This window comes from Agelaius phoeniceus, chromosome 4 (genome assembly GCF_051311805.1).
Source record: "Agelaius phoeniceus isolate bAgePho1 chromosome 4, bAgePho1.hap1, whole genome shotgun sequence".
In the NCBI taxonomy this organism is placed as follows: Eukaryota; Metazoa; Chordata; class Aves; order Passeriformes; family Icteridae; genus Agelaius; species Agelaius phoeniceus.
The window spans coordinates 71,253,707-71,325,795 of record NC_135268.1 but is presented as its reverse complement, the minus strand read 5'-3'; positions in this window follow the sequence as shown (position 1 = coordinate 71,325,795).

Genomic DNA, 72,089 nt, shown 5'->3' with positions numbered 1-72,089 from the left:
CTGTGTGTCAGGGGGTGGCACAGCCCCATCCCATGGGGGCTCAGCCCTCCTGCAGTGCCAGCTGTGGCTCTGCTGGAGCAGGGATCCTGCACAAGGGGGGAGTTTTCCTCTGCAGCTCCAGGGCTGCTGGAGATGGGCCTGGGCTCCCTCTGGCAATGCAGGGCAGCAGAAGCTGCTCCTCTGGCAATGCACTGGGCAAAGGCTGCTGGGCTGTCCCAAACCTCAGATTGGATCCAGGTAGGAATGCTTGGCTCCTCCCCTGGGCGGAGCATCTCCCCATGGGATGATGGAATTGGATCAGCCATGCAGGGACACTCACTGGCCATGGACAGAAGAGAATTAATAATGAATGGCCCAGGAACAGCAGAGATTTCCTGGAGGGAGGATTGGTTGTGGAAGAGATAAAGAAAACTGCCCAATGAACAGCAGAGAACTGCCCCACCTCTGACAGATGGGAATAGAACACACACCCCCAGCCTAAGAGAAGATGAGAGCAGCAAACTCTGAACCACCAGCTGTAGCTGGGCTGGATTGCAAAAGGTGTCTCTAGTCAAGGGCAATGGCTTGGGGATACAGAGCTGGTGTCCCCATGGCTTGTGAGCAGGGTGTCCATGTTCTTCTTTTAGTTGCTGCAGGTCCAAAGGAGTGCCACAGAAATTATTAGAAGGATGGAACATATGTCCTATGAGAAAAGACTTAGAGACCTGGATGTGTTCGCCTGGAGCAGAGAAGGCTCCAGGAAGAGCTTAGAGCTCCTGCCAGTGCCTGAGGGGGCTTCAAGAGAACTGGAGAGGGACTTGGGACAAGGGATGGAAGGACAGGACACAGGGAATGGCTTCAAACTGGAAAGGAATAGGTTTGGAATGGTTACTAGGAAGAAATCCTTCCCTTAGAGGGTGGGGAGGCCCTGGTACAGGGTGCCCAGAGAAGCTGTGGCTGCCTCTGGATCCCTGGAAGTGCCCAATGCCAGACTGGATGGGGCTTGGAGCACCCTGGGCTAGTGGAAAGTGTTCCTGCCCATGGCAGGGGGTGGAACAAGATGGTCTTTAAGGTTGCTTCCAACCCAAACCATTCTGTGGTCTTATGATTCCAAAACACTGCAGCCTTTCATGGCTGTGTGTCTGAATCAAGATCTGGAGGCAGAGTTTCCAGTCTGTCCATAACTTCTGCTTTTAAGGACTGGGATAAGATAAAGCATAGAAATCCTTTAAAGTCTCCAGGGAATTTTCTTGGAAGCAATGACCTCCCTGCTCTGTGGCTGGTGCTCTTCAATCTGTTGTCCAGTGTCCTTCCCTCCATCCTCACCCCATCTTTGAAACCCTGACACAAGTGTAAGACCCCATTGAGCTGTCACCATTTCCTCCAGTGCTGAACAGTGACTTTCACCCTCCCTAGGAAAAGGTTCCTTTCCTTCAGGTGCATCTTTGCTCGGTGTCACGTCTTGCCAGCTGAACTGATTTTGGAAGGGGAAGGTTCCAGTCTCTGTGAATTCAATCTGGCACACTGGATTTGAAGATTTAAGTACTCTAAGTACCCACTTTCCAGACCTGAAGTCCAATTCCAAATCCTTTCAAATGTAAAGCTACTGAAATACTAAAAAAAAAAACCCCAAAACCTAGAAGTTAAAAAACAAATCTTTAATTATTTTTGTTTGAAAACACATTTGTTTGAAACTGGGAGGTTTCAAGTTTGATATTCCAGAACCAACAAACTTGAGTTGTTTGCACATATATTATTTTTTTCAATCTGAAAATTTTTCAGATTTCTTCTGGCCCACAAAAGCAATTCCTACTGCCAAGCTCCATGCTGAGTGGGAGGTGTTTTTGTCAGGGATATTGCAGATGATGTCCCAGATGATACGAGACTTTCCAAATCTGTTGTATTAACTTGTTCTGCTCCAAGGGATGGCATTTTGGAAATCCATGTCCCAGAGCTGCCAATTTAAGGAGCTCTTTCAAGTGCAGAAAACATCCATGTGCTCCTCATTTTCCCCAGGCTGGGTCATCATCAATCCCTCCCTTGGGTAATACAATTGATAAAATGCAAAGCTGAAGGGGGTTGGAGTTTTCTAATATTATTTCTAGAAGGCAAAGCTAAAAGGGGATAGAACTGATGAAATTTTTATGCTGTTTGCTACAGAAGAGAAAGGGGAAAATAAGTGGAATTGCGTGCTTTGACCTTGGCTAGAGGGGGTTTGGATATTTTCAAGACAGCAAAGTTCAAAAAGTTCCTGTGAGCTGTGTCCATGAGGACAACCCCTCCTCCAGGAGCTTCTTCCTGTCCTCCAGGACAACAGTGGATTAAAAGGAATATTTTGTGACGGAAGATTAATTCTTACTGTTTATTTTCATAAGCAATTTTATGAACTTTTGGAAATTGTATTTTAGCTCTTCTCCCCATGAGAGCTCTGAACACTTGTAAGGTATTGGAGACTGAAGATAATCATAATAAAATAGCTTTGACCTTGGATTAAAAGTTTGCCGAGGTGACAGAGAAGCACATGAATCAGTTACAACTCATACACAAGATGCAAAGGCTGCAGTTGGTCAACATTTTAAGAATGCAGGACCAAGAAGCTTGCCAGCAATCACAGTGAAATCCACAGCTCAGTGTCAGCTTCTTTCTTCAGTACACTTTGATTTTTAACGAAAACAACCAAAGGTGTGCAAGCTCAGGATCACTGAACTCTCCTCGTGCAGGTATCCAGAATTTTCAGGATGCTTGAGAAGCCTCCACTTGCAGGCTTCAAAGCAAAGCACCAGGGATGAGAGGGAATTGGGGGCAGGGTAAGGTCCTGCTTTGTCAGAAGAATATTTCTGGGATGCTTTTTGAGAGCTTCTAATTTCTTTAGAGCAATTGCCATTCCCATTTGGCAGAGCTGCACCCCACAGAGTGCCTGTAGGAGGAGAAAGAATAAAATATGTGGGATCTTTGTTTCTCAATAAAGAGAACAAAGCCCAGAGACAGACAAGTTGGTGCCATCATTGTGGTGACAATGACAAAACAATGTCTTTCTCTGAGCTGGTTTTACAAGATAATATAAAGCTTTCAAAACAAAGCATTGTAAGTGCTCCTGAAATACAAATAGAAGTGGTTTATAACCTCTCCAGCCCTGCAAAGTAATTCTTGCTATTTAAAATATGGCTGTGCTTAATGTTGCATATTTTCAGATCGTGAATTATGATTTGCTTTAAGTGGCTGCTGCCTCTGCTCCCCTTTTGCTCCACAGAGGACAATTTTGGAATCTATTAACTTCATTCAAGGTCTGATAGGAATATTTGTACAACATTCCAAAGGGTGCTTGGTTAGCTCTGAAGAGACCTAACCCAGGCCCTGAAGGGGCCCATTTTTAATGAGATTTTAGAGGTGACATTAACAACAGGCTTGGAGCAATGAAGCACGAAGATGACGAGGTGCTGGGATAAAATCTGCTTTCTTCAGGTTTGATTAATGTGTTCTGGCTCCATGGGCCCCTCCACAGCAGAAACTCTTCACAACACACTCCTGTGCCTGAAGGGAAACTGGCAGTGAGGAAAACCATCCTGCCCCACAGCATGTGGGGGAAGTTTTCCTGACCCCTGGGCTGTGCACCTCCATCACCCTCTGCTTTCTGCTCTGCTGCCACTACAAAGAGCAACTCACCAGCACCTCAGGAGATTTGGGGTCCTTCTCAAAGGGCTCTTGGCACAAAGATGATCTTGAAGGCCAAATTCCTAGGTGTGCCCAAATTCCTACTGAATTACTGCAGGATTTGGGGTGGGAAGAAGTCTGGGGCTCTCTACTCCAGCCTGCTCAAAGAAGGAAGAACTTGAAATTTGCACACTTGGCAGCTCATGGCCAGAACCAGTTAAATTCTGAGCATCTTCAAGGTTTTCCCAGTATGTGTTGTAGTGTTTGGTCACTGCCATGGTGATGTCAAAATCCCCTCAGATTTTAGGTCCTCTTAATAGGAAATGGGACTTGCTTGGGCATTTTGCTTCATTTTGAGAAACCTGTAGAAACATCAATAAGTCTGCAAAGCAAACATCAACCACTTTTATTATTAAGGCTCTTCTGAAAATAATAAAAAAAAAAAGAAATTAGGTAAAACAGACTACAACAGAAGGATTTAAATGCAAATCTTGCCTTGCTACTCTTCTATTTCAGGAGAGCAAGACATTGATTCCTGGTTAGGATTCAGATAATTCACCCATCACATTGATGCTCGTTTTTTGAAGTTACTGAAGAAATCCCAAGAGACTTTGCCTCAGAAATCAATACAGTCAGAAAAACTTCCCCATTAATAAAAGTATTTGAAGAGCATTTGAGAGAATATATTAATTTTATAAGAAAACTGAGAACCTGCTGTTGAAAAAAGATCTATATTGCTTAATTTTTCATGTTCTCCTTTGGAACATCATTGAAAACAAAAAGATGAGGATAAGTTCATGCTGCTTCTGGCCATTTAGTTTTGTATTTAGGAAGAAATCTCCTCTTTGTACTTACATATTCTGTCTGCCTGCAGAACTCTGTGAATGCTTTCCAACTTGATAAATTTCAGGGATGAGTTTTATGATGACTTCTGGGTTTATAGCAGAATTTAAAAAGATATTTCTGGATGAACAGGTGTATTTATTATGAATGGCTCTCCTGCAGTTGCTCATCTACCCTCATCTTTAGCAGATTTGTCAGAAATCACTGTAGGGAATATCTATTACAAAACCGCCTGTAACTTTAAAAACATTTATCATGGCAACAGCTCTTGAAGACAGAAGGGAGTTTTTTCTCTGTTGGTTTCAAGAGAGTAATGAAGCTGGTGCTTAGTAACCTACCAGGTGCTTTACTGGGATTGAGAAGTGAATTAAAAGAAAGATTTCCCTGTCCTGGGTTAACATCCTGATGGCAAGAACATTTTCCCCTGTGTATCAGAGAGGAGAAGTCTCTGCCCTCTGCTGTGTCCATGTGTGCTGAAGGTGAGCAAGGATTAAAGGTTTCTGCTTTGGATCACAGTTCTATCCGTCATATACAGCAGGAAATCAAAGTATCTTTCTTGTTCTCATTAAAAACTGGTGGCATATTTTGGTGTTTTTTTACAGGAGAATTCTTCCCTTCAATCTGCAGATTCACATTTAGGTGTCTGTGCATTAAGTAGCATATACATATTCATCCTCACACCCTGTCTGCATCTTCTGCTGTGCCATGTCTGTTTAAGTTACATGGCAGCTATGCATCACCTTTTTTCAGTTAAATAACAGTGAAATTCTCATTAGTGCAGAGGTTAAAAGGTTTTAAAACGTCAAAAAAGCAAGATGGACTTGGTAATTGATTAACCTGAGGTGCTGCAAAGCTTCACCCTCAAACACTCAATGTTTAGTGGATTTAAAGATGTATTGAGTTGTCTAGTGACTAAAGATAGAATTAAATCCTAAATTTCCTTTGGAGTTAATTGTCACTTACTCAGAAGTTTTTCCTTGAGAGAAGAATACTATTTGAAAATTACCAAAAATGCACTAAATATGGTGTCTGTATAAGTATTGCAGCTCATTTGACATAAATGTTTTAAATAAGCAAATAATCCAATGCTTTTTTGCTCATCAGTTCACCTACCCAGGCAATAAATATTAAATCTGTAGCCTAGAAAGAGGTATTTTAGGTAAAATCAGCTGCATTGTAGGTATGCATAAATGAAAGGAACAGTAAAGCATGGTTTTAGCAGCCCACTCACAGTTTAGCAACATATGTTAGGCAGGGAATATGGACACATTTCAGGCAAATGGAGAGTTTAGGAGGGAAACCAAAATCCTTGGAGATAATGGTTCTAACCCCTGTTCTGTGCTGAATTCCCAAAGGAAAGGATGGGAAGAGCACCAGAACCTCTGCCTGAGGCCTCCTGTGGTGTCTCAGAGACTGGGCAAAATGACAACACCAATGAAAACACCAACTCACTGCTAGGCTGAAATGTTTCGATCTGCTCAAAGGGATGGGATGTGCTTGTTTGGGGTTTTTTTCCCTAGTATTGGAGAATTGCCAAAATGAAGCAAAATTTATCACGAATAACATGAGGTCTGTTGGGTAATCTTTTACATAGGTGCAAAACATCATAACAACACTGCTGTCCAGAGCAGAGTTGTGGGGGATCAGCAAGATGGGGGTCAGCTTCTTTTCCCAGGAACAAGTGAGAGGACAAGAGGAAACGACCTCAGCTGTGCCAGGGGACACTCAGGCTGGGCATCACCATCATCATTCCATCACCAGAGGAATTTCTTCATGGAAAACATGGTCAGGCATTGGAAGTGGCTGCCCAGAGAGGTGTTGGAAGAGTCCAAGGAATGCCTGGATATGGCACTCAGTGCTCTGGGCTGGTGACAAGGTGGGGATCAGTCACAGGTTGGACTCAATGGTCTTGGAGGTCTTTTCCAACCTCAATAACTCTGTGATTCTGTGAAGAAATAAACAAGTTTGCACCTGCCACCCTGCCCCATGATTTCCAGGACCCTGTTGGTCTGGTAGCATGAGATGTTTCTCATTTCATTCCTCATAAGGTGCTGTGGGTGTGGAAGAACACTGGGCCTGTAGCTTAGAAGAATGCTTGTGGGGGATGCCAGGTGGGGCCTGAGCAGATAAAAAAGGCTCCAGGAGTGGATGGCAGCAATCCCTGAGATATATCCTGTAGGAGTGTTGGGGGGGTAGGATGGTCAGGACAGACAGAGACGAGAAATCTCTGCAGGCAGGTCAGGAACTTGGGGTTTATTGCAAAGGGCCTGGGAGCAGGGCCCTGCTGGGAGCTGCCAGGCACAGCTCAGAGCAGGCCTGAGAGGAGAGAGACAGTGGAAAAGAGGGTGAGAGAGAGAGAGGATGAGAGGATAAGAGAGTGAGAGAGAGAGGTTCCTGTTACAATACCATAAATCTTCTTCTGTGTTGAATATTCTAATTCTCACTAGCCAATCTAGTACAAGATACAAATCCTATAGCATTTCCATACAGCCTATAAGAATCATTACATTACCATACTGTGTTACATTTTAAACCCTAAAAACTCCTCTTTGGGCCCCTTCTGCCAAGCTGGCAGGGTCTGCTCTGACCCTGTGACCTGTCTGCAAGCAGAGGGTGTTGTTCCATCAAAAGGGGATTCCCTTCAGCTGGCCACACCATTGTTCTCCAGTTGTTCAGTAACTGAGATATCTCAAAACTTGCTTTCATTTCAGTCTCCCTTATAGTTTCTATATTCTCAAAATCTTTTGCCAGGCTATCATATTTACAAGGCTCTCCTGTTTCATCTTCCCCAACAGTATTCCTGACTCCCAGCCTGGTGCCTGCTGTGAGCACAGGTGTAAGTGGAATTTCTGAGCAGGAGCTGTTCCCTGCTTGCCTCGGTGCTGCTCCTGCCCTGCCTGCAGCTGTGGGAATGAAACCCAGCCAAAGCAAGGCACACACACACACAAATGGATCTGAGGCATGAATATTCAATATTATCTTCAATCTTAATGCTCGGCAGAAAGGACCCTGAACATTTTGAGGGCAATGCAGGGATATTTTGTTCCATCTCTAGTCCAAAGAGCTTAGCTGTTAGCTGAGGTTAATTTTAAACTGTGGATTGAAGTAATTATTCAGCTTTTGATTCAATATTGATTAGGCAATGCTAGGCTTAAACTGAGATGTGTTCTGGAAGTGTCTCAAGCACAATGTAAAGCAATTCTTAAAGTAACCTTTTCTTCTAATTCAATCTCAGTTTGAAAATCCCAAATGAATGGGGAGAAGGGTTTAAGTGGTGCGTTGAGTTTGTGTGGCAAGGTTTTGGTAAAGGAGAGGCAGCAAATACACCAATGGACCTTCTTAGTGTAGGGCATGCTTTCCTCCTCTTGAATGATTTGTATGACTTTCCTGAATGTTAAAATTTGAATTCCTGACTGGATGTAGCATTTGAGAAACACAGCAATATGTTTCTCAAAGGTAATATCAACTTTTTGGTGTTTAGTCAGTATTGGTTGTTAAAAGTGTATCTTTATATCTGTGCTTTCTTCTGTACATATGCCTCCACCTTAATCACAAGGGACGCCTAAAAACAGAAATCTGTGGGTAGCACAGGTTGTTTATCAGGTTTTTGCTGACAGACAGACCTGTTAATTATCTGCTCCTATTGAGGCTGCTGTGTGAAGAACAACTGGCTTTCCATTTACTCCCGGTGCAAAATGGGGCTGTCTTTAACACCTACTGTATTATCCTGCTCCTGAATCACACCTTGGTGAGCAGGAATTCTGCTGGCTTGATGTGGAGTGTGGGCTGCACTGAGGAGAGACAGGAGTGCACATGGGATGAGGGCAGAGGCACTCACTGCTGGGACTCCGGCAGAGGGGTAAAAGTGGGGCTCAAGGACTCGTGGAGATGCTCCATCTGTTGGACAGCTGAAGAAGGAAAGCAGGAAGGATTGGATTCCAAGGCCAGGTTGGATGAGGCTTGGAGCAACCTGATCTAGTGGAAGGTGTCCCTGCCCATGGCAGGGGGTGGGATGAGATGAGCTTTAATGTCCTTTTAAATGCAAACCATTCTAGGGTTCTGTGATCCCTCAGTTGAGGTCTGGTGAGGGTGGAGAGAGGATTTGTGAAGCTGGAAGTGAAGGCAGTGCCAGTCTGTAGCATTCATATTTTCTGGAAAAATCCCTTCACCCAGGATTTTCCTCCTGGGAAGCTGAGAAGCCTCAGAGAAAAAGGAAAACAATTCTGATCTCACTTGCTTCTCCTGTGTTGTGCTCATGTGGAATGTGTTTGGAGATTGTTTACCCACAGGTGATTGTTTCATTGGATTCTGCTGTGAGTTGTTTTCACTCTTTAGCCAATCAGGGCCAAGCTGTGTCAGGACTCTTTCCAGAGTCAGGAGTTTTCATTATTATCTTTTTAGCATTCTGTAAGTATCCTTTCTGTATTCTTTAGTATAGCATAGTTTATTATTCTTTAATATAATATATGTCCTGGTTCAGGACAATATAGTATCTTAAAATAATAAATTAGCCTTCTGAGAACATGGAGTCAGATTCATTCCGTCCTGCCACAGGGCACCCAGCAAATACAATCCCAGCCTGTGCCTGTCCTGCACTGTCACACCTGCCCTGGGGGTATGTTGTCCACCTGAACTTCCAGCTGGCTCGTTCCACCTGTTGGGGAGGTTTCTTTTCACAAAAAGGACAGCTGGGGTACATTCCTGGAGCTTTATTTGCAGCATCAGCCTCATTACATGGCTGAGACAACAGGAAGATGGCAAAGCTCACATACAGCAGCAGCCAAAGATTTATTTGTTACAGACCATTTAAAAAACTTTCTAGCCAATTGCTGAAGCTTACAGACAATTGTTTTAGCCAATCACTAAAAGTACATGTCACCTGCTTCACACAATGCTTGCCTTTCTATTAACAATACACAACACACCATTATTAAGCTTAAAACTTCTACTATCTTGCTAAGCATATTTTCCTGCAGTCTTAAGGTCTATCTTAGCCAAGATAGAAAACTCAAGCTATTGATTAAAGTCCTTGCTTGCTATACCATTGTAACTTATTCTACCTTCAGACTTTGCAGCTGCAGCTAGTTCTCTGTTCTTTGTTGTTTCTTAGACCTGCTTTTACAGCTTTCTGGAAATCTTTTTACCTCTACTATTTCCCACATTCCTGTTTCTTTGACTTAAGCCAAAGAGTAAATCAACACCTAAACACTGCTCAGCCTCAGCTCTGTGAATTCAAACCCTCACCTGGCAGTGAAGGTGCAACTTCATCTCTGTTGCTGTGGTAATGGACACCCCTACCCACAGCAGCTCCCACTTTTCTTTTAACATCTAGAGGCACCACAGGCAGAGCAAACAGCAGCTTTCTCAAAGCTACAGAAGTTCAACTTAATATTGTAGAAACAGGTGATCCCTCAGCCAGGGGATAATGTGCTCTAACTCTGTGATTCAGGAGGTTGCATAAATGTTTTATTAAATTATATAATATTACACTAATACTATACTAAAACTATATTAAAGAGATATTATACTACAAAGATACTAAAGAAAAACTCATGACTGTCTCTGGACAGTCATGAAACTCATGGATTTATCTGGTTAAGGAATTAAAACAACTTACATTGGTGTCTAATTAACAAATCACTTTGGGCAAACAATTTCTATAACACATTCTACATGTGCTAATCAACAGGAGTAGTGAATAGAGATAAGAATTGTTTTCTCTTTTTCTCTGAGCTTCTCAGTGCCATTCCCAGGAAAAACCTTGGGAGAGAGTTTTGCCTGCTGCTCTCTGTGAAAAGAGCTGTGGCCACAACTTAAACCCAAATAAATGCCCTGTGAAAGAAAGCAACACCTCCACAGCTGGAATGAAGGCGGTGTCCAGGCCACACATGATTCATTGCAGGATCAGAAATGCTCCTGAGGTAACCTTAAACCCACTGAGAAGTGAGATGGGAATTCTCTACAACTTCCAAGAGAGGTATGATAAAGATTGACCAGCAAAGTCCCTTTCTGAAATGGTCTTCCCAACTTGTAACAGAGCTCAGAGCTCTGAAGGACACCCTGGAGCCCAGGTTCCTCCTTTACAAGGGGCCACCCTGCTTCTAAGTCTGGATTATGTTCTTCCACCAGCAAAACAAACAGACAATTTATTTGTACAAACCTTGCCCAGTCATCCAAGTTTCCCCGTTTAATAGCAGAGTTTAGTGGGAAAAAGCTATTTCTTACTTTTAGAAACCTTAATTCAGGGTCAGTGAGGAAACTCTTACCTAAACACAGTTTTAAGAGCATGTCTGCCATGTTGTATTAGTGTCTCTGTTCCTATAATTATAAAAAAAAGTATAATGAGCGACTAAATAAATTATTCTTGATGCTGACTGAAACAATTAACAATTATTATTTATAACATAAATAATCTAGAGTGAATCATGTTTAGTTTTCTCTTCAGCTCTGTCCCCAACATTTGCATTTCACTGCTCTACTGGTATGTTTTGGCGCCTACTTTATTTTTGTCAGCAAAATCAGCTATTTCTGACATTATTTCAGTGCCTTCGGGGCAGAATGCTGGAACTGAACAACTGGTTCCCTCCAAGACATTTTCCAAGCCCACATCAAGTTGCTTTGCTGTTATCCATAGAAGTTATGGAAGCAGGGCCAGCGGAAGGAATGCACTGGTGGGGTTCGCTTTGAGCTGAAAGCTATTTCATGCTGTGTATCCACAATTACCTCCATATTTATAGATTTCTGTGTGTCCAAAAATGGAGATCTGAACGTGGACTCTTGCTTCATTCAAGAGTGAACAGTTTTTATATTAATCAGAGATGCCATGGCCAAGTTTCCTTCCAGCAGTCCCTAAACAAAGGAAAATTGTCTTTTCAGTCAGGTGTCCTAAGTCTGCACCACAGACCTTTCTCCACTGCCTGTAGGCCTTCAAGGTTTTTTTCTGGTGGAGAAAATCAATTAATCTCTGTAGTCATTCACAGAGTGGTGAAGGGACAGACACATTAAGCAAAGCTCTGACAGAACTACATCTTGTGGCATGAATTTATCATCTTACATCTCCAGTGCATGGCCTTGATTCCTGTCAATGTCTCTGTTAATTGAAACCTTCCTCAGAAAATGCTCTGCAGCCTAAAATTTCCAGGCCTGTCCCAGTTCAAAGTTTCATTTCTGCTTGACACTCCCATCTTTGCTTTTCCTCTGCAGAAGTAGTCCAAACTTGTTAATTCCTTTTGGATATGAAAAGGAGCAAGCCCTATTAATATTATTTTCCGTGACAAGCCCTAACTTACCTTGAAAATACCAAGTATCAACAACCTCATTACACCTTGGAAGCCTCAGGTGAACTGCAGATTTTTCTTTATATAGCTCTATTTGTTTACTCTTGCCTATCCTTGAGATGAGTCACTCTTTATGGTAAATACAAATACAATGGCAATCTTGAAGCTGCTTTTCCTTTGTCTGCAGTTCCCTGATTCGTGCCCTTAACTGCAGCAATAACTTGAGCAAATCAAGAAAACGGGGCTGAAAATAGGTACAGCATCAGTGCTGGCTGGAAAGAGAGGTCTTTATCCCTCATTTGGAGGTGTTGATTCCAAGAGAGATTGAACTCCCTCAACTTTCCTTGACCCCAGGGAGAATCGATGGGACATTGCTCCCACCCAGGCAGGCAGCATTGATTCCTGCTCGTTCCCACCTGGGTGTTCACAGGAGGACAGGGAAGGGTCAGGAGGGAAGGGCTGAGGGGGTTGATCTCTCCTCTGAGCTCCAGAGCATTTTCACTCCAGGTGAATTTGCCAATTACCACTTGGATATCTCACAATGTTTCCTCTCTGCTCAGGGCAATCAGTGGGCAGAACAGGGAGAGCTACTCTGAGCAGAGAATTTATCTTGATAACACTCAGTGTGCCAGCATTCAATTTATGAAAAATGTCTTTCCAATTACTTTAATCTTTTCAACAGAGTGAGGAGAGTTAATGTTTATGATATTGCAGATGGCTGTGGACAATACACATATTTCTGATTGAGTATTTTGTATATATTCGGAGAATCTTGAACACTGGAATTGAGGATGTTTGACAATCAAGGCACCTTGTAGATCAGTATATAACATTTTATCTGTACGAGTTTCCCTCACATTCTGATGACAGTAAAACTATTTTATTAATTGATTTTAAATTGTCCTTATGCTGGTTGATATTCACCTAACAGAGCTCTTCATCTCACATCAGCAGCGTGTATTTTCCAAGTGCTTTTTCTCTGGCCAGTGCCAGATGAAATAGTTCTTTTCCCTTTATCTCTGTGAAGTTTTTGCATCCTGGCTTTCCTATGTGGAATGATGGATCCCAGCACTGTTGAACAGACTGCAACCTTGATTTCATTATCCCTCAATCCCATGTGTTGGGCCTTTTACCAAAGTTGTGGCTCTTGCTGTGGATAGCTCTGATATTGGACAATTAATCTGTGATCTCAGACTATTGTAAAACAGATAGTAATAAATTTCCCTGGAACATGACATTTTAGGAGTTAAGAAACTTACAAGACCAAGGGGCTGTTCCCACAAAAAAATTTATATTATTTAACTAGTCAATACTTCTTAAATTAATAAATATAGATAATTAGCATTACAAATTGCAGCAAAAATATGTGTCACAAATAATGCACTACATTTAATTATAAAATAGCATTAATATGCTGACATTAAAATATAGTCTAATATTAGTAATTGTTTTAGTAAATAAGTATTGATTTATCAATACAGAGATAAGTTAGGTGAGGGTTGCTGTGGTAACTCATCTTTCTGCTCTGTAGGCTGTGATTCATCTCATCAAACTCCCCATGTCCATGATGTGTTAGGATGTGTCTGGGCTTGGATGGTCATTGCACAGTTGAGAGAAATGGACATTTCCAGGACATAATTCATTTCTGCTCAAGGAAGGATTTACCAGTAAAAGATTAAGCCTTTCCCAGTGGTCAGAATGTCCAGATCTGAGGCTCAAATCCTGTCACTTTCAGCGAGGTCTAATCAATGACAGTCTCCTGGAAGAGACAAACCAAATAAATTTCATATTGTCTGTCTGTACAATAACTCTGCAAGACGCTTTCCATGTGGAAGCTTTCACAAGCATTTCAATAGCTGATCTTTTCCCTGTGATTGATGTTAGTTGTAAACTACATGAACATGCTCAGAATTGTTTAATGCAAATCAACCCCTAAACTGTTTTCACAGGATGATTTTGTCTCTTCCTCGCAGGAGAAGCTGTGCATTAAGCTTGGGAAGCACAGGGTTTAACTCCCTGTTGTCAAGTAATAACTCTCCAAAACGCTGCAAAATAGCTGAAATCTGTCCCATTCATCACCATATTGTCAAAGCACGTGGGATGGTGGGGCTTTGATTCTGTGTTCATGTTCCTGTCTGGAAGAGGGAAGCAATTGATTATCCATTAATGAAAACATTAATCCCTCTTGGCAGGTTCTTATCAGCCAAATGCTGCCTCAGTTCATCTGGAAAGACAAACCACATCATTACTGAGGTCTTGCAAGTCCATTTGTATTGAACCCATGGTTTCCTGGAAATTACAGAAAAGTAATCCAGTGGGAAATGCAGCTAAACCACCCCTGCATAGTTACTGAATTACTCTATATGCCAATGTTGGTCCTCATGAGCTGAATAAGCATATTGAGAAGAATTTGGCCTCTAAGGGTATTAAGAAGGAGGCATAGCACTGTCTGTCCATAAATCTGCCCTTATCACTGTGGTTTGCTGTAACAGCCTCACTTTCCAGGAATATGAAATTTAAAATGTTCCAAGAAGTACAAAAAATTCCCCGAAGCATGAATTCACACAGCTCCATTTCCCACAGGACTCGTCACAGGGGATATGGAAATGCAATGGCTTCAGCTTGGAGCTAAATGTGTGTCCTGCAAGCAACAGACGAAAATGCTCCAGGAGCTTCTGCACATCATGTGTGAAACTGAAACTGCATCTGTCTCAGTTTGGAAAGCCAGGTGTCTGCTCAGGAAGGCAGGAGCCTCCCCTGAAATGGAGAATGTAAACTTTTCTCACCCCTCCAAATTGCTATAAATTTGAAATTAAGGGGCTCTCAGGCAAAAAATATGGGAGCAGGAAATAACAGTTCTTTAATAGGGAAGAAAATAAAAGGATAAAATAAACAATGCACTAAACTAGAACAACACTGACAGAGTCAGAACACAGCCTGACACCCTGTTGGTCAGGGTGTTGGTATCAGTCCCATTGGAATTGTGGCTGCAGCCCTCCTGGAGTGTCAGGTGTGGTTCTCTTGGAGCAGGGATCCTGTAGAAAAGGGTGTAGCCTTCCAGTGAAGATGCAGTGGAAGAAGAGGCAGCTGCTGCTCCTCTGGGAATCCAGTGGAGAAGCTGTGCTGGTGTTCCAGCATCTCCAGATTATATCCAGGTAGGAATGCTTGGCTCCTCCCCTTGGGCTCACATCTCCCAATGGGATGCTGTAGTTCTTATCAGCCATGCAGTGACATTCAATGGCTGTTATCAGCAGGTGTCCCCCTGGAGGGAGGAGTGATTGTGGAAGAGATAAGGAAAACTGCCCAATGAACAGAAGACAACTGCCATACAGATGGTAATAGAATACATCTTGCCTTGCAATCTGGAACAGCATCCAAATTTCTCATTTTCATAAACCCACAATTCTGTTATGAGGTAAGGAAAATCTTCCTTAAAAAAAAGTCCAGTCTTTTTGTTGGTTTGAAGGAAAAGTTATCTGTTGTCTAGATTCTTTGCTGTCAGACATCAAAGTTCCTGTGTGGAGTAAAATATCAACTCCACAGCAGCGGCTGCATCAACCTTGAATATACTTCTTTTTGTTGGTGTTATACCTTTATCAGATGGAAATTTTACACCTTTCTGTTGCTTGTTTTGTGCACTCTGCCAAACTTAAAAAGAAGAAAATATCACATTGTTCCCTGTGAGGGTGGTGAGGCATTGGCACAGGTTGCATAGAGAAATTGTGGATGCCACATCCTTTGGAAGTGTCCCAGGCCAGGTTGGATGGGATTTGGAGACACATGGGAGAGTGGAAGGTGTCCCTGCCCATGGCATAGTTTTGGAACTGGATGGTCTTTGAGAACCCTCCCAGCCCAAATTGTTCTGGGATTCTATGAAAAAAGAAAAATAAATCACAATTGCATCTTTTGGGCTTCATCTTGAGGAACTCTGGCAAAAAAATACCCACCCAAACCCTGTGCTAAATTAGTTTCTCTGGCATAGCAAAGGAGAAGTCTGACTGTTGTAGAAAAGGAGCTTAAGTCTGTAAGGTTTGGTGATAACATTTGCATAATGAAAATATGTATCAGAGGCCAGAGGTTAAGACAAGGCCATACTGGAAATAATTCAGCATTGACCTGGTGGCACCCTCTGTTTTGTCTTCACAGTCGTGTCTCTGAGCATTGTAGGAGGAAAAGGTTTCCAAAGGCAATGAGGCCTGACAATTCATGAAATATTCTTATTTTCTATCTGTTCTTTAAACTTACATGAGATCCACATTGTTAACTACTGCTGTAGATCCAGCTTTACCAACATTTAGGATTCATTTTCAAGGTTCTTAAAATGCCATAAGTCTCTGATAGGCCATCAAACCAAATGTGTTGGTGGTTTTTTTTCCTTGAATAGAATGTATGTGGGATAATATTTTCTTACCTGTTACAATAAAAAACAATAAAAATGAATGAGGCAGTTTGAATAAGCAGTTTCAAATTATTTGAATTATTTTCTCTTGATGTGCATTACTTGATAACCTGTTACTCCCTAAATGGTAATTGCATTTGGGGAGAGGAGGAAAAAACACTGCCTCCCCTCCAGGGCTGCTGCCCCCATTCCTCTGGGTGCTGTTGGAGGGATGGTGCTGAGTCTTCATTATCAAGCTGAGTCAATTTTGGGCTGAAAACCAACATATTTAGTACCTTGGGTGTCTCTGTGCTGATCAGCCCCTTCCCTGGGACCTCAGACCTGTGAGGGCCAGAGGCTTTGATGTATTTTCTCTACACATCCTTCCTGCTCTTCAGCTGGATCCCTGATACAAATATTTCTGTGCACCACAGGGCTGGGACTTCTCCCTCCATTTATTTCATAGATTCTTTGAATCATTAGCTTGGGAAAGGTCACTGAGTGTGGTGTTGTGAGGTCCCCAGGATGAGGTGAGAGACAAGAATTTGACTCCATGTTCTCAGAAGGCTGATTATATTATATTATATTATATTATATTATATTATATTATATTATATTATATTATATTATATTATATTATATTATATTATATTATATTATTATATTATTATATTATATTATATTATATTATATTATATTATATTATATTATATTATATTATATTATATTATATTATATTACTATTCTAAGCTATAGAGAAAGGATACATCAGAAGGCTTAACAAGACTGATGATGAAAGCTTGTGACTGACTCCTCAGAGTCTGACACAGCTGATGGTGATTGGTCATTAATTAAAAACAATTCACACGGAACCAATCAAAGATGCACCTGTTGGTGAGCAACCTCCAGACCACATTCCAAAGCAGTCAGATAATTATTGTTTTCATTCTTTTTGAGGCCTCTCAGCTTCCCAGGAGAAAAAAATCCTGGTGAAGGGATTTTTCAGAAAATATCATGGTGACAACTGAGTCCAGTCATTAACTCAGCAGCACCGTGTTCACAGCTGGATCCCAGATTCATATATTTCTGTGCACCACAGAGCTGGGGCTTCTCCCTCCATTTATTTCATAGATTCTTCAAATCATTAGGTTGGGAAAGGTCACTGAGTCCAACCATTACCTCAGCAGCACCGTGTTCACCACAGAACCATGTTCCCAAGCACCACAGCCACGTGCCTTGAACCCTTCCAGGGATGGTGATTCTACCACTTCCCTAAACAGCCTGTTCCTACCTTCCAGTGAAGAATTTTTTCCTAAATTTCACCCAAGCCTCTCCAACTTGAGACCACTTCCTCTTGTTCTTGTCTGTTCCTGTGTTTTTTCCTGTATATGCTTAAATTTGGTTTTGAAACGTCTCATTTTGGCTACTGGCGTTTGTAAAAACAAGTTATGTTTTTGTATTGTCCTTTGTGAAGGGTGATTGATAGCAGAAGGGTCATATTTATTACTTCATTGCTACTTTCCATAAATCTTACAGGTGATATTGATGTAATAATGCATAAACAGGGAATGAATTGACTTTGACTGGAAACAGAATAATCCTAAGATCATAACCAAAAATAGCTATGTTTTTAGAGCAAGCTCATAACAACCATGTTTCCCTTTTAGAATGATGCATAATCCCATTATATTAAAAAAAATTACCAAAAAAATCATCAAAATAGAAGGTAGGAGACATAATTATTGACTCTGTTTGGCCTGAAGGAATAAAACTGTTTCGGCCAAACAAGATAGCATCAAATTTTTATTCCTTGCATTTCATTACTTATGACTCATCTCTGGCCAATCCAATTATCATTCCAAATACTGCAACTGTTTTCAAAACTTATTTCACATCACTTTAGACAACTTCCCCTGTACTATTTACCAAAATCAAACAAATAGTAAATTAAACCAAGATGTGCTCGCAATGCACTGAGAAAGTTAGGATGGAGAACTGTCCAGAAAAAAAAAAAAAAAGAAAAGGAAAAGCTAAAATAAAGGAGAAAGTCCTGGAATCTGACTTAAAAACCAGGTGACAGCAACAGAATGTACTCTTCCTGCACAGAAGGCTTTGTTCTTTTTAGGAAGAATGAAATGAAAACATAATAGATTGAAAATGAGTTCAGTAGGAAGTCATAAGATTTGACGTTTTGGACAATTGCTGAAACCTGACTATTTTAGCTTGGCTTGACGTATTTGGAAGCAGCTGCAAAGCGACAGCTCCAAAGCTGCCTTAGCAGTTTTGGGAGTCCTTCCCTAGGTAAGTTGTCACCGTGATGTTTTCTGAAAAATCTTTGCCCAGGATTTTTCTCCTGAGAAGCTGAGAAGCCTCTGAAAAGAAATGTAAAGAATAATTATCTGATTGCTTTGGAATGTGCTCTGGAGGTTGCTCACCAACAGGTGCATCTTTGGTTGGTTCCATGTAAATTGTTTTTAATTAATGACCAATCCCAGTCCAGCTGTGTTGGGACTCTGGTCAGTCATGGGTATTTATTATTCATTCCTTTCTAGCCTTCTGATGTCTCCTTTCTCTTTCTTTAGCATAGTTTTAGTATATAATTCCTTTTAATATAATATCATAAAATAATAAATCAGCCTTCTGAGAACATGGAGTCAAATTCTCCAAATTCTCATCTCTCACCTTGTCCTGGGACCCTCACAACACCACAGTGAGTGAAGGTGGAGGTGGTGGCACATGGAAGCAGGAGCTTTGGCATCAGCACTCCTGACCTTCTCATCACAGTCACTGTCCTAATCTTCCACGCCTTGCAGATCCTCAGGACTCATGCAACCCTTTTCCAGCTTTTGGGGTATGAAGAAAAGGACATTTGGGCTGCCAGTAATAAAATCTCAGCTCCTCCAGTTTCTCTGTGCCAGAATTCTGAGAGAGAAACTTGCAAGTCATGTCAGGGCTACTCTGCTTTCTGCTGCTCAAAGTTCTTGTCTAAAGAAACCTGTCAGCAAGTCCTTCAAAGATGAATATACCAACTATATGATTATAATTGAATTATTTCTGTCTTATCTATTTGGGTTTTCTTTGCTCTCCCCCCTCCTATTTTTTTTTTTTTTTTCTGAACTCAGAGTTCAATGTATCAAATATTTTCTTTTTGTATGAAGAATTAGTGGGTTTTATTTCAGCTTTTGCCCCAAGGTAGAAAAATTCTCAGCTGCTGTTTCCCACAGTAAAAGCCCAGAGCAGTTAGACACAATTAATATATGTAAAAAAGGTATGAATCTGTTGATTGCACAGGAAACAAGGTTCTGGTTCAATGATGTGTAAATCCTACAAACCCAGTGAAGGGTTGAAGCACTCAGAAGAAGCAGCATCTTCATGCAACAACAGCAGAGCCTCTGGTGGGAACATAATTCAAGCTGTTGTTTAGTCTCAAAATCTCCTAGGAACCCATGCAAATTGTGAATAGAAAGTTTTTATTTGGATGCAGTTTTGAAGCCTCTTGAGGGAGGATGCAGAGGTGTCTGAGCCAGGTCCAGGCTTTCCCGGAACACAGGCAGGATTAAACCTGCACTTGCTTTCCCATCTCCTTTTATCCATCAGATTTTTTTTCTTTCCACAAAATAAGCTCTGCAAGATGTGGATTTACAGCTCCTTAGATCCCTTTGTACATCTTTGGATGCCTTTGCAGCTGGTACAGTCCTGAGGAAAACTCAAACCAAATTTCTCTGAGTCCTGCAGAGCCTGGTAACCAAATTATGGCCCACCTTTTTTTGATTAAAAACTATGTACAAGAACAGATATTGCAAGTAACTACCAGTTGAAAAATTCATACCTAATTGCTTTATAGGAACTCATTTCTCTGGCTCAATCCCATCTCTTGATACCTGTTTGAAACAGTGTTTTGTGTAGCCAGAGAGGATTGGAAGCACTTCATGACATTTCCATTTCCTTGCTGTGAAAAGGAAAATGTTTTAGATGCTTTGTAAACAGGAGAGAAACCCTTAGAGGGTCTCACTCTGACACACTGTGAGTTTTATGATAATTAATTAACTGGATGAGCTCATAAATGTAACAAATAATTGTGCCTAATGGGACAATGGCTCCGATTTCCCCTGGGTGTATTACCTGATTAAGATTGATTTACTGTCCTGGGCTCTGTTGGATTAAATAAAGTTCTCACAAACACATCATATTTTAAGTAACTGCATTAACCCCCCCTATTCAAAAAAAAAAAAAAAAAAAGAAAGAAAAGAAAAGAAAATAAAAAAAGAAAAGAGGAAAAAATAGCCATGAGTCATGTCTTTTATTCATTACCCTGAAAAGTTACAATCCAGGATTCTCATAAAGCTAAATGGCATTTTGAGAGAAAATGTAAAATCTCATCAAAATCTTTTTCAGGGAGCTCTTTTGATAGCTCTGAATGCTACCCCACACTGAATTTGTGTTCCACTTGGCACACAAAGAAATTAAGTATATTATTTACCAGACTTGTACAAGACAGTACTCCTGCAGAAGGAGCTGCAAAGGGATAAACAGCAATTTTAGCAGCACAAAACTAGCAAAAAGTGAAATCTGATTCCTTATGCAAATAAATGGCACAAATCACCGTGGAAGGAACATTTCTGAGTTGAAAGAAAACAAGAGCAGATTTAAAGTTCTTGTTCTTTAAAAATTATTATTTTGCCTACGTTTGAAATGCTGTAGAAGCCAGAAGCTTCTTGGGGAGGTCCCTAAACATTAATAAATATATTTTCAGTAATAACAGCTCTAAGTGCTTTCATTTGGCAATGATCACAGACAATTGATTCCCTCTGAGAATGCAGTTTAAATAAGATCAAAGAGGAAAACTCTGCTGGGGAGGGGTGACACAGCAAGGCTGGTGTTAGTCCTCAGCTCCTGGTGCTCCTCTTTTCCTGTTAATTCTTGGCATGTTGGGACTGGCAAGGGGGTGGTTGTTAGGAGCAAAGCTGGTGTAAATCTCCTCCACGTTTACACCTCCACATTTGCACCCCCCTGCTCAGAGCCTGTGATCAGAGTAAACCCCTCACCCTCCTGGTGTGCTCATCCCTCTTGAAATACCCTGCTTTGCTCTTGAAAGCTGCTGCCTTTGGCTTCCTCTGCCTTTTTCAAAATATCCTTTTTGTGTTGTGAGCTCTCAGAGCCCCTCTAAAGAACAGATCCCCTGTGAGAAACAAACAAGCTCTTGTTCTGCTAATTAATATCCCCAAAGTTTGGTCCTCCTGACCAGGGCACTCACAGGTTATTGAATGCTCTTGCCACTGAAATGAGGAGGAAACCTCTCCACTTCCAATGTTTTGGTGGGTGTTTATTTAATCCAAATTATTCACAAAGGTTTTATGATGTGGTGGATAGCAGAGAGGCTGTGGTCTACTGATTTTATTATTATTTTTTTTAAATTTTAATAAGGAAAGATTAAATCCTATAGGTCAGAAAAGAATGAGTAATATCCTTCCCTCTATGTCACTCTGCATTATCTGAATGCATTTTCTTTCTGAGAACATGCTAATCCTGTTTTAATTAATTTTTTCCCCCCACAAACATGGATATTTTGAAAGAAATGTATGCCCAAAGTCTTAAGTTTGGGTGACTCATGTTAGCTACAAAAATATCTGTTCTTTATGGTGGCTTTATGAACCAATAATCTCTGCTTAGCATTCAAATTTAACTCATATATTTGCTGGCTGAGGGCCTTTTTGACCACCACTAAGTTAAAAATCAAATCTCCATAATGCTTAAACACCTATATTAAGAAGCTTAGCTGAAGTTTATATAACCTTTAGATTGCTGCAGTGTCTTAAAAATCTGTTTAAATGAAGCCTTTTGGATTATCTCTCGATTATAATATATTTAGGGATTTTTTTTTGCTGTTTTTTTTTTCTCTCTACAATTTAAAGCTGCAGATAAAAACAGAATATTACTTTTTATATCCCGCTTTAAAACAAGCAGAGGGCAGTTGGTGAATTCTCTAAAACTACACTGCAAAGAAGCAGAGTGCAAAATGTTAGGGTCATCTTCCTTAAACACTAGACAGGAAAAAAACTACCTTCACATTTTCTCTGGATGTTTATGGCAACAAGTGGTAGAACACTTAAATTTTTTAGTGCTTTGGGCTTCAGTGACGAGCAGCCAACTGCAATGGCAGCAGATAATAATTAGGGAAAGGGTGATGGGCAGTTGATTGTCCTCATCAGTGCATGGAGAAAAGAGATTTCCACAAAAACTCTTCCTGCAATTGCAGAAATGCCCATGTAACACAATTCTTTCTCCATAATTATTGTATTTAGGGAGTGATTTGGACACATTTTAAGATCCTAACAACGAATGATGCACGAGTGGGACAGGACACCCTGTTAGTGAGACCTGAGCAAAGATCCCAATAAAATGGAAGTGGCTTTTTAAATGGATTTTAATTTTGAAGTCAATTTCATCCCAGTAAAACCCAGGTGGGATTTCAGCAGACACAGAATGTGAGTGCCTGTGTAACAAACAGAATTATAGAATCATTTAGATAGGAAAAGACCTCCAGGATCATTGGGTCCAACCTTTAACCAAACCTCACCTTGTGAACTAAACCAGAGCTTTTAAGAAGAATAATACTATTAACCTAATGATAGTACATTCAGGTAATCTGCTTTTAGGGAGGGCGAGTAAAGCTGTGAGAAAAAAAAAAAAAAAGTCTTTTTCTTAAGTAATGGTCTAAAATACAAATTACTGCACTTTTCTTTTCCAGTTTTGCATTACTGCTTAGGAACTCCATAGAAGTTTCCTTCTGGGCAGCAAGGGAAACAAAGCATAAAGGCAATTTATTTTTTTTAGGACAAAGTATCTGAAATTAGGTCTTGTGCTGTGTAAAATGACCTCCACATGGCATATATTAATTTTATATATTTTTCAAAGATTTTATGCTGCAAGAAACTTTTTTTTTCTTTTTTTTTTAATTTTTATTTTTGACCCCCTCCTTTGATTACACTTTTTTTTTCTTTTTTTCCTTTTTTTCTTTTAAATATGATTTTTTGTTAGCAGTAATGTTAGACTGGCCCATTCTGTCACATAGGTTTGACAGCATGGTCTAAACCACAAAACCTACCCTTGTGGTGCCTAAAAATATCCATCAACATCATTTTCCTTTTTGGGATGCTTTGACGTAACACTGACAATTGAACTTTTTGTCCAGGTGTGTTTTTAAAGGAATGGGAATTTTTAACTCCTGAGGATATTTTGATTCAACATAAATTGAGTCTGATGTTATTATTTGGGGATCAGGTGAGAAAAAATCCAGTTGTGAAGGCATGAAAAATTCTTCATTAGCAGGTTTGTGTGAATCATCACCCTGCAAGTGCTTCACTGCAGGATTTTAATTGGCAAGATCCTCCCGTGCCTAATGACTGCAAATACTGGGTGTTATTTCTGTTTCCTCAGGCTCCTGAGCTAAACCTATCATCAAGGTCTTAATTACTTCCCATCCAAGCAATAGCTGCCATTTATCAGCACGATTTAAAGCTTTTCTCCTTGAGCCCACCTGCTAATTTTTGCTGTTCAATATAAACCCCTGACAAGCAGGAACGTGCCAGCTTGTGGCAAGGAGAAGGAGATATTGGGGGTTTTTTGACTGCTATACTAAAAAATCACTGGGATAAATGTAAGCCAGCCCCTGGCAGCAGCATCTTGTCACTGTCATATTTTTGGAAAAATCCCTTTGCCAGGATTTCGTCTCCTGGGAAGCTGAGAAGCCTCAGAGAAAAATGAACACAATATTATCTCATTTGCTTCTCCTGTGTTTTGCTGCTTTGGAATGTGGTAGGAGATTGTTTATCCAACAGGTGAATTGTTTTGACCTAATGACCAATCACAGGCTGTGTCGGGACTCTGGAGAGAGTCACAAGTTTTTCATTATTATCTTGTTAAGCCTTCTGTCTGTATCCTTTCTCTATTCTTTAGTATAGTTTTAGTATAGCATTCTTTAATATAATATAATATCATAAAATAATAAATTAGCCTTCTAAGAACATGGAGTCAGATTTATCATTCCTTCCTTCCACGGGGGACCCAGAAAATACCACAGTATCTCAGTGTCTCCTGAGAATTGGGGTTTTCAGGGATTGCTATGCACAGTCTCAGGTCTCTGTCTTGGTGCGCCTCAGTTCCTTTTTGTTTATTTTGACTATTTTTTAAAATTAAATTGACTTCAAAATTAAAACCCACTTAAAAAGCCACTTGCATTTTATTGGGATCTTTGCTCAGGTCTCACTAACAAGGTGTCCAGTCCCACTGATACATCATTCGCTGTTAGTACCTTAAAATGTGCCCAAATCACCCCCAGTTTCTTTTTGTTTATTTTGCACACCCAGGTTGGTGAATCCCTCTCCAGAGTCCAACCTGCAGGTTACAGGTTTTTCAGGGCTGAAGGTGGGTTCCCCATTTCCAAAGGACTCTAAATTCTGGCATATTGCTTGAAAAGTGAGCCCAGCCCCTGTCCTGAAAAGCCATAATTCCCACCTGAGCTTGAGTGGATCATTGAACCAGAGGGATTCTGCACAAGGAATTCCACTGAAGAGCTGGGATTTGACCACTGCTAGGTCTAGATAAAATTGCTTTAACTTTTATCCCTGATTTTTTGGACATGGGATCAGTCATTGAAGAAACTGAAGCTAATGTTCCTCTTTGGGAATTATAATAATTTTTTTTTTCTTTTTTAGTAACCATCCCAAGGAAGTGCCATAGGAATTATAAGACAGGAATTCCATTGTACCTGATTAAGACAGGAATGAAGAGGCCCTGCCACCAGCAACACAACGACTTAATCAGCACCAGCTTCTGCCATAAGAAAAAAAGAAAAAAAACCTAATCCAAATGACCCCTGAGGACTGGAGAACTATTTTGCTTTTACTCATCAACTTCCAAGGTAGTTCCATAAGGGAATTGAAGATTCTTCAAAACTATGAAAAAAGCAGAGTGCTCTCATAGTTTAGTAATATCTGATTGCTTCTCTTTCAAGCTGTGACATAATAGAGAAATTAATTAAACCAAATGTCACTGTAGTCCTATCTATAATGAATTTCAGTGCCCTAAAACACTCCAGAAATTGACACAAGAGCACAAGAAATGGTATTAAAAGGCTATGGCATTTAGTAAGCACTTGATAAAGGGTAGTGATATAAATCACCCCAACAGCTTTAGATACTTGAAATAACCATTTATTTATACATTGGTTTATTGTCTGGAGATCCTGACTGGGACTGTGCCCTGCAGGATGTGCTGTGCAGAGAATCCTCCCCTCTTCTCTCTCATACAATTCCCAGATCCAATGTTAATTAATAACTTTATCCTATCATAAGTGGAGGACTAATAACGAAAGAAATCAATCAACAGTTGTGAGATAACATTGATTTCCCTTGCAGCTGCAGATTTGGGTATTTCCCGTGTTTTACTTCTTTTTCTGGAGGGAGTTTAGGTGCATGGTTAATTACCCCTATTTGCCCTATTTAACAAATTAAATATGGATATAAGCATCACTCAGTCATTATCTCCCTTTCTGAAAGCAAATGCTCTCTCCCTGATGGGTGATGGTGGAGAGAAACCCAGACACAGCTTGAGGCTTTGGTGAGGAGTCTCAATGTCCTGTCCTGGCTTGTAAAATATGTATTTATTCTATTTGCCATCTGTTAGAGTTGGGGCAGTTATTTTCTGTTCATTGGGCAGTTTTCTTTATCTCTTCCACAGCCAATCCTCCCTCCAGGAGATCTCTGCTGTTCATGGGCCATTCATTATTAATTCTCTTCTGTCCATGGCCAGTGAGTGTCCCTGCAGGGCTGATCCAATTCCATCATCCCATGGGGAGATGCTCCGCCCAGGGGAGGAGCCAAGCATTCCTACCTGGATCCAATCTGAGGTTTGGGACAGCCCAGCAGCCTTTGCCCAGTGCATTGCCAGAGGAGCAGCTTCTGCTGCCCTTCATGGCCAGAGGGAGCCCAGGCCCATCTCCAGCAGCCCTGGAGCTGCAGAGGAAAACTCCCCCCTTGTGCAGGATCCCTGCTCCAGCAGAGCCACAGCTGGCACTGCAGGAGGGCTGAGCCCCCATGGGATGGGGCTGTGCCACCCCCTGACACACAGGGGACAGGGCCTGCTCTGACTCTGGCAGTGGTTTGGTTTTTGTTTTCTGTTTTTTTTTTTTTTTTTTTTTTGTACTATTGTATTTTCTTTTTAAAAAAATTTCCTACTAAAGAACTGTTATTCCTACTCCCATATCTTTGCCTGAGAGCCCCTTAATTTCAAAATTATAATAATTCAGAGGGAGGGGGAGGGGGTTTACATTTCCCATTTCACGGGAGGTTCCTGCCATCCTTAGCAGACACCTCTCTTTTCTAACCAAGACATGTCCTCTGCCCATTTTGATGTGAGAAAAGTCAACCTATTTGGTTTGGACAACCTATTTTTTCAGCATCTCCAGCTGGCATCTACTTTTTGCTCTCCTTATGGAACAAAGAAAAGTAAATTGGTCACATTCAATATCTTCCCTCTGAGCACATTGGAAATGTTAACAGAATCTGTTAGTTTGGCTAATCCAGCAAATTTACTGGGGGCTCCTTGCTTTCCTTGCCCATTCCTGTCTTATTATTCATTCACTCCTTTGTGTTTGTCCCCTCTGCATGGCAGGTTTTGGAGAGCAGGGGCTCCTCTTGTGTCGGGGAGGGTTGCTTGGTACAATGAACCTCAGTAGTTTGGTTGTGTTCCTTCTTGCAGTACTCAGCAATTCCTGATGCCAATATAATTTTAAGAGATTTGATGTTTTCTTGCTATTAAACAAATAACATGGAGCACTGATAGCACAGCCTTTTTCACACCCCTCCTGGTTTATACCCACTTGTTTACAGCTCTACAAACTTCAGCTCAACTCCATCTGCCTGTTTTAAAAGGCATAAAAACGATGTATAAAAATACCCAAGCACCCTACACTAATTATCATAACTGAAGCCCATATGGCAATTGTAAAAACAGAAATGTAAAAAGTTCAAGGCAGACAACTTGGGGAAAAAAATGAAAAAATATTAGAGTCTTTTTGGAAAAAGTTCTTAAAAAATGTAGCTGGTCTCCTTGACCCAAAGTGTAATGAAAATTTAGTTTCCAACTTAGTGAAAGATAAAAAAGTCCTTTAACCTCATAACCCATCCTGATTAAAATAACCTTCGATTATATCTCAATGGTTAGTACAGAACAACACACACTGCATAGAATTAGCAGAAATTCTCTTTTCCACCCTAAACTTATCTGGGTTGGTTTATATTCAATTGACTCATTGTCCTTGAATTACCAAGTACAAGGCTCTCAGAGCTGGGACTTTGCAGTTGCACTCAGGACTGTGAAAGTCATTTTGAGTCAACATGAGAAGAGTGGAAGTCAGAGAACAAGCTGGAATGGAAATGCCAAGTGAGAAAAGGTGGATCTTATTTTCCTTTCAAATTGCTCAACTCGGAGAGTGACAGGAAAAGTTTCCCTCTTAAAACCCTTTTGTTTTCTGGAAGTTTTCAGCATCTAACACTCCTGGGTTACAGTGGAAACTCTCTTGCTTCTTTTAGCTGTGCTGTAATTTCCATGAGCAGCCGACAGCATAGCAATAACACTTACCATGTCATGCAGTGCTCCAAAGCCTTGCACAAATACTGAGGAACACTCTAGAAGATTAGGGAAAAAAAATCATAGTTAAACACAGCTGCATCTTAGTTAATATTTTTAAACTACATTTATTTACAAGAGGCATGTAATTAAAAGTGGGAGGAGAGGATTCTGCTCTCACTGCAGGGTACAATTGTCAGTCAAACCATTTTTAGACCTTGGTCTGAGGCTGTGTCTACAAACACTCCAGATTGACAGGCGAGTTCCATCTCCATGGATGTAACAAGCTATTTTTGAATAATAATGTGGGTTTTGATTGGCAATTCAACAATGGCAGAATTCAGCCATCCAAGTACCCTTTTTATACCTGATTATCTGCTGCTGTACCATTCCCCTGTTGTGCACATCCTTGCTGTCAATAAAAATGGGTCTGGTGCTCAACTCTGCACAGTCCACAGGATCAGAACATCAAAATAAGAACATTAAAACCCAATAAAAAGCGAAATACGTTAAAATGTAATACTCTGACTGCATCCTGAGCAGTGTGACTGGTGTTTCCAGGTCCTTTAGAAATATATCTTTGACAGTTTAACCCTGGCATTGAGTAGAATTTCAAGGATGGCAAAAAAGAAGCCCATGGAGAGATGGGAGGGAGGGAGGGAGGGAGGGAGGGAGTTTGAAATGTTCAGCAGTGGCCCAGTTCAATGTGTCTTGCTGGTCACATCACCTTGGTAGATTGGATGCAGCATTTTGGATGACTCCAAACCCAAATGCCCCTGAGTTCCACACTGTGACCTTTAATTCTTCATTTCCTCACAACAAAATGTTGCTTTGATTTACCAGCCAGCTTCTTAGTTTTTGTAAAGTTTAGAATACTCAAGCTTGTGCTCTGTGTCTGCTCTACCATGGACAGAACAATTTCTTTCTTCATTTAACAGGTCTTTGTTTATGTTGTGGTAATAGAGGTGTTTTCATGCATTTTGAAAAGCACTTTGTCAAATATCAGGCTTTACATCTTTGTCAGGTAATTCACAATTCACTTACCCATGGCTTTTAATGGGAGCTGAGTAGAGTTCTCCTGGCTTGAAATTTGGTTGTCTGGTACAAGTTGTCCTCATCAACTTCCCTCAGTTTCAGCAGAGAGAGAGGCAGAATTGAGAACTAATTCATCCCATCCATCTCAGCCAGTTTTCTTGGGGGGGTGAATTGCCCTGTGTCTCTGGATATTGAGCCACAGCATCCTGCATGTGCACCCTGGGCATTTTTCTTCTTCAGGGTCATCAGCTGATGATGACAAGAGGAAATTTTTTATCCAAGAACTTCTTGATCTCAGCCCTGCTTTAAAATGTTGCTGTGTGGGCTTGTAGGAGCAATTAAATATAAGCAAAAATGTCTGTCATGACATTTGGAGGCAGATGTGTTTCAGCTGACTCAGACCCCCATCTAAAGAATAATTTCTCAGATAAACAAGAATACTAAATTCTCATAAATAATAAATTTTCAGATAAACAAAACCAATAAATTCTTAATAACAGTAAGTTCTGAGATAAACAGTTCCCTGACAGCTGCCAGTAAAAGAACTTTCAGGAGATTTCTCAGGTGCTACCTCCTGACCTTTTCCATTCTCTTTCAGCCTCAAAAAGCAGTTTGATTTTCCTGCACAGTAACTATCTTTGTGACACTAACTTAAGGCATTATTTATACCTAAGGACACTGAAAAACCATTCCAGCTTCAAGTTACTCGAGAACTTGGACAATTCATTTATCCAAGACCAAGGCTGATCATTCATTGTCAATCCCAGTGTCCCCAGCCCCAGCCTGGACTCAGTCCTCAATCTACAGACACCCCATGAGCTTCTGGTGGTGGAAAGAGGCTGACAGACTGTCAGGAACGGCAGTAAATAATGGGGTGAGCAACTGCTTCATCCCTGCTCTTTCTGGGAGGGCCTGAGGAAGCCAAAAGAAGAAATGCACAGACAACAAATCCCAGAATTACATTTTTCAGGGCAGGTGTATGAAGAGAAGGAACAAAGCCAATTTCTGTATTTCTGAATTAATTGCCTTGTTTTCAGTCAGTGCAGAGAAACTGAACTTCTGAGCTGAAAAGTCCCAGATTTGTACCTTTTCAGACAATGCCTATTAAAATTGTTTTGGTTTGTATTTCAATTTTACTGCCTTGCAGACAAGATGATTTGGTGGCCAAGGAGGATAAGTAATTTTTCTTTCAATATATTGTTCAAAAACATCCCAGAGAGAATATTCCTGTCCTGTCCCACTCCTATTAAATCACAGGTTATCTTAGAAACCTGATGTCCTCCACAGATGATGGAAAATGTCCACTTTCTTCTCCACAAAGTGTTCAGCTTTTAAGAACATTCACTTTTTCTTCAATTCATTGCTTGATTTCTTCTTCTACAGTAAATGTTGACTTACATTTTCTAGGAAGGCTGTAAAGTTCTGTTAAAAATGCAGGAAAAAATGTGATTAATGAACACTAACCATAGCCGTACAAAAATATTTAAAAATATTTATCTCATTACAATAAAGCACTTGTATGTTTATCTTCAAAATTTCAATCAGTTCAAGAAAAGAATTTTTCTTTTATTCTTTTTAATTAATATATTCAGTATAAATGACTGATTTTTATCTTGGTAATAAAATTTTAAGCTGAAGAAAGATAATTCAGGCAAAATAATTAAATTTGATAAGTGCCAAGCAACTTGAAACTTCACTGGAATGTATTTACATTTGGTAACTTTCCCTCAGGAAATTCAGAATTTAGCATGGGAAGTGGTGTTTCTCTAAATTCAAGAGTTTAAGCAGAAGAAATAGCATTCCAGCAAACTGATCTAAGAAAATTCCATGACTGTGTTATATACTTATATAAATCTGCTTTGTCTTTTCATTTCCTGGAAATGCTCAGATTAGGAAGTGAAAATGAAATATTGTGATCACATCAACTTTGATTTCTGATAGCCACACAGGTTTATAGCACAAGAATGCTTGCACTTGTCTACTAAAATGAATGAACTATAGCTTAGTTCATTTAAAGGGGATGGAGGGATTAAGAATTTTCACAAAAACTAATAAAGCTGACTGTGTTTACATGACAAATATTACTGAAAAAATAATGTGAACATGGTCTGGCAATTGTTATACATGCAGATTAAGAACTTAGTATTTCTGACATTCAAAAAATGAATAATTTTTTTAGCTCAAATAGTAGAAATCTCTGTTTTAATTTCAAGGCCTTATCCTTCTCTATAATCCATGAGGCAGAGAGGCTTTTTGTCCACAAAGTGCTGCTTGGATTGAATTGTTTACCTAAAACTTCTGAAAGAGAGAATGCTTCCTTCCAAAGGTGTTCTGGTTCCTGTCGATCTGATGAGGTTTAATGAATAAATTATTTGGTGAAAACTTTATTCTGGAGGCATCAGCATAGATGATTATGAAACTTCCTTTTCCTGTGCAAATTTTATTGCTTTTATTGCTTTCTTTCTCCTTACAAACCCAAATACTTTGAATCATAAGACCACATCCGCTGTGATTTACATGGTGGGGTTTTATTTATGACCTCTAACGTCATCAAGCCCAACCATTCCTAGGCCACCACCAACCCCTGTCCCCGGGTGCCACATCCACAGGTCTTTGAAATAAAAACATGACAACAATCAAAGAGTGTGTGCTCAAATTTCTGTGAGTACAAAGTCATGGAGAAGGAAACAAACGATGCTCAGTTTTCATGGAAGCTTGTGTTAGCCAATGGACCAATGGCACGAGCCAATATCTGATCAAAGGTGTTTAGAAAAAGAATTAGCTGAGATCACTGTTCTGGAGTCTGCTGTTTGACGTTACAGGTCACAAATAATTCCAGAAAAGTCTCTGTGCTGGGGTAGAGAGCTTGCAAACGAGCACTGATGAAACTCCACAGTTTTGTTCCTGGCTGGCAGATTCGCTGCTTTTCAGATGCACATCCTGGTGAAGCTGTGAAGTAACCAGCTGGTAGATACTAACCCTGTTACTGTTCTGTTTTTCTGATAATTCACTGTATCCCCCGTCTGTCCTTCTTTGTTCTTCTACTGGGAAAACAACGTTCCTCTGGACTGTGTTGGAACCTGCTGTGTTCAGATGAGGAAGACAAGTGAGAAGAGGCAGTAGGTGGTTTGCCCCCTCAGGCTGCCACTTTGATATTTTTAATTTTTTTTTTTTTTTTTTTTGGTAGAAGAAACTGGGGAAGTTTTTGTGTGGATCCCCTGCCAGCCTGCCACAAGGCTTGTTTCTGTTTCAAGCAAGGAAAAGGATGAGCAGGAGTGAAGTGTTGTAAGCACCTAATGCTGCAGAATAATGCTAATGCTTGCCTAGGTTGGAAGGATCATCCCCCTTTGTTGGAACCCAGGACATTCCTCTGGCTGCCCTGGATGACTCAAGACCCTGGCAGGGGGCTCAGAGACCTTGGCACAGAGTCAAAGACACCTGTGCCTTCGATTTCCCATGGAAAAAACAATTACCAACTTTGTTTGAAGATTTACAAGCCTCAAGAGTTTGAGTTGAATGATAGTGAATTTACCACAGGGTGAAAAAGTAGAATTTTGGGGATTTAGAATGGGGGTTCAAGAAGCAAAATGAACAAATCTGGGCTTGTCCTGTCCTTCTTCTTCTTCTTGGCTTCCATCTTCTGCTGTGATGGTGGCACTTTTGGATTGGTTTAGAGTAGAGACAAACAGGTGACAAGTATTGGAAGATTATTGTAAATAAACTACACATAGTTCTTAGTATAAAAAGCTAACACCACCCTGAGGGCGGTCAGTGTGCCTCAACCTGACCTGCTGGACAGACCTCAGCAGGTCAGAGAAAGAATGTATTAGATAAGGGAAAATAAACAACCTTGAAGACCAGAGCTGAGGAATCCCAACTTCTTCGGTTGTGGGACTGGGGAAAAAGAGACTTTCTAATACTTTGGGAGCCATTTCAGCATCACAAAAAACCCAAGACCCATTCTGCCTCCAGAACTTCATGAGCTGTAATTTATTGCAAGAGCAGGATCCAGCACCTGGGTCAGGGCAATCCCAAGCACAAATACAGGTTTTGAGGAGAAGGGACTTCTCCTGGAGAGAAGGAATTGGGGGTGTTGGATGGTGAGAAGCTCCCCATGACCCAGCAATATGCACTCACAGCCCAGGAAATTCCCCATGTCCTGGGATCCATCCTCCGCAGCACAGGCAGGAGAAGGGGAAGCAGGACTAAGACAGAAAAGGCAGGGACATTAAACATGGGACAAAGACTCCAGAGCTGGTAAAATGGGAATGGGGTGAAATCCCTATGGGAATATGCAAGGGTTTGTAAAGTACCATGAATATAGAAAGTTTCTTGAGAGGAAAGCAAAATATCTTATTTACCTGACAACGGAGGTCAAGGATAAAATTTCTCTCTTGATAGTTTTCAGGAAAACAGCAGAGAATATAAGAGGAGCAATTGGTGCTGAAGAACATGTTGGCAGCAGTGCAAAAGGTGATGGCATTTTCCATGACTTTATGTAAAGTTGAAAAGAAATTAGAAGGCTCACAGTTCCCAAATTTCTGGGGTTCTGAAACAACCTCTCTATAGCAGGGTCATGAAAACCCCTGTGCTTTAGTACAGGCTCATATAGGGAAAAGGGTTAGAATTCATTGAAAAACCAAGATCAAGAAGCCAAACATATTTTCAGGAATTTTTTGAACAGCTCAGGATAGCACAGGAATCCCACAGGCTGTGCACATCTGCCTGCTCCATGCAGTTGTCCAATAGGCCCTAAAACATCTTGAGTGGTACCAAACGCCCCTTAGACAGCTGAATACATCTTCCCCAAGGCAGGACTACATAAGGAAAAATTCACAGCACTGGCAGCTGCCCCTTGTGGATACCACATGGCCAGTTCATCTTCAAGATGGATGCTCAGTCTTTTATACCCCTGGGGGCTGCATCAGCCAGCCCTGACCCCTCCCAAGGTCTGTCAGTCAGCTCTTCTGTGCCATTTATCAGTGGAGGCTGCTTTCTTGTCCCTGGATTGGAGCTCAGGTGTTGCCATGGCTCACCCTCTCAGCACCCCCAAGCTTTTCCATTCCCAGCTGCCCCATGCCAGGGACACCTGTGCAGCTTCTTTGTACCTGTCCTGGACAGCCCAGGCTGTCTGATGGCAACAATACAGGGGGGAAAGGGAGCTGTGGGGAGAACAGAGGACACAATCTAAACCACAATAACATAACCATACATCACTAAAGCTTTTCTGAATAGTCACACAAAGTCATCCCTTAATTGCGAGAGGCAATCATCTCATTATCCATCTGTAACACAAGTGAGAGGAATAGTAGATTTGGCTTTATAAACAAGCTGAGGGTCTGCTGGTAGATAAAACCAGCACTGGGAGATAAAAGAAACAATGGGAAGGATTCCACTGATTGATGAATGGAAAAAGATATTTGCTTTTACAAATAAACTTTAGGTTTGCTGATAAATGAAATTAGACATTGAAAGATGAAAGAAACTGGGGAAGAAAAACCCCTTAATTTCATAAGAATCAAAAGGGAGGTTATACATTAGGGGGGAATCTTTGGTATCAGGCATTTTGGGAAGTCTGAACCTCTGAAGTACCTCAGCCAATGGGGAAAGAGAGAAGGGAAATGCAGCCAGGAAATTGGGATAAAAAGGAGGCTGCATCCTCCAAAAATTGGAGAGATCCCAGGGAAATGCCCCATGGCCTCTCCTTTATTAAAATAAAGTCAGAAAGCACTCCTCTGTCTTCTTTTTGGACATAAACCTCTGGTGTTTGTGGATTAGTTTTCTGAACACAAGGATGGTGAAAGCTGCAACATGGAGCTGTACAGAAGAACAGGTTGAGCTTTGTTGCACAGAAACTGGGGAACTCTTTTTGAGATAAGGCAATTTAGGAGGGGGAAGACAGATGTAGTTGTTCCTAACTCTGGAGAATGATTTATCCAACCTTTAAGGGCCCCTCCTACACCTTTTTTCCCCAACATGTTGCAGTAATTTTCCTGCTTGTAGTGTCTGTAGGAATTTCTAATCCTTCTTGGAATTCTGCAAAAATGTGGAAGCTCAAGATACTGTGAGTTGTTCTAAGGACTATTTCCACTTATCTGTTGTCTCCTAAATGTTTTGCTTTCCTTTCTTCTCCTTGGTGTATGGAAGGGGGCATACAGGAGTGGTTTGAGTTCATTTTCTAAATAATTTATTAGTTTGTGCACCTCTTTTTTATGGTCCACTTCTTCAAAACCAATATTTGTTAATATTGTCCACATTAACAAATATAATGACAGCATTTAAGGGTTGGAAAGTTCCTCTCATTTCACTTGCCCTTCAAGATTAGCCTAATCACTTTCTAATCCATCCCCTTTTGGCTCTCGATGATTCAGTTGTCCAAATCCAATTGCATTTATTTCCACTTAATCAGTTATTTTATGCTCCTATCCAAGACTGTCACTTCTCATAGCTGGTTTTCCAAAGTGTTTTAAATCATTTTAATTAATTTCCATCTAATCTCTCCAGGAACTTTCGGGATGTTGCTTTCTACACCAATTAGCCTCCCAAATTACTGGCATGTGCTTGTTAAGAAGTTTCCTCTTATCTCTGAGTTCCTTTGCTGTAGCTCTATGGCCCCTGTGATACCAGAGGGAGGCTGAAATCCCCTTCTCTCCCTTTCTGTTAATGGGCTCAGCTCTGAATGTTGTTTGCCCAGCAAAGAGGACCTCAAAGACTGATTTGACACCGAATGACTTGGAGATAAATATCTTCACCCTCACTTTTAGTCATGCTGGGGGTTAATGCAGGTAACACGCCCTGAAACACATCCTCAGTCTCAACAGGTTTTTTTTTCTTTGGATTCTACTTGGATATTTTGCATGTTATTATTATTATTTTCTATATTATGTATAATATAGAAAAAAAATCAGACTTAGAAATATATGTACATAAAATATATCTAAATATATATTCTCATCTTCCCCTAATATTTGCAAAACTGTTACTTGCCAGCTGTAACTATAAAGTTAAAAATTTTCCGTCTGTTTATGATGTCTCCATTTAGAGATTTATTTTGGATTATCAGCCAACCTGAAGAATTCAGTAGAACTTGAGCTTCTTGTTACAATTATTTAAGGGGGAAAGAGGAGCTCAGCAGAGCCCAGGAGAGTGAGAAGGGAGCAGGTTCCAATCCTACCTGGGGATGGAAAATAGGGAAGGAGAGAAGCCCTGCCAGGCTGTGGGAGCAGTGAGCAGAGCAGAGGTCAGGGTGCCAAGTCAGTGTGGTGACTCAGTGCTGTGTCTGTGCACCTCCAGTGACTCTGTGTGATTAAATATCAGCTGCATTGCACTCACTGCTTGCAGGAAATTATTTCACTTTAGCCTTCTGAGAAGTCTTTGGAAGGAAAAGGACAGACACTCCCTCTTGTGTCCTACTATTTAGAGCAAAATAAAGTTCACTTTATTTGTTTTTTGGCCACTGACTGTCACCTTCCTTGATTTCTCACACACATGCTGATTCCAACCTGACTTTTAAAATTCCTCCCACCACAATTGCTCCCAACTGATTGCATTGAGATGAAAGAAGAACCTCTCTGTGAAAGTCCCTTTGAATAAGGAATGAGAGTAGTGGGAACAATCACCTGCAGTGCTGCAGGACTTGAGCAGCCTACTCAGAAACCAGAGGTGCCCAGCACTGTGAAAACCAGGATCAAAAATACCAACCCTGCTGGAAGAAACTTGTATTTTATACATGAAGATGAAGGGAAGTTTCCCAAAGTCCAAGAGAAGTAATGTTTGACGACACAGTCATATCAGGCTCTGAAATAAAAACACATTTACAGGCTTCAGTGGGCTTAAGAGGTTCCCTTATTGTTGGTGCCAGGGGGCAGCATGTGCCTGGTGCTTTACCCTGCACAATGCCCTGGCTCAGGAAACAGTTATTTTGTCCTGTGTCTTGGAGCTTCAGAGTTGATTTTGGATTGCTTTTTACACTGCCTGCTTCTGTGGAAAAGCTAAGCAAATCTTTGGGCCATAAATCTAACCCCTGAGTCACTGGAAATGTCTTTGAAGTTTCCAGTAAAGCCTGCTTGTGTTTCTCTTTGACACAAAATCTGGGACAAATGAGAGTGTTTTGCATGCCTTGATTGCAAATATCCAAAAGAACATTTATTCCTAACAGGTGCTCAGGTCAAACTTGCTTGTTTTTGGTATTCTGCTGTTTCAGTTCTTTGTGTGGATGATTGTTTTGTAAAGTCAGGGGGTTAAGGAACAATTGTTCTTCATACAAACTCTCCTGTTCAGATGTGGATGGACTGATTTAGCTGGAAACAAGGAAAGCCTTTGTCCATTACTGTTCACTGTGTTTCCATGTAGAAGTCCAGGGAATTGAAACAGGTGACTAATATCCAATATAATTGGACTAATGTCCAATTATCCAGGACAGGTGTGTGAAATGCTGCAGCACAAAATATATGGAATTTGACTCTTCTGCCTTAGTTTGTCTCTGAGAGGGTGACAACATAGGTGGAGGTTGGAAAGCAGAAAGTTCCTGAACAAATAGATTATTGACACAAATCTACAACTTTAAAAAAATATAGAGGAATAAAAGAGGAGTAAGTACAGCCACTGTCATGTTAGTAACAACCAACCAGCCCTTTTCTGTAAGATGTGTTCAGAACTTGACTGAAAAATTATAATAAACATGAAATGGTGAGAGTTTAACTGTCTCCAAAGAGTTACAAAAATCAGCAAGTTTTAACTTTCTGATCATCTTTGTGTCAGGATCTTTTTCTTTGCTTTCCTGAGGACATTGACACGTTCCTCCTTCCAGTATTACTTTGCTTGTGTGACCTGTCAGCTGTGTACAGTCACATTGGGGTGGGGGATGTGTTAAATGATCTTTAAGGTCCCTTCCAACCCAAACCATTCCATGATTCTAAATTGATTCCCTCTCCTACCTGCTTTGGAATTTGGATGAGCTTTTCTATTCTCTCCCATCCTTTGCTCATCTGGTTGGCCCAGTAGGGGAAAAGGAGAGTGGTGATTTCCAGAGCAGCCTTTAACATCACTGGGCACCAGCAGAGATGGAGTTGATCATTTTCAGGAGAGGCTCTCCAGTAGCAGCAGCTCTCCAGCCCTTTTCAAAACCCTCCTCATGTCTCCATTGGCACGCGACTGGGAGCTGGTCCTGCAAGTGCTGTGGTGATGTTGGGGGCACTCAGTTCATGGAGACAGGAAATGGTTTGGGTTGGAAGAGACCTCAAAAATAATCCACTCCCACCCCTGCCATGGGCAGGACATCTTCCACTATCCCAGGATGCTCCAAGCTCTGTCCAGACTGGCCTTGGACACTTCCGGGGATCCAGGGGCAGCCACAGCTTCTCTGGGCACACTCACCCCAATGCATGAGATGTGGTCATTTCTTGTGGCCCTTATGCAGCACTGAGCCATGTAGGGGTCAAATAAGACCCAAAATTGGAAACCAGGATGTCACATTCACATCCTCTGAAAAATCCCTTCACCCAGGATTTTTCTCCTGGGAAGCTAAGAAGCCTCAGAGAAAAGGAAAACAATTATTATCTCATTTGCTTCTCCTGTGTTGTGCTCACGTGGAATTTTCTTGGAGATTGTTTACCCACAGGTGATTGTTTCATTGGATTCTGCTGGGAGTTGTTTTCACTCTTTGGCCAATCAGGGCCAAGCTGTGTCGAGACTCTGGAAGGAGTCACAAGTTTTCATTATTATCTTTTTAATCTTCTGTAAGTATCCTTTCTGTATTCTTTAGTATAGTTTAGTTTAGTATTCTTTAATATAATGTAGTATCATAAAATAATAAATTGGCCTTCTGAGAACATGGAGTCAGATTCATCATTCCTTCCTTTGTCAGGACCCAGTAAATACAATACCAGGTTGAGGGGAGGAATACCTGAAGCAGATGAGGGGCTTTGTTTCTCAAGAATTTCTGCTCAACAAGTCAGTGTGTGATAGAAAACATTGCACACTCCTGGGTGATGGATAAAAGAGGCAAGAAAGCAGCAGCAGAATGAATAAAAGGGTAAAAATAGTACAAACCAGGGGCTGCAGGGACACCAACCACCTGAGGGGGTATAGGAAAAGGCAAAATGAACACATTGAAATAGAGGAGGAATGAAGAAATGGAATAGAGCAGGGAAGAGGTGGGTGTTGAGACGGATTAAATATTTAGTTCTATTAAATATTTAAATTTATATCTTCCTGGCTGACTTTCCAGGACAGAGAGTACTGGAAGAGGGATTACATTCTGCAGGAATGAGGAGCTTTGCTGCCAGGAGTCAATTGACCTCCCCACGCTTTGGTTTATCAGCCACAGAACAATACAGACACTGGTCTTGTGGGGGCATGGAGAGGTCCAGTGTGCTGAAACCCTTCCAATACCCCCAGGTGAGAACAGCCAGGAGAGGGAGGCTGATGGATCCTCTCCCTCCCATCTCCCAGGGGAGGATCAGCAGAGCCCAGGGTGCTCAGGGTGGATTCTGCTCCCAGGTTCATCTGCTTTCAGTTTGCTTTGAAGATGAGCTGGCTCAGAGAAGTAGGGCTGTTGTGCTGCCATGAAGCTTTCATCTTCCCATTTCCCTGGCCTTCATTTGTTGCTGTTTTGCTCTCATCTGGCTGTAGCTAATTCTCAGTGCTTTGTTTGCAGCCTTTCTGGATGAAATCCTACAGCGAGAGCACACTCTGGGTACCAGAGTCATAATAAGGGTTTCATTTACTTACCCAAATTATTCAGCAATAATTCTGCTTTTGTTTATCAGACAGCCACTGCTGCAAAACACTTGAAGTACATGTCATGCAGAGGCCCAATGATGTGTTATTTTAAAGTGGCACAACCAACTTTTTGTATTTTTCAGTTTAATTTTGCAGTGCCCTTTCTTTCCTGTGCTTCCTCAGGAGGGGCTCTTTGGGCACAGAGCCACTCAGGGGATTTTGTCATGTGGGTACAGCAAAGGGAATCCCATCGTATTACCCTTGTGTAATGTGATTAAACTCTAGTTTAGAAGTATTTAAGGCTTTGGGGTTTGTAATTTGGAGTTGTATTTAAACAGCCATACACTGACACCCATTTTTTTCACAAGTCACTGATGTGCAAAATTCTAATTTCCATTTTGGATACTTATTTTCATTTGGATAACCTCCTCCAACACTCCCAACTGTGAACAAGTGGCATCTCCCACGTCTTGTTCCTCATCCCAGATCCCCTTCATACATTCCTGCCCACCTGCACTGTGATCTTTCCCCATCATTTACCACGTCCATCAAAGGCTTTGAAAAATATACTAAAGACAGGCAATTTCCAATCCAAATTTTAACTTTGCAACAAACACATGGGAAAGAGATTTTCCTGATGGTTTAAGTTGGATTAGGCTTTGAGCAAAGTTTGAAAAAAAGCTGTGAGGATTTCTCCCTGCCATGGTAGAACTGGATGGTTTTAAGGTTCCTTCCAACCCAAACCATTCTGTGATTCCATGAAGTTTTTTTGTACTGTGTATCTGAACTCTCTGCATAACATCTGAGTAATGGTATTCTCTAGAAATTACTTTCCTTGCCCATGATGAGGTAGGAACATGGAGCAAAAAATACCTGTTGAAGCCTCTCTAAGTTTCTCATTTTTTTTCGAAGTACATTCATATTTTAATTTAAGAATTCTCCATTTTAGTGCTTGGAGGGATAGAAAGAGCCATGTGTGCACATGGGACACTGCCTCTTGTGTCAAGAAATGAACAGGGCCCTAGTGAGAATAATGCTGTGCACAAAATAAATCTCCAGGAAACACTTTTTCTACCTTCAGCTTTAATGCCTCAGAGATCAGCGTCTGTGACCAAGCCACCTGTTGGCATTGTGTGTTTGCATCTTTCTCACTTTATTGATTATCTCTCCTCACCCCTTTAGAAACACATATTCATATTCCCTGGATTAGGAAGAAAGTCAATTTTTGCAAAAATGGTCTGAAGTCCTGTCCTCTGCGTGACATTGGGATCTTTAAATCATTTCAAACTTTCCATGCAGCCTCCCCATTGCTCAGTTTTGCAGTCCCTGGCTCAGATGGCCACAGCATTGCTTAATGGGTACAATTTTCAAATAGAATTTTCTAATATCAGATCTATTTTATATATATATATATATATAAAAATATGTATCATTGTATCATTATTTCTATTATAATATATTATTTTATATATAGTATATATAATATTATTTTATATGCAATATTCTATATATTATGTTCTTATATATATATATATAATATCAATCTATAATTTTCAAATTTTTTTTTCTGATAATTATTGGGTTGTTCCCTTTTTTTCCCCTTTAAATTATGATTTTATGTCCTTTCTGTCTTTCCTTTTGGTGGTTGCATTTTGCTGTGAGGTTTCACTTAGTGTAAAGATGGTTCTGATGTTGAGCATCTGTTGCTTGCTTAGATTATCCATTGCAGTAGGACTTTGGGAAAACTGGGAAAAGTTTCCACAGCACTGGAATGGGGATATTAATACCTTTATCTATGACCTAGATTCAGACACAAAATGTTGTTCTTTTTTATCAGCTGGGGAGACAAGAGGGTTCACACAAATAATGTGTTCAGCTGGAAATTTTGCCCTAGTTTCTGTATTTCTGTGTTATTTTATTTTTGTCCAGAAATTGAAACTGCTAGGCCAAAAATTTAAGGAGTCTCTAGTTAATCTTCCCAGATTTACTGTGTCAGGATTATTTTTTCTACAATTTTTGTTACAATCTGAAAACACCACAGTTTGTTGGTGTTTTAGATACAGCGATGGTACCCGAGCCAAGTTTTTATCAGGAGAGTTACAATGGGTTTACTGCAGGATAACAGAAAACAGAGTTTGGGTCATTTATTTCTAAACAAAAAAGTTTATTCAAAATACCCCAAGGCATTTTTTATGATCATAAGGCTCCTTCTAGGGGCACTCAGCAATCCCCAGAGAGAGGCTCATTTTGATTTAGGCTGAATGTAAAGTCTTCAGGGCAGGTGGCAGATCTTAATCTGTGGCCTCTTGACATAAATCCATATTTTCCACTTTGAACTGCAGTTCAAGCTTCAGTTTGAAGCCAGCTTGCAACCTTAAGGTCCTTTATTTTTGCTTTCTCTCTTCACTTTGGATTTTGATTCCATTAACTGTTGGGTAGATCTTCTGTAGTTTTTTATTTCTTCACATCTAACTCGGATATTTCTTTTTATTTTAAAAGTAAACCTTTCTTGCAGATTTGGGACAGCACAATTGGGGATTTTTTATTACTATTACTACCATTACTAACAATTTTTTTGTTCTTTTCTCATCTGGAATCTCATCTCTGTCAACAAAACCAACAGCCTTTACCAAAACTGAATCTGTTTTCTCTACAAGGACTTCTGTATTATGTTTACAGGAATCTGTCTTGCAGATTATCCTGCAATAAAAACAACTTAGAACTTTCCTAATTTGGCTCTGAATACTGGATTGACTTTCTTATGGCTACTGCCTTTGAGAGTTCTGTGACGTGAAGCTTTTCTGCATCAGAAAGTTTTGGGAGAGAAAAAAAAAAGCAGATGGTTCAGAAAAGAGGAACAAAAATTATTTTAAAGGTCCTACAGTCAAAGGGGATAAAAATCAGAGTTTATCAGAGGAGATGGATATTTGCTTTTTAAAGTGTGTAAGTTCCTGCACTGGGATGTAATACAAGGAAATAAAATACTTTTTGATGAACAAGAGAAGATCTGGACAGAGTAAACTAGAGACAAATTGAGAGGAGAATTGGAGCATCTATTGTAACAGCAATTGGAACCAGGAAAACAGCAGCTGTACCAATTTCAGATGGAGACTGGCTGTTTTGGGAAAGACAGATATTAGTCAAGAACAATACAGGAGAAAAGAGGAAAACCATGGAATCTTTTCATGCAGATGTGTCCAAGGGATATCTCTTGATGTTTTCATGAGGCTTCTGAGCAGTTTGAAGCACAGCCCGTGCCCCAGGACTGTCAGCTGGATGTTGACAATTGGCTTTTGGTTAATTGCTTGCTGAGAGAAGGAGATCTTTCAGATCCTGGACAGTGGAAATCCAGACACACTGACATACAAGTTTTATCTCTCATGGTCACAGGAAAATTTCATCTGACTTGGATTTTGGGATTCATATTCTCTGAAAAAATCCCTTTGCCCAGGATTTTTCTCCTGGGAAGCTGAAAAGCCTCAGAGAAAAGGAAAACAATTCTTATCTCATCTACTTCTCCTGTGTTTTGCTTCTCTGGACATGCTCCAGTCCCTCAATTTCTTTCTTGCCCTGAGGGGCCCAAAACTGGACAAAGCACTCAAATTGTGACCTCAGCAGTGCCCAGCACAGGGAATGGGCACTGCCCCGATCCTGGGGCTGCACCACTGCTAGCACAGGCCAGGTGCTGTGGCATTCACATTCTCTGAAAAATCCCTTTGCCCAGGATTCTTCTCTTGGGAAGCTGAGAAGCCTCAGAGAAAAAGGAAAAAAACAATTATCTCATTTGCTTCTCCTGTGTTGTGCTCATGTGGAATGTGTTTGGAGATTGTTCACCCACAGGTGATTGTTTCATTGGATTCTGCTGGGAGTTGTTTTCACTCTTGGGCTAATCAGGGCCAAGCTGTGTTGGGACTCTGGAAAGAGTTAGGAGTTTTCATTATTATCTTTTAGCCCTCTTCAAGTATCCTTTCTGTATTCTTTAGTATAGTTTAGTATAGTATTCTTTAATATAATATAGTATCTTAAAGTAATAAATTTGCCTTCTGAGAACATGGAGTCAGATTCATCATTCCTGCCTTCATCGGGGCATCCCTGCAAATACAATACTTAGATGATCAAATGGTCCTTTTGAAAAGAAAAGCTCTCTATGTAAATCTGTTAACATCAAAACCAGGACAAAAGGATATCCAGATGAAAACAAGAAGGGGAAGAAGTTGGAAACTACCCCCCAGATGGAAGCAGAGATGGAAATGAATTTGTATTTACAGTGCATCCAGAGGTACGTAGCACAAAAGTCAGGGAGAATCCTCAAAGCAGCTTTAGGGCTGTTGTTTCAGGATCTTCTTTTGCCTCACACATACACAAACCCATCACCTAAAATCCTTACCTTCATTAAGTCTGATGTCCTGGATTACTTTAAGCAGGTATAAAGCAGAAACATTATTTCAATTTTATTTAATCTTTCTGGTCTAGTCAGCTTTAAACCCTTGGAAATCATGACCAGCTGAATTGGATTAATTTGATCATTCTGAGTTGTGCTAATATTTGCACAATCATGTTTTCAATTTTGCTTTCCAATTTGAAGACCTTCTGCAATTATAAACTTATATTTCTTGTAAGATGCCCTCTAACCCTTGAGCTATGAGCAGTGTTCACTCACATATTTAGCCTGAATTTTCAAGGATCCTAATAAGGAAGTAGAAATATCTTTTATGTACATTCAGGCCTTATTGAAAGGCAGGCACCCTCAAGCAATTTTTTGTAAATATAAATATACTCTTCAAGCAAATATATTTTCTTTTCCCAAGCCATATACTGTAAGTGTGGAGAGAAAGGCAGAAATTACTAGAAGAACTGAAAACCCACATACTGTCTTTTCCATTTCCTATTCCAGCTTGTTGAAATCCATGTCTAGAAAATCCTGTTGTTGTAATATTTGATAGAAAAATACAATCCCATTCCCATGCAATAAATTTGCAAGAATCATTGCACAAGCTGAGAGCCAAACTTGATTATTTGGAAGAGAATAAGACATGAAAAAATGGACTCTGCAGGTGAATATTCTGAATTAACTCCTTGGGTTGCAGGTAAAAATAAACACAGCAATATTAATATGGAAAAAGAGGAAGAAAATCTAAGGGAAATAAATAGAGTTGGGAAAGATAATTTGGATTATTATGCATTGATATTCAACCACAAATTACCTGTTTGCTCAAGCAGTGGAAACTGGGAGAGAAAAGCCCAGGACGAGGGAGATGGTGGGTGAATTAGCTGCAGTAAAAGCCAGCAGATGTTTGCCCAGATGTTTGTGTGTTTTCATGCTGTTTTCCCAGATGAGGAAAGCTCACATGCAGCACATCCTAGGCATTGAATTCTTAATCTTGGAATGCATTTTCAAGGAGTCATTTTTACTCCTCAAGGCAGATGGCAGCAGGTGATGAGGAAAATAGACCTGTTGGGAAAACACACTTCCATGTCTTGTTCCTTGAACAATGGCTATGGCAGCTATTCTTCCATGGCACATTAAGTTTACAGTCTTAAAAATGTATGCACAGGTGGTCCCCTTGCATTTATCTGTAAAGTTAAGCACAAGTCTCTGTCTCCCCAGAACCAGAATTTGCACACCACTTAGTCTATGTATCTACTGAAATATTTAAGGGGAAAAAGGTATCTTTAAATATTTTATAATTCATGTAATAAAGAAGATAAGCAGATCTTTGGCTCTGTGCTATGTAATAAAGAAAGAGAAAGAATTCTTTGTCTGTACACTGTGGAAAGAGCTAGAAAATATCCAGGGAAATAACGGAGCTTCAATGAAAATAAATATCTATATAAATTGACATAATATTGTCTGAAAAATGATATGAAGAAGGGAGAACCTGAGTGTGTTTTTAGCATAAAAGCTGAAGAACCTCTCTAGAGAAATTGAGTGGTCGAGACAGCATCATAAAAGCACAATCTTGAGTTACCTGGTCATGTACCAGCAACAAAATTTAGGGGACTTTCTGTTCTTGAGGTGACCTTTTCTTCAAAACTTACAATACAATCTGCACTATCCTAACTGGTAAAATGGAAATAATTAGCAGATTTATAGTCCTAGAGCAAAATAATTGCAAGAAGCAATGTCTCAGTGTCATGCTGTGGGAAAGAAAATATTTTAGATTTATTACAACCCATAAAAACTACCAGTTAGCCAGAATTTTACCTCATTAGCTTGGGGCATACCAATAACCACAAATAAAGAATTTTGCTCCACAAGTCACTATTTTGTCAGTAAATATACTCAGCATTAAGTAATGATGCTTTCTTTGAGTGCAAATTCTTTTAAATAAACCAGAGACTGCATTTTTCATGTCCAGTCAGCAGGGTAATGTTTCAATTTGGATGGAAAGTCATGTCAAGATTTCAGATGTAACTTGTTTTGACTAATTTGACTTACTTGGGCATTTACCAGTTTGAATAAAAAAGAGTTTGAAAGGAAAAGCCACCACCAGTGATATTTATGACAAGATCAGAGGCCACGTCCATCTTCAAGCAGGCTAGATGGTAATTAATTCATTAATGTTAGATGTTAATTCATTAATGCTAGATATTAATTCATTAATGCCAGATGTTATTCTGTGGACATTTATACAGCTGAATGGCTTGAGCAGAACCAAAGCAAATGTATCTCAGTGAAGGACATCAAAGATCAGCCCTGTATATACCTAAACATGTACAGGAGCTCTCCTACTCCTGGTTATAACAATACCACATGGAAATAACTAAAGCTAGAAGTCCATCTTTGTATTTAGAATCTTTGCAACAGAATCACAGAATCCCAGGATGGTCAGGATGGAAGGGACCACAGAGGTCACCTGGTCCCAGCTCCCTGCTCAGGCAGAGCACAGGGCACAGGGTTGTGTCCAGATGGCTCTGGAATATCTCCAGTGAGGAGACTCCACAGCCTCTCTGCACAATCTGTTCAGGGCTCTCAGTAAAGTTCTTCCTCATGTTCAGGTGGAACTCCCTGGGCTCAGTCCCTGCCCCTTCCTCTGGTGCCATTGCTGGGCCCTGGAGCAGAGCCTGGGCCCTGCTCTGACCCTCCCTGCACCCAGGGACACCCAGAGACAGACAGGGACACATAGGGACACACAGGGACACCCAAGGAAAGCCAGGGACAGCCAGGGACAGCCAGGGACACCCAAGGACACCCAGGGACACCCAGGGCTGAGGGCCCCTCTCATCTGGGGCTCCTCTCCAGGCTGAACAGCCCCAGCTCCCTCAGCCTTTCCTGGGAGATGCTTCAGTCCCTTCATCACTTTTGCAGCTTCCACTGGCCCCACTCCAGGAGCTCGGTGTCACACTTCAAGATTTGTGTTGACTTTTGGTGATACTTGTTCCATCTGCCAGACTTTAGCCCTCTGCTTGTTCCCTTGCTCTCTATAGCCCAATGTAGATGATGTCTGTGGTCCTGATCTTGATGTCTGTGGTGCTGATCTTGATTCCAACCTCTGAACCTGGGGATGAATCCATTCCCTGGCACAATTTCTGGAACAGCTGTGATAAGCAATCATTCTCCTCTCTCTGAATACAACATTCTGCCCAAGACCTGCCTACTCTTGGCAGATGACAAGTGATGTCCCTTTTTATCAGCTGTCATCTCAGGACATGTCCTTCCTCAAGGTTACATAAATGAACAAAGACTTTCTGGGGTTAAATTTGCTCTGTTCTGGAACACCAGCTGAATTTTATCTGCTGCAACTTTTGCCCCAGCTCTCTCTGTGTTGTTTTGCCTTTGTTCTCTCCTCTGCCCACTGACAGGATAGAATCAGGTCTCATTATATTCTTTGCTGATTGGGAAGTATCTTTCACTAGCAAAAAGTCAAACCCCGTGTTAGCTAAAGCCCTGAAGGCCAGCAGAGCTGTGGAGCCTATTCAAAGAGGATGAATTTAATAGTAATTATAGATGAAAGCTTTGTTATGCTTATGTAACCCATAATAGCACAATTTTCCCATGACTTGCTGCTTACAAGATAGCTGACCTTCTACCAGTTAGCCACTTTCTTACAAATCTGCACAATGTGCTTTTAATTAAAACTTGTCTTTGAAACTAGGTCCAAATGAGTTATCCCTTAAAAAACCCCAGTGAAATAGGCCCCATCTCTCTGGTTTTACTCCAACCAAATCCTGCATTTTTTTACACCCACCATAAACAGCATTCCTCTCAGTGTCATCCTGCTAAAACAAAGCTGTAAGAAAGTCTCACCTGGGATAACGGTGACAAGGAAGGGTTCTTGCTCTGCTGAAGTCAGCCAGAAATTATGCCAGGCCCTCCTCCAAAGATGGAGAGAAAGATGGAAGTAGGATCATGTTTCCTGAGTTTTTTTTACTTTTTTACAACCCATAAAAATCATCAGTTAGCCAGAATTTTACCTCATTAGCTTTGGGCTTTTTACCTCATTACCTCATACCAATAACCAAAAATAAAGAATTTTGCTCCACAAGTCACTATTTTGTCAGTAAATACACTCAGCATTGCTCTACATTGCTCTACTACCTCAAAGAATTTTGATTTTTCCCAACAGATGTGGGCACAAGAGCAGGGCTTTGAGATTGTTAAATAAGGAAATAATGATGAAAAAAGTGGTGGTTTCAGAAGAGCATCCCAGCAGTGTCTGCTAAGGGTACACTGCACCTTTCACAGGTGCTTGCAACACCAATGCTGCTTAAAAAACAAGTGATGGGACTTGGGCAGCTCCAGGAAAATGGAGGAGGAGCAAAGGATTCAAAATAAAATTGGTTGAGAAGGTGTCAGAGCACATTACATCCATAATCTGCTCACCATCTTCTCTGAGAAGAGAGCGAGTCCAGATTAATTCTATGTTTCATTGTACATGTTTGAAAGGAGTAATAAGATAAAATCTACACAGTGCTTGTGAGAATCTCCAATATTTCTCCCAAATGATCAGCTCCCCTGGAGAGCACCAGGTTTTGTTCCTTCCTTCAGTGAAGCTTCAAGGTCACATCACACAGGACATTTCTGTGCTGCACACTGAAAGCTGCAGGGACAAGTTTCGTTTAAACAGAGAAGAGGAAGAAGTTAAAGTTAGGGGAAGCAACACTGTAAGGAGCAGTGTTTCTGGAAATTCAGGCCAATGAGCTTGAACAGAAATCCATTTCCCTTTTCAATTAATTTCATTTCAATCATATTAACTGAATTGAAGAAAAGCCATAGTTTTATGAATAAAACCCAGTTGCAATATTAGGCAACTCAGAGCCGAGCATAAGTGAAATAATACATAGCTGGGTTTTTTCCAGTGGTTAAGAGATCATTTGCAACCAGTACTATTATTTTTTTTTAAGAAAAGGGTGTGAAATTGCAAGATACTCAAAGTAGAGCAGCACATTTCAGGTTTTTTTGAGCTGGTCAATGGTGTAAACATTTGAATTTGAGCAGTTTAGAGAGGAGCTCTCATCATGATGTGCCACACAGGAATCCATCAGCATCTCCATCCATCTCCCAGGCTCAAGAGAGAGGAGTCTTTTCTCATCATGCCCTACTCTGAGAGGGTAAAAGAAGATTTGCAGAGGTGCCATTATTTTCCATGCTGTCATCTGTCAGAAGAGAAATCATCATTGCATTGCTGTGCAGATTCAGAGATGAGCACTTAGCCAGGAGGTAATTTAGCCCAAAATAGAGAATAGTACTTTGCTCAGAAAGAGCATCCTCTGTTCTTGTGAGAGATGGAAACTGAAGTTGAATCCCACATGGCAGCTGTTACAAAACCACTTTTATTTCTTTTTCTTCTATTAAATGCTATTCCAAGGCTTCACCAGTCCTGAAGTGTGAAATCACAGAATCACAGAATATTCTGAGTTGGAAGGGACCCACAGTGGTCATCAAGTCCAACTCTTAAGTGAATGGCCCATAAATCTTTTTGCTATCAGCTCAGAGGCACTCATTGACAGTTCAAATCAGATGCTCTTGTTCTAAATTTGTTTTTTCAGCTTCAAAAGATCTTTTCCATCTGGAGTTTGTTCCACTGGGGTACTGGCAGAGGACAATCCCAGCTCTCCTTGGCCTTTTACTTGGAATACCAAGGCTGCTTTTGCCTCACTCATTCTATTCAAACATATTGTCACATTCTATTCAAACTAGGCACTCATAATCTCAGTTTTACTATTCAATTTTGGAAGCCTTCTCTACAGCTTCAGGTCAAATGTAGTGTTTTCTTGAGGGTCTGTGCCTTTCAGCACAGAGAGCCCAAAACTCTCAGTACCTGGGGTTCCAACCCGTCCCAAAGAGGGCTCTCACTCCCTGACTAGGACAGTCTCTCCTTCCACCTCCTCAGGGCTCAATCTTTGCTGGCCATGAACAGAGAGATGTGAATGCTGCATTTCAAATGAGATCTCTTCCATTTCTCATACCAGGCCAACAATTTTCCTTGGGTCTGTTGGGAACAGTTTTTGGCTGTTGCATTCAGCTTCCTCCTTGCTGGCATCAGCCCAGCATTTCCCCCTCACCCTGTCAGCAGCTGTGCTGCACCACTGCTCCTCTTTCTCACTCATTTCCAACTGCTGTGTTCCAACTTACTACAGAAATGTCTCCAAATATGCAATCTTACTTTTTTTTCCTTTTAAATTCCTTTCAGCTTTCTTTTAATTCCAGTCTTCGAGGTCATGCAGCTTTCAGGATAAAAAGTCCTGATTTGTCTGTTAATAGAAGATGCCCTCTAGCTTTTCATTGGGAAATTGAATTATAGTGTCATTTTGTGACAGTTCATAACAGAAACCATGACATGAGCTGAGGCCTGAGTCCTGTTTCCTGGGGAACTCTGCCAATGAGTTCTTTGCCTGATGCCAGATGTCACCTCCCCTTTTCCTGGTGTCCCCTCAGCAGAGTTCTGGCTGTGTCCCCAATGGCACTGCAGCAGCTGCTGTACCCTACCCACACTCGCAGATTTAAATTTTCAATACTTTTCAAGGAAAATCTTAATTTTTCAGAGAAAGGTATCAAGTTATTTTGTCATTATCTACCCACACTAAGCCTGCATTTTATCTTCTGCTTTGTTTCTGACTCTTCACACACAATGCTCCAAAGGCACTTCAAAAGTTTCACACATTCTAAAAGCCAACTTTTCTAGTGTGATAAAACTTTCTGTTTAGGGAAAACAGCTTCAGATATATCATCAGCCAAAAATTTAGAGAAACTCCTTTCTCATAGGCCTTTGGGTATTTTTCAGAAGATTAGAATGGAGATTACATGAATTTTCATCTTTGTATGAGCTTTATTGTACTCACCAGGATGCTAATTTTCTCCTTTTGTCTGGATTTTTCTGTTTTCCAAGCTGACACTAAACACTTTGAACAGGTTAGTCACTTAGCTCATGACATAAAGTGGGCTGGAAAATGACAGTTCTCCACTGATTGTGAGGTACTTAGAGACACAATAAAAAAAAAAAAAGAACTTTAGACATGGAAATTGTTCTGTTCCCTGATGAATCATGGTCTTTTGAAAGAGTTCTGGCTGAAGTGAGTGAGTGTTAGATGGTTCTGCAGAATATCTGCTTTTAAATTTGCATCGTGCTCAATCAGTAATGATATGTGAAATAACTTCATATTGTTATGGTCCATGCAGTAAAGGATTTAAAGATACATCTTAAAAAAAACCATGTGGGGTTGTCCAAATTGAGTTTCTAAAAGAAAATAACAAATACATGCTCAGGAAAGTAAAAGAAACACCATTATTCTTTTTGAATACCTGCCTCATTCCCACAACACGACAGCACTGACTGTTTTACAAGCTTATCAGCAGACCCCTTTCAATCAGTGTGTGCTTCTATCAAAAATTAACAGATAAATATCTCACATCCAAGCACATGGCAGTGTCTTAGATTTCAAAGGTGTGGCTGGGAGTGTGTATTCTATTATCTGTCAGAGGTGGGGCAGTTCTCTTCTGTTCATTGGGCAGTTTTCTTTATCTCTTCCACAACCAATCCTCCCTCCAGGAGATCTCTGCTGTTCATGGGCCATTCATTATTAATTCTCTTCTGTCCATGGCCAGTGAGTGTCCCTGCAGGGCTGATCCAATTCCATCATCCCATGGGGAGATGCTCTGCCCAGGGGAGGAGCCAAGCATTCCTACCTGGATCCAATCTGAGGTTTGGGACAGCCCAGCAGCCTTTGCCCAGTGCATTGCCAGAGGAGCAGCTTCTGCTGCCCTGCATTGCCAGAGGGAGCCCAGGCCCATCTCCAGCAGCCCTGGAGCTGCAGAGGAAAACTCCCCCCTTGTGCAGGATCCCTGCTCCAGCAGAGCCACAGCTGGCACTGCAGGAGGGCTGAGCCCCCATGGGATGGGGCTGTGCCACCCCCCTGACACACAGGGGGACAGGGCCTGCTCTGACTCTGGCAGTGTTGTTTTGTATCACTGCATTTAAATTTTACTTTTATTTTCTTCCCTAATAAAGAACTGTTATTCCTACTGCCATATCTTTGCCTGAGAGCCCCTTAATTTCAAAAGTATAATAATTTGGAGAGAGTGGGTTTTTACATTTTCCATTTCAAGGGAGGCTCCTGCCTTCCTTAGCACACACCTGTCTTTTCAAACCAAGACAGGCCTGTTCAGGGTCTGTTCCTGCTGCTGTGGCACCTGCATAGCTGAACTTTGCCATGACAGCTTTCAGGGATTTCTTCTTGCTTTTTCCTTCCTCCTGGGAGGCCCTAGTTCGCTTTGGGAGGCCCTGAGGACCAGGTACATTGAGGTTTCATTAAGTACTGCAAAGACTAAAGATCAAATACTTTATTTACTACTTGGTTACTACCTGTACCTGAGCTGCACCAAGTGACACAAAAATCAACAATGGGTGTTAGTTTAATCACATTTAAAAGTATATTTCTGCCTGTTTTCTAGAGCAAAACCTCTTTTTAGGTGGTATGGATGTGAAGGGCTGCCTGTAGAAACTTCTATCATTATACTTGCATGGATGGTTCTCTCCAGTTTTATAGCAGCTTTTAACATCTTTGAAAGCTCAATCATCACGCCATAAGGAGTAAAAAATAACTTCTAATATCTCATAGTTCTGCAAGTGTCCCAAAGTGAAGTTAATTTAGCCCAAGCCTTTTGAAGACATTTAGTGTACCAAAAAAACCATCTGAGTCTCTCCCTTCCTTATCCAAGGCTGGATCTTTCCAGTTTTGTTGTTCCAGTATGGAACAATAAGATTTGATGGCAAAATTATTCTGGAGTTTTTCTCAGAACGTTTTGTCCCATGTATTTAAAAAAAAACAAAAACAACTTAAGCTTTTTGTTTCAACAGAGTTTGATATATTTGGATTTCCTATCTGATATGAGAACTTCACAGTTCTTCACTGTCCAGGGCAGTGATTGTGTCCCTGTGCTGGGCACTGGTGAGGCCACACCTTGAGGGCTGTGTCCAGTTTTGGGCCCCTCAGCTCATGAAGGACATTGAGGAGATGGAGCTGTCCAGGGAAGGGAACAGAGCTGGGGAAGGATCTGGAGCACCAGGAGCAGCTGAGGGAGCTGGAAAGGGGCTCAGCCTGGAGCAAAGGAGGCTCAGGGGGGCCCTTGTGGCTCTGCACAGCTCCTGACAGGAGGGGACAGCCGGGGGGGTCGGGCTGTGCTCCAGGGAACAGGGACAGGAGCAGAGGGAACGGCCTCAGGCTGGGCCAGGGGAGGCTCAGGTTGGCCATCAGGAGGAATTTGTCCATGGAAAGGGTGGTCAGACATTGGAAGGGGCTGCCCAAGGAGGTGGTGGGATCACCATCCCTGGAGGTGTCCAAGCAAGGCCTGGATGTGGCACTCAGAGCTCTGCCCCAGCTGGTGATCAGTCACAGGTTGGACTCAAGGATCTTGGAGGTCTTTTCCAACACAAATTATTCTGTGTTTCTGTGATTCTGCACCTTGTTGTCCTCTGGGCACTGCTGAGCATGGCTAAGGGACATCCATGTGTTTTCCTGGCTCTCCAGTGTGTCCAACTCCCAGGAATTCTCTGAGCACAGGCCCGAAGGAGCTGGTGTCTCTGTTTGTGATCTCTCCGTGTACACAGCTCCTTCTTCTCAGTCATTTCTGAACAAAAAGCTTCTACATCACATCAAAACCACCACTTTCGACCCTGCAAGTTCAAAGCCTTCATTTTTTCACTATTAAGTTCAGTCCTGGTGAGCATGGTGCTACGAGGGTAATTTCAGCTCCCTTCAGTCCAGATAAGTGAGGTTGAAAAGAGAGAACACTGATCAGCCTTAGAGCACTGAATCTGTTTGAATTTTGCCCTGACCACTCTTTCAAACACTGACCTTTAATCAGGGGAGGATGGTTTTATTGTAATCCTGTAATTCCTTAAATTAAATTTATGTTTAATTATACTCGGGTGGTTTTAAATTCACAGTGACAACAAATTATAAAGGATAAAAAATGAAAGGTGAAAATATATCAAAACTCAATGTGGTCTTCAAATGTGAAGGTGAAATCTCAAAATCTGAAAACACAGAGGGTTGATGTTGAACTGCTTTGCTCTTCCTCATTGTCTTACACAGCAAAGCAAAATTTCTTCATTCTGGAAGAAAAATTCGAAAAGAAAAAAGAATTAGAAGACAGCCACATGATTGTCCCTCTGGAGTAGGACAAGACTCATTTACAGCAGCTTGGAAACTGGAATTTTTCTTGAAATATGCTGGTGCAAGCAGGGAGGGAAAAGTTCTAAACTCACTTCAGAAGGGAAAAATCCAGCCAACCATATGTAAATATGATATGTATTTTACCATATTTCACCTAAATACATTCAAGCAATGACCTAAATTCGTGTGCTGTAAATACTCCTTATCATTCCCTGGCAAGTACTCTCTTTTTGATAGTGCCCTTCACAGCAGAGTATTCTGTAATGTGCAAATTTTACTAAATAAAGGCATGGTCATCAGATCCTTCCTTCCTTCCTTCCTTCCTTCCTTCCTTCCTTCCTTCCTTCCTTCCTTCCTTCCTTCCTTCCTTCCTTCCTTCCTTCCTTCCTTCCTTCCTTCCTTCCTTCCTTCCTTCCTTCCTTCCTTCCTTCCTTCCTTCCTTCCTTCCTTCCTTCCTTCCTTCCTTCCTTCCTTCCTTCCTTCCTTCCTTCCTTCCTTCCTTCCTTCCTTCCTTCCTTCCTTCCTTCCTTCCTTCCTTCCTTCCTTCCTTCCTTCCTTCCTTCCTTCCTTCCTTCCTTCCTTCCTTCCTTCCTTCCTTCCTTCCTTCCTTCCTTCCTTCCTTCCTTCCTTCCTTCCTTCCTTCCTTCCTTCCTTCCTTCCTTCCTTCCTTCCTTCCTTCCTTCCTTCCTTCCTTCCTTCCTTCCTTCCTTCCTTCCTTCCTTCCTTCCTTCCTTCCTTCCTTCCTTCCTTCCTTCCTTCCTTCCTTCCTTCCTTCCTTCCTTCCTTCCTTCCTTCCTTCCTTCCTTCCCTTCCTCCCTCCCAGAGGGATGCTCAGTGCCAATGTGCTGAGGAAGTCAACGCAGACTAAAATAAAATGTAAGACTGAAAAAGAAAAAGGAAATCCACCCATACTGATAGGCACAGAAGGAAAACAGAATTTCAGCTGACTGAAGGTCATTGGTCCTTTTGCTACTGTGTCCAAACATAAAAATAATCTCTCCTGAACATGGGAAAAAGTAATTGAAGCAGTTTGTTCTGTGTTTTCTGTGCTTCCACGTGAAGCAATTTGTCACTTTGTGTCAGTAAGGTGGAAGCACTGAGTGCTGAGTGTTGTCTGTGCTGAAGGAGCAGTGGAGGAGCTCACATCAACTACCAATATAGCATAAAATGTCAGGCAGCAACCCAGAATAAATCAAAGACAGGCAAAGTAAACAAAAGAAAAAAAAAAGTGACAAAGATCTTGGAAGTGCCATTGTGATTATTTAAAAGGGGATAAAAAGTGGAGTTCACTTCAAAAATGAAAGAATTTAGTTTTAAAAGGATATTTGCTTCCTGAATGCATCTGGAAACAAATTAGAACAAGCCAGTGGTGAGCTACTCAGAACTCCTGGTCAGACAAAGTGTGCAACAAGTTAAGAAGAGGAATTAAAAGGTGCATTGGGTTTACATGGCAAAGCTTTGGTACAAGGGTGGCTTCTGTGGGAAGCTGCTGGAAGCTTCTCCCATGTCCATGGAGCCAATTCCAGCCAGATTTAGGAGACACCCAGCTGGACAAGGCTGAGCTCAGCAGTGATGCCTCTGGGATAATGTGTGTAAGAGGGAGGGAAAACCCGCACAACTGCAGTGAGAAGATGTGAGAGGAGCAGCCCTACAGCCCCAGTGTGGCAGTAGCAGTTGTGGGTTTCTCTGGGTCTGGATTGAAGGCACTTGAGATGGTAGCTCATGTTCAGACTCAGGTGTTTGTTATTTCTTATCAATAAAACAGTCTCACTACTGTGAGTTGTGCAGCTTTTCATTAGAAGGCACAAAATGGCCAACAATCTCTTGTTACAAGGGCTTTTAAGACTAAACTATCCAATTAAGAGCTGACACCTGGATTATTTTCCCTTTTAACCCAATAACTGATCCCACAGAGCCCACAATGCAGACTTTTCTGCCCAATTACAAAATGCCACCCAAACCCAAAGAGAAGGAGGAAGAAGAAGCATGAAGAAGAAGCCCAGGATGACACCCTGTGCCCTCCATCTTGCTTCCATCCATAACACACTAAAAATCCCAAAACCTCAATTTCTCACCAAGTGATACACCTACACTGCTCTCTATAATCTATTCCACACTTTTTTGGGTTCCAGTCTATCTTGAGGTCTGGGAAACTTTCTCCATGAATGAGGGTCAGAGTCAGTGCTGCCCTGGGGGTCAGGGCACCGCAGAGCAGACACAGAAATATTCCCTGTGTGCCCTGGGTTTCCACAACCAGGGCAGGGTAGGAGGGACAGGAGCTGCTCCAGGTGTCACATCTGAGGTTGCTCCAGCCCCTGGTGCAGCCCATGGAGGGGCAGCTGTGCCCCTGCAGCCCAGGGAGCTCCAAGGAGAGCAGAGATCCACCTGCAGCCCATGGAGGAGATCACTCTGGAGCAGATTTTCTGCCAGGATTTGTGACCCCATGGGTGATCCGTGCTGGATCCTTTGGGAACATGCTTGTTCCTAAAGCACACACCCAGTGGGAAGGGACCCACCCTGAAGCAGTTCCTGGAGGTCTGAGGCCCAGGTGAAGGACCTGTGCTGGAGAAGTTCATGAAGGACTGTGGGATGAACCCCAGGCTGGAGCAGGGGAAGAGTGTGAGGAGTCCTCCCCTAAGGAGGAAAGAGCTGCAGAGACAGTGTGTGATGGACTGACTGCAACCCCTGCAGGCTGGGAGAAGGAGGAGAACACAAAAGGTCATTTTGCACCTTGAAAAATCACATTTTTGGTGACTTTACTGTTATTTAGCCGTTGGTATTGTTTTGGCAGTTGCTTTTTGGAGATGGTGGAAGTGACTGTGAGACTGTAGGGTAAGATGCCTAAGCAGAATAATCCTCCAAAAACTGAGATGCAATTGTCTCTGATGCATATTCAGAGCTTTTGTGTAAACCCTACCCTTCCCTGGACAAAAAGAGATTGGTTAAACATCAGCAGAGGCACACGTAATGAAGCAAAACATGAAGCTTGTAATTAAATCTGACAGGATGTGAAACTAAAATCTTCCAATGTACAGTGCTAATAAGGAGATGTTTAAATGAGCCTTTAGGTGTGTTCAGAAAAAGGTCTGCAAAGTGGGAGAGAAACTCAATGCAATTCCCAAGAACAAGGAAAAGACCAGAGGGATTTTCCCCATGAATTCCAGAAGAATCTGCATCAGACAGTGTAGCAGCTCAGAAACTCTTCTGCATTATTATGAGATTTCAGAAAACCCATGGAAGGCAAGTAATGAATGCATTTATGGCCAGTTCTCTGCAAAAGCAGGTATGGAGCTTACACAACCAACTGCCTGCACTGAATCAATGATATAATGAATAATCATATTGGATCACAAGCTGTGGGGCTGGAGGACAGGGAAGCCACGAGGAGTCAATGGCTTCTATCCTCATGGTGAGTATCTCTTTCCATCAGTATCTCACATTAACACAATTTACCCCATGAAATTTTAGATTCTATTTGCCTTTTTTATCTAGAAAAAAAAGAGACAATTTATCCTGAAGTTCAACTGTGCTCCCCATGCCTGGAGCTTCAAAATTTTCACCCTTGGGTCCAGAGTTGATCTTTGCTGCCTCTGTGAAGCTCAGATCAAAGGCAGAAGAGAAGGTAACGGCAACTGAAAATGCCACGATGCAGAAATACATTTCACAGTAGTAAAAAGGAATTTATCGTGTGTAGAGTGATGGTGGGGAGTCACCCTGTTAATAACACCTACAAATGCTCCTGTTCCCTGGGTTTCACACATCAGCTGATTCTTGTTAGTGGGGTGAGTGAAGGAGTCAGAGGGTCTCTGCTGTTTCCATCTCATCCTGGATCTCTGCTCTGTGACTCAGAAACCTCTGCACAAATGCTAAATGTGCATTTTCCTTCTCCCCACTCAGAATTAGTATCAAATACAGTTTAATGCATCAAGTAACTCTTGCATGGCTGAGTGTCATAGCAGATATTTGGTGAATTTTCTCTACACTTGCTGCAGATTTGAATCTTCATATGTGAGCCAGTGACCAGGAAAATCTTCCAGGATCTTGTCAGACTTGAATTCTGTAATTAATTGTAGAGACATAATGCTGAACAGGGAATATTTTATGGTACTGCCTATCTACACAGTATTTCTTTACAGGAAATATAGTGTAAAAATTAGAGCACTCTGCAACACTCAGAGTGTTCTTAATGTGAACAATTTTCCATGAGGTTTGAGGAATTTAGTGCTGATATATGTAAGCCTTTGATGGTGAGTTGATATTGGTGAGTTTTGTTGACATGAAAGGCAGAGGTAGAGTTAATAGAAAATATATCTGTACTCCACATAAATTAAAAAAAAAAAAGAAGAATTAAGAAAAGGATAGTAAAGTTGCTATTATTGGCATATTAATAAATATTAAATAAAGTAGTTAGGGCAAATTTAAAGATAGTACTAGTCTGTGATATGAGGAAAAGTTACCATGTGTCTATTGCAGAATTTACCTTTACTGGAAAAAGAGCTGTTTTGTGATAAGCAGTTTCACAAAAATACCAGTTATTTAATTAATTTATTTTTTAATTCTCTGAAATTGAGAATATCACTGTACTTCCTTCTCTACCCTCTCAAAATTCCCCTGAAGTTGTCGCTTTCAAAGAGTTCAGATGACTAAATGTTCTAGTGCCTATCCTTTAAATTTAAGGTTAATTGGCCCTTGAAAGAGCTCACACCAAGGGAATTTATTGCCTGAATTCCATCTTGTTTTTTGCAGGTTTACACCCAAAAGTGCCCCTTGACCCTTGGTTTATGGGAAATATCTCCAGAAGCTTGAGGTTTTGAAGAAGATTTCTAAAGATTAGAAATTGATTTAATTAGATTTATTACTGAAGGGATATCAGGGACAAAGGTGATACAGAGACTCCATCATCAGAAGGCATGAAGAGACACTTTATTATTAGAAATCTGCAGTTCTTATAGAAACAATGGTGGACCTAAGACCTGACTGGCCTTTAGGAATCTTCTCTCACACTCTTGATGAACCATGAATAGCACACTCTGGAGAACCCTATCTATAAACAATGGTTACAGAAAGACAGATAATAATTGGTTGAATCCTTTTCTCTAAGTTTCCCACAACTTCTCAGGAAAATCCTGGGAGAACCATGTCTCTCTCTGTTCAGAGAAAATGTGATTAGCACAGATTTATGTCTGTCTTCAGCTGAGGGAAGGCTTTCGAACAACTCCATGAACTCAAATTATCATTGAATGTATAAATTGTATTGATTAGAATTGGTTCCAAATCTTTGTGACTTCACTTTCACTGGCCTAATGCAATGAACAATTAATTGAGGCAAAAGATTCTTCAATGGGATAGAAGCAATAGGTTCTTCACTCAATTCAACTCAAATTTCCTGAGCTTTCCTTAAGCAGTAAAGGCAAATTTATTATGTGGAAGGTGAGGAAATAACTGACTTAGAACTGTAGACAAGAGTTACTTTTTTTTCTCATTCAAGCCTTGATATTTCCAATCCTTAGGTTCATGCAGGCAGAATTCAAGGAAAAAGGAATTGTTAGGAAAAGACTCAAAGACTGGGGATAACAGTCAGAACTGCTTATTTTCCCTCCTCTCCCTAATTTTAGCTGTCATGATTTTTAAGACTGTTCTGGGTTTTAAACCTTGTGCTCCCTTGCTGTGTCCCTGATCTCCTCTCACACGGTGAAGCCACCACTTCAGCAGCACTCAGGCTTGGCTCCAGGAGAAAGCTTGGAAAATGCTGCAAGATTAGGAACAAAGAATCCAAATTTTCATTGAAGATTACATGATGGAGAAGGATTCCACTGTGCATAACTCTTATCACACCACAGGAAAGGATTTCATTCCTAAAATTCCCCCAGCACCATATTCCCCTGGGTTCCAGGCTAACACACCTTTTTACAGCAATGAGAATAGAAAAGGTGTCTGTAGGCAAAGCACAGGAGTGTTCCTTGAATCCACAGGGGTGCTTTGGCTGGATGGAGAGTCTGTTTTAGCACTTGGACACACCCAGCGTGAGGGATGGGGCAAAAATTTCAATGCCACTGCTATGGCAGCTTGTGCTCACTGGTTGTTTCCAAGGGGTGCAGCTCCTGTCCTGCCAAAATCAGCTGCAATCCATCTCTGCCTTGAAATCCCTTCTGTTGTCTTCAGGATCCTTCTGTTTCTGCTCAGAGAAAGAAAGTGCAAAACTGAAAGCTGGAAATTGAAAAAGCGTAAGGTCTGAAGGGAAGTGGTGAGAGTAAGTCTGGCATCTTCTCAACATACCAAAGATGCTCATCTTTATTTTAAATTATACTGTTATAGGTTAAGCAGGACAACAGATAAACTCTTCTAGTTTTGGGGGAAAAAAAATCTTGATTTTTTAGTGATATCAGAAGAGTGGCTTCAGCTGAAATCAAGATCTGCCTTGACATCCCCACAGAGGTGGAAAGGAGAGGACAGGACTGACCATCTTTGAGCCTCACTTTTCTTGTTTCATAACAAATTCTGATGTTTCCACTGTTTTCCAGAGTTTCAGCATGAAAACAGATCCCCAAAACTGTGATTTTACCAGGAGGGAGTTACTGTTTGTACTTTAGCATCGCTGCCTACATGAATGACTTCAGAAAGACTTCAACTTAAACTTCATTAAAAGCAGGGAGGAAAACCTCTTTTTATTATATATTTTTTTTTTCATTTAAACCAGGGATGGCTGCTTTGTGCTTATTCAGAATTCCCCTCGGGCTATGATAATATCCACTGTGACTTTGTCGTGACTCTGAAATTTGACTTTGTGTCTTTAATTGTGCAAGACTTTAGAGCATTTGGGTAATATCCCTCAACAGGCCTTTTAAACTTTTAAATAGTTCACAACTCTCTTTCCCCCTTTTCCAAGGGACCAGGAACGTGGGCAGACAGCACCCTCTGCAGTGAACGATGGGGAAATGAGAGTTTGATTTCTGCCAGGGAATTTTATTTATATTTGCTGTATCAATTCCATCTGCTGGGAGCTCTCTTCCACACTCTGCTTTTTCAGTGGGTGAGCAAAATAAAGGAGTTTGGAGCTGGTGTGAAAGCTGGGACAGGCAGTGGCATCTCAGGATACCTGGAAGCATATGTGATGTGTCAGGGAATGGAGCTGGTGTATAAATTGATTCCAAAATATCTCAAATATTCCTGGCATGTGCTGTTTCAGGTGTTCTTGTCTCCTTTCCCCCTAGGCTGTTACCTCTTGTTTACAATGACAATCCTGTCTTATGCTACAAAGATGAGATTTGAGATTTTTTTCTAAGTTGCTGCTTTATGTGAAATTTGTTAAAGGAGTCACAGTCAAGGCACACATCTCTTGTTGCAGAACTGGGATCTGATCCAAACTCCAGACAAACCTGTGCTGGCACAACTGTGTTCAACCCTGTAGTTACCTTGGATGCCTTGTGGAGGCTGACCTAGAGCAGAGGCTGGACAGAGCTAAAGGATAAAGCAGGGATTTATTAGAAGGCCTCAATGGATCCACCTTGGGCAGCACAAGAACCCAGCCAGGGCTGCACCCAAGATGAACCAAAATGGTCACAAAATGCACGACTGCTCACGGGGTCTGTCACTTTGATCAGTTCTGCTCCATTTGCATATTGGAGTTCATTGTTCAATTCCAGCTTTAGCCCCTGCAGTCCCATCCTTGTTTTTCTCTCTCCAGCCCACGGTGTTTGTGCTCTTGGGCTGAGATTTGGATCATTTGTCCTTGGTGCCCAGCTGGAGCAGGAATTGTTTGGTCTCCCTGCTCTGTGCACAGAGCTCACCATCCCCTCATATGAAACCCAGACCCACACACTAAAGCAGCCCAGAATCTGAAAAATAGAAAAGCCAAAACCTGAGGCACCATACTCATATTTCCTACCAACAAGTGTGAGGAAATCCCCACTTTCCTAGAAGTGTTCCAGGCCAGGTTGGATGGGGCTTGGAGCAGCCAGGTCTAGTGGAAGGTGTCCCTGCCCATGACAACAAGATGGTTTTTAAGGTCCCTTTCAACCCAAACCATTTTATGACTCTGTGTTAGAACATGAGAAAATTTGGAAAATATACAATAAATTCTATTTTCTGCTCTTTGAAAAAATGTTTTAGTTTCCAAATCTTTTCCACGATAGTTTTCAGGCTTTCCAAAATATTATGGTTTAAAGTTCATAGAAACATCTAATTTCATTGAGACTAGGTCAGTCCTGGTCAAAATGAGATTAATAATGGTTTCATCTGGTGGATTTTTTACTTGTGGAATGCCAGCACTTCCCCATAATTCAAAGCATATTGGAAATGTGGGTTATTCCTCTTTGACCTGAAGTTTGGTTGAACAGTAGGAAATTGAAACAAATGTGGCTTAATGCCCCTTGCTTTATATGGCCATGTATAAAATTTTATGGTTTAGTGGGTTTGACTCAAGTTGTGACCTGACACAGAGAATAAAATAAAATTATTCACTCTCAGTATTTCTCCTCACTCTACCCAAATTTATATAAGGCCAAAGGAGCACCCACCCCTGAACATGGGGCATGAAGGGAGTTGCAGGAGGTACAGAACAATTTCTCATCCAGCCTTCTAAACTTCTGAGCAATTTGGTATTTAAAGCAATCATTTACCATGGTCAATCAATGAGAAAAGTCTGCTAGAGGATTTTTTTTTATTTGGTCTTTGGTTTGCTTCCTTGAGGATGGTTTTATTTCCTTCCTAGTGCTGGTTGAAGGAATCCAGAGTGATTGCTCCACTCATCAAGCAAATTCTTTTACCTTGACACAGCCCTTGAAAAGACTGAAGGATGCTGATGACCACTTCAAAACTCTAAAATTTTTTTTTTTGCAAATACTCTAAATTCTTCTTCATTACATTGTAATGATGAACGTGGTTTTAGTTGACTAAAAATATCCCAATGATCACAGCTAAAGATGGAGGGAAATAACTGGATTTCACTGTGCTTTCATGCTCTGAATTACAGTCACCATGCCTTAGGATGATCTCACTCACACTTATTTCTAGGTAAGGTGTGGGTGAAGGCTGTTACAAGGTCAAGGAATGATCCCAGTGTAGGTGGAAACACTTCAGACTGGAGAACAGGATGCTGCTCAATATTACATGGAAGGAAAAGCCCTCCAAGGAAAATCTTAAGGCAACCTTGTTTACTTGCTCTAGAAATGTGTAAAAGCAAAGTTGTTTTCCCTGGTTCTGCTCTGATGAGTCATTGGAGAGAAAAAGAAATGTCACTCACATATTAAAAGGGAAAAACATCACCTGGTACAATTTTGCCAGGCTGCTCAGACTTGCAAATATTGCTGGTGGACAAAGCAAGAAACCATCATGAGCAAAATTCAAGAGCAGGCTCCAGAGGGATTTCTGCTTAAAATCCTCTGTCAGGTGGATTTTAGAATCTAAAATAGTGCTAATGATGTTGATCTCCTTTGTAAAGTGCTCAGTGATTTTCTGGACAAAAATAATATAAAATCTTGATGATGACGACTATTATTATTATTATTATTATTATTATTATTATTATTAATGAATTATTAATCTTATTCTGTAGCTATTGAGTACATCAAATGGCTACTAAAATCATTATTCCAGCATGTAAATTTCTGTATAATATTTATATTTTCTATTCACAAACTAAGAGCTTTTCCTTGTTGTACTTCTCTTTGTCACGTTCACCTCCCTATACTTGTCCCCATATGTATATATTTTATTTTCCTCTAGATATGGAGTAGCTTTACCACCACCATGTTGTTCTTTGGGTCCTTTCAGTCTCAACAATCTATGTCTTGTTTGGGGTAAAGCTCTGGGAAAAAAAATTGAGTTGTAAAGCAATGTTGAGGTGAATTTCCATGAGCTGCAGCTGGGCATGGAACACCTTCCAGTATGGAGGACTCCATGAGGTAAAACTAAAGTGATGTTTTCCTGCAATGGATTTCAGTAACTAATGCAGTAACACAAGTGCCTTTAAGGATTTATACCCTTGGTCTTCCAGGATGCTCTGATTTCTGCCAGCTTCTTTTTTAGTTCTTTCCCTTTTGGTTCAAGAGAGATGGACATTTGGGTGATTTTTCTCCTAGAAAAATTTTACTCCATTCCTAAAATCACCAAGTTCCCCTGACCCTCAGCAGTGCCTTCAACAGGGAAGTGGCAGGATGGCTCACTCTGACATCAATACTGCAGTGTTTGTTCATAATGATTTATATAATTATGGATGGATGGATGTATGTATGTGGAGGAAAGAGAGGTACACAGCCCCCTATAAGAAATATCAGCTCCCAGAATCTCATGTAAATATTGCAGGAAATCAGTGTTTTAGTGTCCTAAAGTCTTCCTCACAGATTTTCTTTCAATACAATCTCTCCAAAAAACTCAAAGTGTAATTGAAGTAAAGGAAGATGGCAGAATGTGTGTAACAGTAACACTGCCAGGATCCCCCAGACAAACTGAGACACATCCACAACCTAAACCTCTGCTTTAGGCTTGAAGGTGGTGTTTGCCTCAAATTTTAGACACTACCCATGACACAAAGATTCCAGAAATCTTTTGTCCAGGGCTTTATCTCCTTCTTGCAGCCCAAGAAATCAACCCATGACCATAGCCAGAATAGAGGAGGCAGATGTTACTGAGGGTAGAAGTTACCTGTTCATCATCCAAAAGACAAGAAAAGATTCAGTCTGCCATCTGAGGTTCATTTTTGGGAATTATCTTTTTACCTCATGCTTTTGCATGGGTAAGATAAGCGTTTCCATACCTGGAGTATTTGAGTACATACAATCTGCTACATAGAAATATGGAAATGAGACTCAAAACTATGAAAATACCAGATTTATATCAAGCCTGAGGACTGTGCTGCTGTGCTTGGGTGCTGTCTGCCCTTGAAGGCTTATGGAGCTACATAGCTGAAGCAAAATATTGTGAGTGATCCTTCTCTATAAGATCCTCCCTCATAAAACTTAGGACCTTAGTTCAAATACAAGAGAATTAGGCTCTAAAATCCTGTATGATTTAAAATTCTCCACTCTGCCCTATCCTGAATGAAGCAGGCAGGATCACACACTTCGTGCATTTTAATTTGAATTTCAAATAGCTGCTTTGAAGTCCTTAAGGGAGCAGAACACCCAATGACCACTCTGGGTGTTGTGGACTCGTTTTCCAGCATTGATCATCTCCTCCTTGCTCCTTCATTTCCTCTGCCTATCAATTAGGCTGGTATTGTTCTGGAAGTTACTGTAATTGGCAGGTTTGTGCAGACACAGCTGACAGTCACTACACAGAAAGGTGGGGGAGGATGAATACATTTAAATACATCTGCATAGTGAAAACGAGCCCCTAACAATAGCAAGTACAGACAGCCTTAAAATAATTCTGAAAATACATCACGGTCAAGGAGAACAGCCTAAAGTATCCCACTGATTGCAATCTGGGAGGCTCAGAAGGAGACAAGAGAAGTGTTCAGCACCTCAGGATGCAGAGAAATTTGTGTGTCTTTGGCTTCTCTCTCATCTATCAAACACATTTTGAGTGATTCTGTGCTGGGCAGTTCTGCTGCTGTTTTTGAAAGGATATAAGCAAGTTTGAGCACTCGGGTTGATTTTGGTGTCTTAGGTGCTGTGTGTGAAGTGGGAGCATTGTTGCAACACTGATCCCTCTGCTCTCTGGTGACCGTGACAGGACCTGAGGGAAGGGCTGGAGATTTGGCAGGGAAGGTTAAGTTGGGTATCAGCAAAAGTTTCCTCATCCAGGGGGTGGCTGGGCAGTGGAAGATGCTGCCCAGAGAAGCTGTCATGGTCCCAGGCCTGACAGAGCTCAAAGAGCATTTATTACAAATGTTTTCTTTTGCTTTGGATTGGATTCCTCATAGCTTTTCATAGTAATTTGCATTGTCTTCATCTCCCCACTTGCATTTTTCTCAACCTATCAGAAAGAAGCTTTTCTATTTTACCAATTTAACCTGCAGAGTATTCCCTGGGATTTCATGTTAATGCCTTGGAGCCTGCCTGGCTTTTCCCTGTTACAAACCTGCCTTTATTATCCATTATTCAGTGTATGTGAATCAATGCTCACTGTTCAGGAGCCAATTAACCAATCTTTTTGTTTGAATATTTTGAAGTGTGGGCTACATACTTTGATTTTTATTTTAAGTTTTGATTCTGACATTTTGTGGGGGCGGCCTTGATTCCTTTTTTCCTTTTTCTCAATGCAACGTGTGCTTTGCTCTCCATGGGGAAACTAGTTTTTTACTCAATCTTTCATACAGACAAAGGAAAATTTGATGATGTTCTCAGGATAACTGGGGGGTTTTTGTGAAATGATCTCTTACTGTATCTGGGACCCAGTGGCAGAACTGCAGTCTGTTAAGTCAACAAAATGGGAAAAAAAATCACATTGAGGGTGTGGAGTTAGAGGGGATATTAATCAACAGATGATGTCCTCATGTCTGCTTATATTCCTGCTGCAAAGTTAACTTCATGTAAAGCCTTCTGGTTCATTCAATGCATCAACTCTAAACTGGACATGTTGCATTCATTTAAATCAGTTTAAAATGTTACCAGGGACAATATGTTTACTAGAGCTGTCAAGAAAACACGTCTGGTTAAAATCCTGTTCATGTTTCAAATACTTATTAAAAGCTTTGCCTGAACTTTTTTTAATTACAGTTAAATATTAGAATGGAGGAAATTTATATTGAACCAAATGATTACTTTGCAATTACAAGACTATATAAAATAATTAAATATTTACCAGACTATATAAAATAATTAAATATTTGCTTTGTAAGAATTTATGTTGAATATTTGATGAAGTTTCTTTCCGGTCAAGGAGGAATTATGTTCTCTGAACATTGTTATTACTAAACACAGCCCTAGTGAATACAGTGAGTTATTTCTTTAAAGGAAATTATATTAAAATCTCAATAATGCATAAAGTTTAGTATGAAGTTTTAGTACCCTGGAATAAGAAGTTTACAGCCATCTTTAACTTTCTTCTTTTTCCTTCCCCAGAGGGAAATCACCTTAATATTTAAAATGTGTATAATTTATGTAGTATACATATAATATATAATTTATATGATGTCAGGGCATGGTGAGACCAGACTTTGCTGGGTTTGCAATGAAGATGCTACAATGTGAAGATGCTGACCAGTTACTGCCAACAAGCAAAAAAAGATATCAAATCAAATTTGTCCAAAGTTCATAGGGTAGTCATTTTGATTTGGACAAGTCCATTTTTTTTTTTTAATCACTGAATTCCCTAAAATGTGTCTAAAGTCAATCTTTTCAAATATTTCAATAGTTTTACCCATAAATTAAGCCTTTTTAATGATTTTTTTAAACATTATTTCCACTATGTTTGCAAGTTTGAACTCTTATTCCTACTGATAAAACTCAAAATGTTTGAGGTCTTCAGCACTGTGAAGCTGCTCTCAGCTTGTTTCAGCATTTGTGTTTTTCTTTCCTGTCAGGAACATAAAAGACTGGCTGGAATGCATCTAAAATCAGAATTTTCATGGTCTGAAGCCATCAGTTCCCACCCACTCTGGATGATCCAGCAATTTGGGTTTTTACTCAGAAGATGCAACTGTCAAGGGTTATCTCAAAAAAATAAACCTATTCTATGGCAAAACCCTTCTGCTGTCCCTTTATTTCTATTGCTGGGGTAATCATCCTAAATAATCCCAGAGGAAAATGGAGATAAGTGAGAGGGTAAAGTGTGTACCAAGGTACTCTGGGGAAAGAATCTGGGAAAAGGGAAAGGAGAAAGGAGCCAGGAATACCTCAGCAATGATCCTAAAGACTTAGAAATCCTAACCCAAGCTGTGAGCCCTTGTAACAGCACACAGCACAGATAAATCTAGCTCTGTGTTGTCTGGAAGGCTTCCTTGTCATGCAATCATTTGATAATTAATGTATTCAGCTGGTGATTAATGCAACAATTACATTGTGATACATTGTAGGGCTTGTTACCCTTGTCAGGCAACACAAACAAACACTGAGAGAAGTGTAGGTTAAACTACAGAGTTTTGTTGAAATGTAGGAGTCAAATAACAAATTAGCAGATTTATACAAAAAAAAAAAAATGTCCTCTGGATGGTTTAGGATTTAAAACATCTTCCATATTCTGTGTCTAGGAAAAGGCTTTCTCAGGAGAGAGTATTTCCTACATTTCCTCATGCAAAGGTCTGTGCTGACGTTCTCTTGTGCAGTTTTGTGTGAAACACAGATCTTTACACAAGAATATTGACACAGATATTGTTCCCAAAGCTACCAGATGAAATGAGTGAGTGTCCCGGTCCAGCTCACAACCCAGTTTGCAAGGCTTCCCCAAGGCTTCAGGGTGGCAAAATCCCCCAAAAAGTCACTAGCTCTGAGCTGGAGAGCTTGGCCAAGCCACATCCCTCGTGAGCCTGAAGTCAGGCACGATGCATCTTTGGTTTATTATCAGTTAATTATCAGTTATCAGTTTCTGATAACAATTATCAGTTTCTCATAATAATCTACCAATGCATGTCAGTGAGTGTCCTCCAAAAGCTTTGTGTTTGTACATCCCAGAGAGCTGGTGAGGAATGAGAAACCTCTCTTCTCTCCTTTTGTCTTTTTTGGGACATGGCAGATGCATTTAGCAATTGATGAAAATTACAAATCTTATACAGAGCCCATTACAACCAACAACCCTCTTCTCACAGATTTGAGTGAACATTAGATCAAATATTTGGGTGTACCAAATCAGCAGATGGATGAACCCATCAGTTCTGTTGAGGGCATTTTGGAGTTGGAGCACTGCCTACATCTTCTTTGAGCTTACCAGGATTCACAGGGACATGATTGTTAATTGGCTTTTTTTTAATGTATCTCACACTCTCTGGTTTGGTTTAGCCAGAGAGAGATTCAAAAATAAATCATGTGTAAGTAGATGAAAGCAACTCTGATAATCTGTTCAGCAGCAGTAGGAATATGCCTAACTTCATCAATACTGATGATATTTTCATGGTCTTGGAACTTGGATTTGCATCCCTTATTTCCATACATACAGGAAAGGTGTTTTGTATCATGCTGCCATACCAAAGAAGGAAAAAAAGAAGAGGACAAATGAATGGATGAACTCTTTAACTCTTTTCAAAGAACAAACTGAAAAGGCTTCCTTGGTGAAACCCAGGCTTCAAAAATGATTATGAGAAGCTGGAAAGGGAATAATAGAATTTTTCTTTTTTTCTTCTTAAGATTGATTTTTTTTCAAAGGCGACAGATCAATTTGGGCTATTTTTAAAAACATTTCCTACAGCCAGTTTTAAGGCCATTGTTCTTGAGGAAAGTTCTGTCAAATCTCATTTATTCAGAATGTTTTTGTGTTTTCTTTTCTCCTCTGAATGTTGATGGGTAAGGCTAAAAGGCAAGTATGATATTAAGGACTTGTGACAAATGGTGTTAATGGGGAACTTTCCCTTTTCTTTTTCTGGGAGCTGACTCCGTTTAAATTGCAGCTGATGCTGGAGGAAGAGCAGATTAGCCAGGATACACCAGGACACTCTCCAACCTCCACTAGACTCCACCATGTGCCAGTGGGGGATTAAGTGGAACTAGGGAAAGAAAATTCCAAATTCTCCAGCTGGCAGAAATAGCAGCAGGCAAAGCAAAGACACAGGAAAAATAAAGTTGTAAAGTGTTTAGTTTAGGTCAACCCTCTCCCCAATAACTCAGTGGGTGTGGGACGATGTTGGAAAGATCTCTGGCCAAACCACACACAAACAGCAAAACCTGGATCAGTCCCATCTAAATTTAGATATCCATCTGAGGCACCTGTGTCTGGTGGACCAGTCCCTCCAGAACTGGTCCATCCTCACTGGAGGCAGAGAAGAAACTCTAAAGATTGATATTTTTGGCCTCCATCTCCATCTACGTACTATTGCAAATGCAAAGCAACTGGATCCCAAAATAAGGCACCTTGGAGAAATTGCTAGTTTTATTTAATCCATCTGAATTGAGACCTCTGGCTGCAAAGAGCTGTCTGTAGTACACAATTAAATTTTTCTGCTTTTTCCCTGTTTCTTCCTTTCCTTCCACAATCCTCCCTTCTCCCTGTTCTTCCCTCCTTCCCCTTTAGTCTACCTGATCCTTTAGCCTCCTGTTGTTTCTCACTTTCTGCTTGTCCACACAGTCAAAAAACAACTTCCCTAAAATGTGTCAGGCAGGAACGAGAGCAAATCAGCTGCTGTGTGTTATAACTCCTCTTCCATCCTGACTGAAACATTTCTACTTAAATGATAAACCCTGTGTGCTCCTCTCAGTGCAATGCTAAGCACAACAGGGACCTCTGAGTTGGTTCTTGGCTTCTTTTCTGCCTCTGTCAAGGTGGGGATTGAAGTGCTTGAGATGGCATTTCGTGTTCAAACTCAGATGTTTATTATTTCTTATCTATATTACAGTCTTACAATTTGTGAATTCTCCAGCATTCTACTAATAAGTTACAAAATGGCTCACTACCTCTCTCTTTTAAGAAAGTTCTTTTAGACTTTCTTTTTAAGAAAGGTCTTTCTTTCTCTTTTAAGGGTCTTTTAAGGCTAAACTATCCAATTAAGAAATGACAACTAAATTATTTTTACTTTTAACCCAATAACTAACCACTCGTGTCTTGCAATGTGGACTTTTCTGTCCAATTACAAAATACCTCCCAAACCCATGAAGAAGAAGGTCAAAAAGAAGGGGAGTTAAAACCTCCATCTTAGCTTTAGAGAAATTATAATATTCTAAAACCTTAAACTCTAAGTTTTCCACCATGTGGTATTACACACTTGTAATCAAACTACACACTCTAATCCCAGTGCTATCAATCCATTTTGGAAGCCTTCTTTTAGCTGCATTTCTCTTCACAGAGAAAAGCAAGGCACAACTTCCCAAGGATATTTCTGGGATTCACATTCTCTGAACCTCAGAGAAACAAAAAACCAGTTCTTATCTCATTTACTGCTCCTGTGTTGTTCACAAGTGGAATGCATCATGGAAAGTTGTTTACCTGAAGGGAATTGATAATAGGATTCTGGTGTGTTTTGATTAATTGACCGATTGAATCCAGGTGTGTGTGCAGGACTGTGGGCTGACAGTCACGAGATTCTGTTCAGTTGAGTTGGGTGCTTGTGCAGATTCAGTGTAATATAATATAAAATTATATGGTATCATGAAGTAATTAATTAGCCTTCTGATATCAGTGGAGTCAGATGCATCATTTTCTCCTTTTGTTGGGGGTGCAATGATTTACTATAGCTTCTCCATGGCCTCAGGTCAAAAATAGTATCCTCTTGTGGGTCTGCGCCTTTCAGAACAGAGAGTTTAAAATTCTCAGCGTCCAGGGTTCCAACATTTTAGTACAAACATAATAAAAGCAGTAACAGCAGCAAAGGCGTGGGTGGCTCAGCCAGCTTCCCTTTCCTTTTCATCCTTGTGAGCTGGAGGCTTCACACAGGCACCACTGGGAGCAGGGATGAATGAGAGCTCCTCTTCCACGTGGCAAAATGTCTGCAAATAAACTGCAGAGCAGGTGCTGGGAGAAATTAAATGATTCCACGTAATTTACCGTGGCAGGAGCATCAATTTGAGAATTGCTAAACTGTGAGTTACTGAAACGCTGAGTTTTATTACATTTTCAACCAGTAAATGTCAGCTGCTTTATTGGTTTTAGCATGCTATCAGGTGCACTGATGAATTTAGCAAACACACCAGTTGGGTTTCTAATCAGCATGGATTCCTCACCTCAGATGCCATTAATTCTGTTTCATTTCTGAGTGCCATGAAGCTGGAGGTGTATTTTAGGTGTAATTTGATCCCATCCTAATCAGTTCCATAGCAATTTATTACACAATTTCTCTGTGTCTTGAGCAAAGCGTTGTTGGTTCATGGAGTGTGGAGAGATTGTTCTATTTCATGTAAGTTCTATTAAGCAAGTTCTCTTCACTCAAATCTGGAAGA